This window comes from Pelobates fuscus, chromosome 5 (assembly GCF_036172605.1).
Source record: "Pelobates fuscus isolate aPelFus1 chromosome 5, aPelFus1.pri, whole genome shotgun sequence".
In the NCBI taxonomy this organism is placed as follows: Eukaryota; Metazoa; Chordata; class Amphibia; order Anura; family Pelobatidae; genus Pelobates; species Pelobates fuscus.
Genome location: NC_086321.1, coordinates 46,162,885 through 46,234,973, shown reverse-complemented (window position 1 = coordinate 46,234,973; position 72,089 = coordinate 46,162,885). Strand labels below are relative to the sequence as shown.

Genomic DNA, 72,089 nt, shown 5'->3' with positions numbered 1-72,089 from the left:
GGGCCTGTTAGTCATGGAATTCAATGTCATTCTCATAGTTGCGCCTCGTATTGATTGTTATAAAATAATGTGAACAAGACGCATAATCATGAGTAACATAGTCAAGATCTGGGTCCGGATCAAAATCCAGATCAAAAGGTGAAGGTGTCTCTCCAGCAGGTGGTGTGTGTGGGCCTGGGTGCATGTCAGAGGGCTGTTTCTATTTAAGGAAGTTCATCCATGGGCTCCAGATAGTCATGTATTAGGCATATTTGTGCAAAAAGAGTAGGTGAGTTCTTCCATGAGTCTAATATTATCAACTTTTTGGATCCAATCGTTCATCGAAGTGGCTGCCGGCTTCTTCCAATTGATGGGGAAGAGGAGGTTAGCTGATCTGGGAGGTGGGTGATCAGTGTCCTTGTGTGCTTAGGGGTTGGGTGTGGAGAACGAGAAAAAGAAAGGTTTTGTGTGTGTTGGAGATGTGTATGCTGGTGATGACATGGATGTTTGAGGCTATTTTGCTCCAGTATGTCTGGATCTTTGGTCAGGACCACCATATGTGGTTGTTCTGTGGTGGTTTCAGACAGATATTAATTACAACCAGATATTCCCTTTAAGAAATCTATTTTTGGTCACAATGGATCTATATGGTTTTTGTCCCCATAGATGTCTTGGATGGGACATTTATTCCCCAAGTGTTTCTTTTTATCTAAATCGGTTTCTTTGCTATTAAATATATACACTATATCCAAAATGTAGGGGTTTAGGCTCTGTGAACATATATATATATTTATGCTCTGTATGTATTTAGTTAGACATATATGTGGTATACTCCCTAGTGTTACAAGGCATTATACACCATAAGAGTAATACATTTCTGAATTCTGATTTCAATCTCATCAAAGATGAGATTGAAACTATTATTGTAATTGTTTATTTATTATAATTTTTTTAATTTTAATACAATCATTAATTTTAAGTTATATATTAGAATTGCTGTTTTTATCTACACAATTGGGAAATGCTACCACATGGATGTCTGAGTTTTTGCTCTTTTTATTTTGTCTCTAATCTCCTCTCATCCCCTTTTGGATGTATTATGCATTGGATGTATTTTCATATGTACTATGATGTGTACTGATTTTGAGCCCTGTAGGCTTCCTTATGACTCACTAAGGACTCATTCCCGTTTACACCAATACATGACTGGTATTTCACATTACCGAAGGTGGAACGCAAAATGGCCACCAGCTGGAACGCATACATCACCCGGAAGTGAATACTGAAAGTGACATACTGGAAGTGACGTCACATGGATATGATACCCGCGAAAATCAACTGAGGAATCCTCTGAAACAGTTGGACAGTGTGGACAACGCCCCCTGGACTGGGGAGGGAAGGGTTTTGCTGCTATTTTGTCCTTTTGTTTAGGATATTTTATATTTACAATTTGTTTCTACTATTGGGTTCCTGAGGAAGTCTTTTGTGAGACGATACATGTTGGACCATATTTGTTTTTTACCTCTTATACTTACAAAATAAAGCAGATAATTTTTACCATTTCCTGAGTCTGGACATCCATATTGTGGTGACACCACTAACCAGAGGGAGTTCTGGATATATCCCCCAAACATCTAAGGGGAGGTGATTTTACTATCCTAAGGTGATCTTACTATTTACATCTTTAGCTTTATTGTTCATTTACAGTATTATACTATTGTATAAAGTCTGGAAAATCCTGATAGGAAGCTGTTACACTAGTACGATAAGCCATTCATTTTGTACAGTTACATAGAGATGTGGGTTTAACACACTCTGTTTTTTTTTCTGCCACCATATGTGGCCTGGGGTATCTTTTGTTTGGTTGCACCTCCAACATGTGTCTGAGGTTAAGGGAAGAAGTTGTGTATCTGAGTTGGTGTGTAGTGCCATCTGGAGATTTGTTTGAAGTTTCCTTCATGCGTAACATTGCATATAGAGGAGTGGAATATGTTGGAGAATACATTATTTCAGTTTTCCGTGGTTAGTGCAATGGACAGGTCCTTTTCCCATTGCTTGGTATATTTGGGTAGATCTTGGGGAGCTTTTGTTGAATGAGTTTATAGAAGGTGGATAATTGTTTAGTCTTTAATGAGTTAATGCTACATATTGATTCGAAGAAAGAAGTCTGTACATGTCTGGTGGGTTTTATTTAGGGGTAAGGCCTCACTTTTTGAAAAATTTACTTTAAAGTTTGATATATGTTGGTATTGATTTATTTCATGTATTAGTGGGGGCATAGATGTAATGGGATCTCTGATTGTGAATAGTAGGTCATCCGCAAATGCGGAGACTTTATATTCATGGGAGTTTATTTGCATGCCTCGTAGGTTTGGATGATCTCTAATCCCTTGCTGGAAGGGCGCCATGACTAGAATGAAGAGGAGAGAGGGGAGGGGGCATCCCTGCCTTGTGCTATTTCTTATTTGGATCGGGTCTGACAATTGACCATTGATGCAAATTTTAGCCGTGGGTTTGTAGCAGATGGTGTGCAGCTATTTGAGCCAATGGGGACCAAAGCCCAACTTTTGTAGGATTTTAAACAGCAGGGACCAGTCCACCCTGTCGAATGCCTTTTCTGCATCAATTGCGAGTAGGAGGCTCTGTGCTGTACTCGATTTGGAGGAGTAAATGAGATTGATTCATTTTGTGGTATTATTTTTAGCCTTGCGTTCAGGGATGAATTCCGCCTTGTCAGGGTGGACTAGCCGCTGGAGAAGGGGGCAGAGGCAGTTTGCCAAGATTTTAGTGAAAATGTTTAAATTACATTTGTCAACGATATGGGTCTCTAACTCCCACATTCAGCTGGGTCTTTACCTGGTTTGGGAATTAATGTGATATGTGCTTCCAAGGCTGAGTCAGGTAGTTGTGCCGAACGAGTGATGGAGTTAAATGCTGTTAAGAAAGGTTTTGATAGCGAGGAGTCCAGTAGTATTTGGCTGTAAAGTTGTCAGAGCCAGGGCTTTTACTACGTGTATTTTACTACGTGTTCAAATTCTCGAGGCATCAAAGGAGGGAAGAATGTTTTGGGGAATTGTTTGTTTTATTTTTATGTAAGAAAGCGTTCTTGACAGGGTGGTTCTTGTCTAAGGTTGTAAAGTTGTGTGTAGAAGTCGTTGAAGGCCTTTAGTATGTCTGTGTCAGGATCAGGACAGGGATCCAACACGCAGAGTACAAACAGGTACAGGATACGTATACCGGACCTTAGAATGGCCGGACTAACGTACGGAGAATATAGAGAATAGTCAAAGACAAGCCGAGGTCGAGGGAACGAGAAGACAGGTAAACGAGGAACAAGCCGGGTCAAGGGTAACAGAGATAAACAGAGTAAGTCAAACAAGCCGGGTCAGAACCAAAGGGATAACAGAAATACAAGAGCACTGTGTGACTAGGCAGACTAGAACCACGACAGGGCAATGAGCAAATGGGAGAAGCAAGTTTAAATACCCTGGCTGGGAAGGGTAGACACGCCTCCGACGAGTCCTGATTAGTCTCTGAAGAATTGAGTGACAGGTCGTTCCGGGTTGGCGTCATGACGCCAGTTAAGCTAACTGGGATGGTCTCACGAGAGATAACAGGCTCAAGTAAAGGTCTACCATCTATGGCCTCAACGGCCAAGGGTGTATCCCTTAACTGGGATGGGATAGTGTGTTTAGTAGCAAAGGCTTGATCGATAAAATTCTCAGCAGCACCGGAATCTATCAAAGCCATGGTCCTTAGTACTCCCCTTTCCCAAGTTAAAGAAACTGGTAGCAGAAGCCTGTGATCTTTATAATTATGCGTAGAGGACAAAATAGAAACACCCAAGGCCTGTCCTCTAGAGAAACTTAGGTGCGAGCGTTTCCCGAACGATTAGTACAATTCAGGCGTAGGTGACCTCTAACTCCACAATACATGCATAATCCCTCCCTTCTCCTGTACTGCCTCTCCTCCTCTGAGAGGCGAGTATTGCCTATCTGCATAGGTTCAGGACATAGTGAGGTAGTGGAATCAGGACTTTGAAATGCGGGAGCTAATTTAAATGAAGGTCTAAGGTTCCTCTCTCGAGTGTTCTGTCTCTCTCTTAAACGCTCATCAATACGAGAAATGAATGAAATTAAATCCTCCAAATTTTCAGGAAGCTCTCTAGTAGCAACCTCGTCGAGGATTACATCTGATAGCCCATTCAAAAATACATCTATATATGCCTGCTCGTTCCACTTAACTTCTGCCGCCAAAGACCTGAACTCTAGTGCATAATCCACAAGAGTTCGGTTCTCTTGTCTCAGGCGCAACAGTAATCTAGCTGCATTGACCTTTCTACCAGGAGGGTCAAAAGTTCTTCTAAAGGCAGCTACAAAGGCATTATAATTATATACCAAAGGGTTATCATTCTCCCATAATGGGTTGGCCCATCTCAGAGCTTTCTCAATGAGTAAGGTGATAATAAATCCAACCTTTGCCCTATCTGTAGGATAGGAGCGAGGTTGTAATTCAAAGTGGATACTGATCTGGTTAAGGAAACCACGACACTTCTCAGGTGAGCCACCATAACGTACTGGTGGTGTAATACGGGAAGAGGCACCTACAGTGGCTACCTCTAGGCCTGAGCTCACAGGAGAAATAGAAGTAGTACGCGTCTCCTCTGGCGGGTTATTAGCACGAGACAATAACGCCTGTAGTGCTAGCGCCATCTGATCCATTCTGTGCTCCATGGCTTCGAACCTAGGATCAGAAGGACCAAGCTGACTGTTTGTACTTGCAGGATCCATTGGCCCTGTCGTAATGTCAGGATCAGGACAGGGATCCAACACGCAGAGTACAAACAGGTACAGGATACGTATACCGGACCTTAGAATGGCCGGACTAACGTACGGAGAATATAGAGAATAGTCAAAGACAAGCCGAGGTCGAGGGAACGAGAAGACAGGTAAACGAGGAACAAGCCGGGTCAAGGGTAACAGAGATAAACAGAGTAAGTCAAACAAGCCGGGTCAGAACCAAAGGGATAACAGAAATACAAGAGCACTGTGTGACTAGGCAGACTAGAACCACGACAGGGCAATGAGCAAATGGGAGAAGCAAGTTTAAATTCCCTGGCTGGGAAGGGTAGACACGCCTCCGACGAGTCCTGATTAGTCTCTGAAGAATTGAGTGACAGGTCGTTCCGGGTTGGCGTCATGACGTCGGTTTCCGGACGTCATGCTAGAAAAGGAAGTGAGTCCCTCGCGGCCGGCGTTTACGTGACCGGATGGACCGCGAGGCACAGAGGAAACAGCCCGTCCGGACGGATGGACGTCTAAGTCTCTACCTCTCTCGGAGGTAGAGACTTCAGGTACCCTGACAGTCTGAGAGAAGATGGGAGGAGGTCCAGGACAGGGTCTTGATTTTAGTGATATATGTGTTTGGTCTAATGGATTGCAGTGCTTTGGCCAGTAGACGGCCGCATTTGCCCCCCTGAGTGTAGTATTTGTTGCAGTTGCGACCTGCGGTCGGTGGGTTGTTTATAAATCATTAGTGAACTGTGTTGTTTGTAAGATGACTCTAGTGTTCGTATTTCTTGTAGTAGGGCCATGGTACGTTCTTCCCATAGTCTTTTATGTTTAGAGGCTATAGCGATGATGTGTCCCCTGAGTACTGGTTTGGGGGCTTCCCAGATCAATTTCGGAGAGGTGGAAGGTTGGGAATTTTCACTGAAGAAGTAGTGGGTAAGTGTTAGGGTCACATTGGAGATGATGGTGGGGTCATTGAAAAGATGGTTATTCAGTTTCCACTGAAAAATCTTGTGGGGATACTGATGACCATAGACAGAGGTGCATGGCCTGACCATGTGATCGGGCTGTATTGACATGACTGAATCAGGTGTAGGTATCTATGTGAGAGAAATATCATGTCTAGTCTAGAGTATGTGCCGGTGACTGGGGAGAAATAGGAGTAGTCCCTAGAGTGTGGATGCATGATTCTCCAGCAATCACAAACTGGCATGTGTCTAGGAGATGGTTCAGTCTCTCCCTGGCCGATGTTTGGTATGTTTGGGTGTTAGAGGTCGTATCTAGATTTGCATTTAGAGACTTGTTGAGATAGCCTCCTAGTATGAGAATGTCCTCTGCAAAACATTCTATGGCTCGGAGACAGGCCCTCAGGGATCTGGCTTGTTTTCTATTGGGGAGATATAGGCTGACAAAAGTCACTGTAGATTGGCCCACCAGGCCTTTCACCATAATGAGTAAATCCTTTTTACTACATCTCTGTATTTAGCTTTGTTCATGAACAGTGGAAGTACTAAAGAGAAGTGATTTTGGAAATGTAATATTTCTGCATGGACATTAATAACCTTGACATTTTTTTTTTTTTTGACAAGCCAGGCATTTTGAAAGTAATGTTTTTGCCTATCCAACATCATAGAACATGGATTAGAGGAAGTTGTGATGTAATCTTTTGTTTTTGGGCAATTTTGTGATCCCCAAGAAGGTTTTACCTGCATCATGTTGTCAAGATGGCTGAAGATATATAATCTGGTTTCCTTTGATTGAATACCAGTCTCATGTGTGTACTGTTCGGGTGTCTAAAGAAGAAGTAAAACAAAATTCTCCATTAGGTTCGATAATGAAAAACTCATCTAATGTAACATTATTTAGTAACTCAATGAGTTTCCAGGTCATGGAAGCATGAAACCAATCAACATTTCTTGACACTACCTTACCCATCAGCTTTCCATTAACAATTAACTTTTTTAAAGTAATCCTGTAAAGTTTTACTCTTAAAATGGGTGCAAAGCTGACCAAGAAACGGGTATAGTAGTTAAAATTGGAGGAACATGATCAGTCAATTGGAGGATCTAATTGTTATCATATCTAAACGTCCAAAATTACAGAATATTAGTGGGTGAAGCTTCATTTGGTTTAACAAAATGAATAATATAACACCCCTGGTATGTTTCTTTAACCACAAAGCAGACACCATGCTAGAGCTGTGGTTATACTATAGGATTTAAACCAAAGAAAAGAAAACGTTACCTGCGCTCTCTCCTTAATCCCTATGTATATTTAGACAAATGGAGGTCCGTTTAGTTGCTCCAATGGCCATTGGAGGGAATGCCCGCCTGCCAACGTCAAGGCAGACCCCCCCAAGCGGGTCCTAACACTGACCCTTCAGCCTGCTTCCTTGAGCTTCTGGAAAAGATATCTCTAACGAGACAGAAAGGGGTATTTTTTATATACACCCCTATACTTATTAACCCTTAATAGGGAACACATGGGATGGGCGGCAGCATTGTAACCAGGCTGTGTGATACAAAGTAAATACAAATACAAAAAGAGAAGTCCTGCGCTCACTCCCATTACTGCTGGGCCAGCAGCAAGGACTACAATACACATCAGCCCCAATACAATACACATCAGCCGTTGGCAGGCGGGCATTCCCTCCAATGGCCATTGGAGCAACTAAATATACTATAGGATTTGCTTAATCTTTTGTCCTGAATGGGTTCAATGTATATATATTTTTTTCTGTAAAAAAGGTTGATATTTAAGGTTGCACCTTTAATCTCCATGGTAAGTTCACTGAAGCACTATCACTGGTAAAGTAAGACTTGGTCTTCATTCCATGGTTGAGCATAATTTCTGGTGGCAAACCCTGGGTCTCGGTGATGTAGCGGATCTGCAGAGAGGAAGCAATAGATTACAAATTTTCATTAAAGTTCTGTCAGCTTCCATTAAAACTGTAACGCACGTATAATCAGCTTCTGCTCTGTCTGATTTACTGTATTCTCACAACTTGGCATTACTTGGCATGTTGTCTCCAACTCATTTAAAATCAAGCCAAATTGACTATTTTATCTTACATCACACTTAGACTTGTGTGTTTAAAAGCAAATAAGACACATATGCAATACTTTTCTATGTGAATTATGTTGCGGAGAGCTGGTCTTTCACAGGTTAACTCCACTAAAGATCCCAGTGAGGCTCAGGAACAAGTAATAAAATACCCTAGAATAATAATCACAGCAAGCAAGGTAATCCACGAATATCCCAATACAGATCCCAATGACTGAACGACACACAGCATCAGGAGCAGAACTTAACTTTTAATCACTCAACCTTCTTTTAAAGCATTCTCCCAAGGAAGGGAGGGATTCACAATAATTAGTACAGTAGCCAATAATGTAACAGTTACCTCCCACACATCTCCTCCCCTCAGTGTGACACATAATCCCATTAAACATACTGTAGTTTTTCCCGAATTCTGGATGTACCCCAAAACAAGCAGCTAGAATAATACTTTGGGTACCCCCTGGTAGCCCTGATCTGGGTGACTAACATATTCAAAATTACACCCAGATCGTACCAGGGGTTCGGGAGTTAGGTGGAAGGTGTAATTTGACCGACCGCACACGAGGTGGTATCCGAAAAAGGCTCCATGTGTTTTGGCACTGCGGTTGGTCTCCATTCGGTAGTTAAAACATACAGTAATCCTTGCCATCCACAGCTAATCTTATATTCATATGTATTACCTTGTTCGGTACATTTATTTTACCGAACGAGGGGCTGACTAGTCCCTCCGTTCAGGAGTTATGGAGCTCTGGAGGTCTCAGCGGTGTTCGGGTGTTTGAGTGTCCGATTTGAGTTCCAGACACTCGACGACCAAATACCGCTGAGATTTTCTTGCAGAAGATGGCCGCCGCACGTGGTTCGTATGCCGAACGGCGACCACACAGGCACATACAATATATCAATTAAGCTGCGGTTTACAGAGTGTGACCGCTTAACGAGGCGCACACTTCTCACTGGGGTGGTCTGATGGTTCGGTAGTTTCATTCGTATGAAAACTACCGAACAATCATACGAAAGCTTCATACACTTACAGATATACAGGGAAACAATTACACAAATACATTTTCAATACGATTTCTTGAGGACAGCTCCACTTCATTCTTGATTTCTGACCGAGATGTTAATATAATATTAGACATAGGTATTGAGTAGATTTGAACTCACCTGATCATATTCAGTTGCTCCAGGATATAATGGGAAGCCTATGAACAGCTCCGCCATGATGCACCCCAAAGACCACATATCAATTGCTTTCCGGAATGGTAATCCCAATATAACTTCTGGAGACCTGCAATTTATACAATGGGGAGTTAGTGAATTAACAAGAGGGTTAGTAAAAAAGTTCACATTTAAAACTGAAATATTAGCTTAAATCTATTAGATGCTCTGCTTTGGAGGCAGCAGTCTCTTTTACCGGTATTTATCGTTTTATTCATATCAGTTCTTCAATACCATTTCCCCCACCATAATGAGAGACATGGACAGTCTACAATAATTTGCAAGTACTTTAAAGGAGATTTGTTTTTCGAAAATAAGAATCATAATGGAAAAACTACCGATATGTTGCAGGCCTGCCAACAGTCCAAATTGTGTCAGGATAGTGCCTATTTTAGGGTTCTGTAGTGCCGTCTCATTTGTGTTCCCAGGGAACAATCCCCAGTCAGCACAACATAAACACATCATTAGACGAGTTTGCACTGTGTGGTGGGCAATACGACCATGCAAAGAGCACTTCAGCAGCAATCTTTACATAGTCTTCTCTGTTGGGGTCCAGCCTGTTGTCTGTCTGTCAAGGACACGAGGCTGCCACACCCCTTCAGTGGGCAGGTTTATCCACTACAGGCATCACCAATGGAGGAATTTGCATCACTGGTGACAACCTCTGTGGCCCGACCTCCCACCTCCATCTTGATGTCACTTTGGAACATCATATACTGGTATGATCCTGCTCTGGAATTTAGTTGAAATTCTGATATATCTCTTGGGTTTAAATGACTTTAAGAAGCCTATTACAACAGTCTGTGCATACATGATAATATCTGTCAAGATCCTTTTTTAATATTTTCTACAAAGAGTTCATGAGTGACATATCCATTGACCAAATTCAACAAACATTTTACTTTAGATTAATTTTGTCAAATGTGTAAAGAATTTAAAGTACTGACAAGCTCATCATAAAAGTAAACTATAGCTAATACATTTCTCTCACCTATAAAATCTAGTTTGTAAATAACTGGAACGTTGAACATCGTTCTTGTGGATTGCACTCCCAAAGTCGATGACTTTGACTTTGAATGGGTGTCTGGAAGTGTCCACCATCATAATGTTCGCAGGCTTTAAGTCTGTATGGATAATTCTCAGACTCTCCAGCTTTGCAAGCGCTGTTCCCACCTGCTGCACGATGGGGCGGATGTATTTCACAGGTAATGGATCATACTTCCGTTGCACCATGAAATCAAAGAGGCTCATTTCCATAATTTCAAACACAAGGCAGTAAAAATCCTTGCAACAGAAAAACTCAAATGCTTTTACGAAATTGAATTCTTCTGGGCTTTCTTTATTCAGTTGAGCCAGGATGTTTATCTCGGCTCTGACTTGTGCATTGCTATAAGGGTTGTTTTTAAGGATTTTGATGGCTACGTTTTCACCAGTTCCTTTCTTTACACATTTTACCACATGCCCAAAGGTTCCGCTGCCCAAGAATCCCAGAACTTCGTAAGCATTGGTGCTGGAGTGCAGGATTTTACGTTGCTCCAATTGTTGATCCCTTTTACTGAGAAGAGAAAGAGGAAAATGGTTAATTTTTATCTAATTCTAAGATTCAGTCACACACCATCTAAATCATTGTTATTTACTTGTGGTTTAGCTATTTGTATTTTCAGAATTAGTGAATTAATACACAGATTTCATTGATGTAACAACTAACCAAAGCCGAATGGTAATCTAAATAAGGCTGAAATAAATAAATTGGTCTTTTGTGAATAGATGTTATCACTTTGCAAACCTTCTTAAAAAATGAATTTGGGTACCCAAACGTCCTTCAGCTGCCATAATAGATAATAGAAGTCATTGACTACCAATTGTAAACACTAGGTAATTGTTAAAATGAATCCTAATCTAATCTCTATAGCATATTTTCAACGACTGCAAAACATTTTTAGGTTGTTAAATTAGCATTGATGGAACACTATACTATGCTAAAATGGTTATGGTGCCAGGACTCTCCTATATAAACGAATACCTGGATTAAGTGAAGATTATATCCCCCTTCACTTGACACAAATGAAGGTCAAGGGGGACATAATCTTCACTTGATAATTGACACCTGCCTTACATACACAGGAAATCATGTGGCAGTCCTGGGCCCCACTTTCCCTCTCTGCACACATAGATAGCGAATATCGCGATCTATGTGTGCAGCCGCGAGCCCCCGGCTCCCTGTTACCGCAGAGGGGGCCCAGGCAGCACACAGCCTCTTCTATTCTCCTCTCTGCTAATAACTCTCGCGAGACCCGGTTGCCATGGCAGCGCTCCGCGGGTCTTGCAAGAGTTATTGGAGGAGAGAAGAGAAGAGGCTGTGTGCTGCCTGGGCCCCCTCTGTGGTAACAGGGAACCCAGGGGGCCCCACCATGCCACCGGACCACCAGATTGCACATTTACACACACACACACACTACATACACTGACACAACACACACACTGCATACACTGACACAACACACACACTGCATACACTGACACAACACACAAACACACACACTACATACACTGACACAACACACACACACACACACTACATACACTGATACAACACACACACACTTATCTGAGGAGTGGCCAGTGAAGTTATCACTAGGCTGTAATGTAAACACTGCATTTTCTCTGAAAAGACAGTGTTTACAGCAAAAAGCCTGAAGGTAATAATTCTACTCACCAGAACAAATTCAATAAACTGTAGTTGTTCTGGTGACTATAGTGTCCCTTTAACCTTTCCTCATAGCTAAAATATTCCATTCCTTTAATTAATTTTGTTGTTCGCCTCCGCACTTTTTCTAGTGCCATAATATCCTTCTTTAGAACAGGTGACGAAAATTGCACAGCATATTCAAGATGTGGTCTTACCAGTGATTTATAAAGAGGCAAAATGATATTATCATCCAGAGAATGAATGCCCTTATTCATGAATGACAATACCTTACTGGCCTTGGCCACTGCTGATTGACATTGCACATTGTTGCATAGTTTGTTGTCTATACCAATTCCCAAATCCTTCTCTTGTGTTGCTATCCCTAATTCACTTCCATGAAAGGTATAAGTTGCTTCTGCATTCTTTACGCTGAAGTGCATAACTTTGCATTTTTCTACATTAAATTTAATCTGCAATTTTAGTGCCCAGTCCCCCAGTCTATCTAAATCCCTATACAGCAAAGTAATATCTTGCTCACATTGTATTACTTTACAGAGTTTTGTATCATCTGCAAACAGTGAAACAGGACTTTCAATGCTTTTTTAAAGATAATTTATAGACATGTTAAATAGAAGGCGGCCCAGAACAGAACCCTGAGGGACACCACTTGCCACCTCTGTCCAGCTTGAAAATGTACCATTAATGACAACTCTCTGTGCTCTATTGTTAACCCCTTCAGGACGGAGTCAATAGTGCACGTTCTGATCAAAACAAAACGTAAACAAAAACTGGAATTTGCGCTATATGTCTGTTCACCCGTAGTTCCCCTCTTTCATATTATATGCACCCACACTTATTATATATCATTTTGTTCAGGAGAAGCAGGGCTTTAATTTACCATTAACTATTCATATATGGAATATAATTTATTATGAATAAAATAAAAAAAACTGTGAGAAATTTATTTATTTTTTAAAAATGTGTAGTTCCACCTCACATTTTAGCTGTAAATGTCATAATACTGTTAGGTTTTACTGCAACAAAATGCACATATTTGTAATCAGCGATGTCTCACGAGTACAACAGTACCCCCCATTAACAGGTTTTATGTTGTTTTGGAAAGTTACAGGGTCAAATATAGAACGTTCCATTTTCAAATTGAAATTTGCCAGATTAGTAATGTTACCTTTGAGACGGTGTGGTAGCCCAGGAATGAGAATTACCCCCATAATGGCATACCATTTGAAAAAGTAGACAAGCCAAGGTATTGAAAGTGGGGTATGTTTAGTCTTTGTTAGTAGCCACTTAGTCACAAACACTGGCCAAAGTTAGCGTTCATATTTGTTTTTGTGTGAAAAAAGCAAAAAACTAATATTTGGCCAGTGTTTGTGACTAAGTGGCTACTAAGAAAGACTGGACATACCCCACTTGCAATACCTTGGGTTGTCTACTTTTGCAAATGGTATGCCATCATGGGGGTAATTCTCATTCCTGGGCTACCATACGCTCTCAAAGGCAACATAACCAATCTAGCAAATTTCAATGTGAAAAAAATGAAACGCAAGCCTTATATGTGACTCTCTAACTTTCCAAAACACCATAAAACCTGTACATGGGGGGGTACTGTTATTCTCGGGAGACTTCACTAAACACAAATATTAGTGTTTTAAAACGGTAAAACATATTACAACAATAATATAGTCCATAAAAGTGCCGTTTGTTTGTAAAAAATGCAAAAAACGTCACTTTTACTTAAAATATCATCGTTGTAATACAATTTACCAGTTTGAAACACTAATATTTGAGTTCAGCGAAGTCTCCCGAGTAAAACAGTACCCCCTATGTACAGGTTTTATGGTGTCGTGGAGTATTACAGGGTCAAATATAGTGCTTGCAAATTAAATTCTCTGCACTTTCTCCCTGTGTTGTCAGGCATGTCAATCAAATTTTAATTAATCAAATCACATAATTATGTTAAAAGATTATTTAAATATACATGTAGAATTTTAATATATATACATATATATGTATTTAAATTCTACGTGTATACTAATGTAATTTTTTATGTAATTATATGTATTTATCTATATATATATATTTGCGGTTATTTGTATTTTATATATAGATAGATATATATAGAATGCCATTCTAAGTGTATTTTGTTACCAATATATATATATTAATAACAAAATACAGTTAGAATGAAATTACATATGAATATATAATTTATATTAAATTTTGTTTCAATATTTTATTTATTTATTTTATTATTTTATTTATTTATTATTTTAATTATACGTATATATATATAATATATATATGTACATCTATTATATATATAATATATATACATATTATATATATGTAACATCATTCTAAGTGTATTTTAATGCTAATATATATACTTATATTAGTATTAAAATACACTTTGTATGACGTTACATATATATAATATGTATATATATTATATATATAATATATATACATATTATATATATATAAAAATATTTTAAATTTATTTTTAAACATGTTTAATTTCTTTTTTTATACTTTCTTACCAGCAGGGGGACTGTCTGATATTTTAGACAGTCCCCCTGCAGGCAGATCCACAGCCAGCTATAGGGGGCCATGTGATCACTCTTTGAGAGCGATCACATGGCCCCCGGGGGCCTCATTTGCCGTGGGAGGGCTGCCTGGGCTGTCAGGCAGCCCCCCAGAAGAGGATCGCGGCGGAGGTAAGTATAACTTACCTCCTGGGGCTCAAAGCCGTTACGGCGTTCCATGCCGCCGCAACGGCTTTAAAGCCCATTATAATGGGGACGGCATGGAACGCCGTAACGGCGTTAACGGGTTAAGCCAATGTTCTGCCGAAGAACAAGAATTTTCATCTAGACCGATTTCTTTGAGTTTGAACACTAATCTATTGTGTGGAACTGTATCAAGCGCCTTGGGAAAATCCAAATAAATCCCATTCACTGCAACACCCTGATCTATACTTCTACTTACTTCTTTGTGGCATGCAATCATGTTAGTTTGACATGACCTATGCTTCATAAAACCATGCTGAATTTTGCTGATAACCACGTTCTTCTCTATTAATTCTTGAATATTATCCCTTAACAACATTTCAAATACTTTCCCAGCCACAGAAGTTAAGCTCACTGACACACATACACATGCTCACTACAGACAAACTCACTGACATACACACAAGCTCACAAAAAACAAGCTCACTGACACACACACAAGCTCATTGACACACATACACATGCTTACTACAGACAAGCTCACTGACACACACATGCTCACTACAGACAAATTCACTGACATACACACAGGCTCATTGACACACATACACATGCTCACTACAGACAAGCTCACTGACACACACATGCTCACCACAGACAAGTTCAATGACCCAAACACACAAGCTCACTGACACACATATACATGCTCACTAAGACAAAGCTCACTGACACACATGCTCACTACAAACTCACTGACACACACACACACAAGTTCACTACAGACAAGCTAACTGACACACACATGGTCACTACAAGCTCACTGACACACACACATACAAAATCACTCGCTAGCAGGCATACACACACACAATCACAATCACTGTCAATGGCTGAAGCTTACCTGTCACAGAAGGCTGTCTTAGTCAGCAGCGTGAGTTTGGATGCAGAGCTTATGGGGGGCGGGTTTGCATGCAGGAGGTGGGGCCTAAATGAGCGGGCAGAGCATAGAGGTGTGAAAATGGTGCTCCCTCCGCCCCCGTGGCAGCCTAAATGCTGCCCCCAGCACCTCCCTCCTTCTTTTCTTCGGACTGGGCTGTCACAAAAATCCAGCATAAGAAAGCATAAGAAACATGGGAGTTCGCATTGGGGGACAGGAGGGGGCACTTGCCATGGTCAATATAAGCATAGGAAAAACAAGATGAACACACTCTCTGATAACCATAAGTGAAAACCATAACAGGGAACAGAAATACTGGTGAAAGAACTTTAAATACCTTCATAATGGCTGTGAATGGTAGAATTAGGTCACATGACGTTGGAGCATACTTGTTGCGGTCACCGGCCCGCCGAGCCTCACGGCCATGCCCGACCGGCACGACCGTACCGACTACACGAGCTTACCTGCTCGTCGGTGAGCCGGGAACCGCGCACTCACTTCTTCCGGGCATCACGCCCGAATCCAATATGGCGCCGATCACGTGGTCGCGTCTATGGATAGCCCCGCCCCCGAGAGTTATACCAACGTGTGCGTGACGTCACGACGTCAACGCACACGCACGTTTTGGGGTCAGAGGTCGCCCTCTGACCAATCATAGCCTAGAGAGGGGTATTTAAGCCCCTAGCTTTTCCCAGAACTTTGCCCTGTCGTGGTTTCAGTTTCCTGATTTCCTGAGAGTGCTATTTCCGTGATTCTGATTTCCTGGTATCCTGATCCTTGGCGTTTCCCTGGTTATTCTGATCTCTGGTTTCCCTGACTTGGCTTGTTTTATCGGTATTGAGTATTTTCTGGCTTCCTTGACCTCGGCTTTCCCTTTGACCATTCTCTGTCTCTAGCGTATTAGTCCGGCCATTCTAAGGTCCGGTTTACGCTCTATCCTGTTATTTTCCTTTTCTTACCTATGTATATGTTTACATAGTTTCTGCGTGCTGGACCACATAGTTAGCCGTGACATTACGACAGGGCCATGGATCCTGCAGAACTATGCAAACATATGATCGCCTGTGAAAATAGGGTGGAGGATATGGACCACAGGTTAGACCAATTTGCCCAGGCATTTCAGACCTTGCTCCAGAGGACTGCCTATTTAGAGGTTCCTCCTGTACCACCTGTGATTCCGCCACCTGTAGTGGTTCCCGTACCACATAAACCACCGTCCATAACCCTGTCACCTCCCCCTCGTTATGGAGGTGATTCTAAAGAATTCAGAGGTTTTTTAAACCAAATTGAATACCACTTTGAGGCCTCCCCAGGTTCATTCCCAACAGATAGATCAAAAATAGGCTATCTGATGAACCAATTAACCGGAAAAGCCTTAACCTGGGCTAACCCCTTATGGGAAAGTGGTGACGCAGTAGCCCGTGATTACAGTGCCTTTCTCACAGCTTTTAAGGCTACGTTTGAACCTAAAGGCAGGGAGAAGAACGCTGCCAAAGCCCTTATGAGAATAAAGCAAGGCAGTCGTTCTGTAGCCGATTATGCCATAGAGTTCAGGACATTGGCGTCTGAGGTTGATTGGACTAATAGTGGTCTGGTGGCTGCTTTCTCTGAAGGTCTAGCTGAGAGTATACAAGATGAGACCGCAGCTAGAGACCGGTTAATCTTAATGAGTTTATTGCCTACATGATAGACATTGATAACCGGCTCAGAGAGAGAGAGAAAAACAAACAACGTAACAGACGTTCTAATTTGTCCATAGCCCCTCGTTTCTCTAACCCAGTGGTGAGTAGCCAAGCACCTCTTCCAGAACCTGAACCCATGCAATTGGGTAGCGCTAAACTCACTGAGGCAGAGAGACAACACAGACGTAACGAGGGGTTATGTATGTATTGTGGCAAGAAGGGACATCTAAGATCGTCATGCCCGGTTCGGCCGGAAAACTTGCACACATAAGGCACGTACGGGGACCGACCTTAGGTGTGATGCATATGTCCCCTAAATTGACTAAGAACCGTTTCCTTGTCAAAGTTACCTTGTCTTTTAAGAAGACTACTATCCAGTGTGAGGCTATGATTGACTCTGGGGCAGCGGAGAATTTCCTAGACAAAGAGTTCTCTGCTAAACATCTCCTGCCCTTAAGACAAAAAGAGAAACCTATAGCAGTCGAGGCCATTGATGGAAGGCCTCTTTCCCAGCCTTTCATCACACACGAAACTCTGCCAATCACTGTCTCAGTGGGTATTCTCCACTCTGAAGAAATGACCTTTCAAATCATATCTTCCCCTACATGTCCGATAATACTCGGTTTCCCTTGGCTCCTGAAACACAATCCACGTTTGGATTGGATTGAAGGAGAGATTGTGAGTTGGGGTGAGAGATGCAAAGGTGTGTGCTTGAAGCAAATCCCACAACCTATTGGCACCATTAATGTTCCTATTACACCTCCCTTGACCACACAAATACCGCCGCAGTATATGGATTTAAAAGAGGTATTTAACAAGGTCCAGTCAGAAGGGTTACCTCCTCATAGACCTTATGACTGTACTATAAATTTATTACCAGGGACTATGCCTCCCAAGGGAGGAGTTTACGCCTTGTCCCCCCAAGAAAATCTTTGTTTGGAAGAATACATAAAGGATGCTCTCGGAAAGGGTCATATCCGTAGATCCTCCTCACCAGCCGGGGCTGGGTTCTTCTTTGTCTCTAAAAAAGACCTACGCCCCTGTATCGATTATAGGGGTTTGAATAGGATTACCATAAAAAATGCCTACCCTATTCCCCTTATATCAGAGCTGTTTGACAGATTGAAAGGAGCTCGAGTCTTTACCAAGCTCGATCTCCGAAGTGCATACAATCTAGTCAGAATTAAGGACGGTCACGAATGGATGACCGCATTTAACACCAGAATGGGACATTCCGAATACCTGGTTATGCCGTTTGGATTATGTAACGCTCCAGCGGTATTCCAGGATTTTATTAACGATGTCCTAAGAGAGTACCTTCACATGTTCGTTCTAGTGTATCTGGACGACATACTCATCTATTCCCCAGACCTAGAGACACATCACGAACATGTGAGAATTGTACTCAAAACCCTGTTACAGAACGGTCTTTACTGTAAACTGGAGAAATGCCAGTTTGACCAAACGGAGATACAATTCCTTGGATACGTTATATCTCCGTCTGGTTTCCAGATGGATCCCCGCAAACTGGAGGCAGTCTTACAGTGGCCATTGCCCAAGGGCCTTAAAGCTACTCAACGCTTTATAGGGTTTGCAAATTACTACCGCAAATTCATAAAGGGATTTTCCTCGGTGATTTCCCCTATAACCAATTTAACAAAAAAAGGAGCAAATTGTATATCTTGGCCCAAAGAAGCAAGAGAGGCATTTGAACGGTTAAAATCTTTATTTTCCTCAGCACCTGTCCTGACCCATCCTGATCCAACCAAACCATTTATCCTAGAGGTAGATGCGTCAGAGACAGGAGTTGAAGCCATTCTGTCTCAGAGAGAAAGTCCTGATACGCCTTTACATCCCTGTGGATTTTACTCTCGCAAACTCACACCTGCCGAGAAGAATTATGACATAGGGAATAGGGAACTTTTGGCCATTGTACTTGCCCTTAAAGAATGGAGGCATCTCTTGGAAGGTTCCAAAGAGCCACTTCTGATCTTTACTGATCATAAGAATTTGGCTTATATTGGGGACGCTAAGAGACTATCCTCTCGTCAGGCTAGATGGTCATTGTTCCTCTCCCGATTCAATTTCGTAATTACGTATAGGCCTGGTACTAAAAACACCAAGGCAGATGCACTTTCTAGGCAGTTTGAGACAGAGGAAGTTCCGGAACAAGAGGTATATCCTATTATACCTCCTGAATGCCTCATTGCCACTACAGTTTCCGAAGTGTCTTCTCCACTCCTCGGTGCCATAATAGCAGATCAAACTCAGGCACCTGTGGGAAAGCCTCCGGACAAACTGTATGTGTCACCTCAGTTCCGAAAGAAGGTACTAGATATGTTCCATGACAACCTCACAGTGGGCCATCCTGGAGTCCATAAAACTCTCTCTGCCATCTCCAGGAGGTTTTGGTGGCCTGCTCTTAGGAACGATATCAAAGATTACGTTGGGGCATGTCAAATATGTGCTGTTTCTAAAGTACCTCCTAGATCGCCTCCTGGACTGCTGCAACCACTGCCCATACCTAGTGCTCCATGGACCCACTTAGCCATGGATTTTATTGTGGATCTACCCAGTTCTAACGGGTTTAATACAGTCCTTATGGTTATCGATAGATTCACAAAGATGGCACATTTTGTCCCACTTAAAAAATTACCATCTGCTCAGGATCTAGTTCAAATATTCTTGAGAGAAATCTTTCGGTTGCACGGTGTACCCAAAAGCATAGTTTCTGACAGAGGCACCCAGTTTGTTTCTAGGTTCTGGCGTTCCTTCTGTAAACAATTGGGCATCGAACTCTCCTTTTCAGCGTATCACCCTCAAACAAATGGAGCAGCAGAGAGGGCGAATCAGTCTTTAGAAGCCTATTTACGTTGCTTTATAAATGCCAATCAGTCTAACTGGTATGAACTCTTACCCATGGCTGAGTTCGCCAGGAACAACGCCACTCATGAATCTTCTAATCAGAGTCCATTCTTTGTAAATCAGGGTTCTCACCCCGCGGTTTTTCCTTCTGAATTCTCAGACACGGAAATTCCTGCTTTGAACACCCGTTTAGCATCGATTCATGATACCTGGGATTCCGTCCATTCAGCTCTGCAAAAAGCCTCATTACGAGCAAAGGTCCAAGCTGACAAAAAACGGGGCGCTAATCCTGTCTATCTTCCAGGTGACAGGGTGTGGCTCTCCACAAAACATATCAAGCTCAAGGTCCCGTCCATGAAATTTGCCCCTCGATACATAGGTCCCTTTCGAGTTACCCAACGTATTAATCCAGTGACCTATTCTTTGGCACTACCGGCTCATATGAGAATTGCGAATACTTTCCATGTGTCTCTGCTCAAGCCCCTTACTTACTCCTCCTCCGCCCTTGGTAGTGGGTGATCAAGAAGAATATGAAGTCCGTTCTATCATGGACTCCAAGTTATCCAGAGGTGTCTTGTCCTATCTCGTTGACTGGAAGGGTTATGGCCCCGAGGAACGTTGTTGGGTTCCTGCTGACCGGGTCCATGCGCCCCGTCTTATCCGGTCATTTCACAACCGCTTTCCTCTTAAGCCGGGTCCTTCCCGCCCGGTGCGCGGTCTTCGAGTGGGGGGTACTGTTGCGGTCACCGGCCTGCCGAGCCTCACGGCCGTGCCCGACCGGCACGACCGTACCGACTACACGAGCTTACCTGCTCGTCGGCGAGCCGGGAATCGCGCACTCACTTCTTCCGGGCATCACGCCCGAATCCAATATGGCGCCGATCACGTGGTCGCGTCTATGGATAGCCCCGCCCCCGAGAGTTATACCAACGTGTGCGTGACGTCACGACGTCAACGCACACGCACCTTTTGGGGTCAGAGGTCGCCCTCTGACCAATCATAGCCTAGAGAGGGGTATTTAAGCCCCTAGCTTTTCCCAGAACTTTGCCCTGTCGTGGTTTCAGTTTCCTGATTTCCTGAGAGTGCTATTTCCGTGATTCTGATTTCCTGGTATCCTGATCCTTGGCGTTTCCCTGGTTATTCTGATCTCTGGTTTCCCTGACTTGGCTTGTTTTATCGGTATTGAGTATTTTCTGGCTTCCTTGACCTCGGCTTTCCCTTTGACCATTCTCTGTCTCTAGCGTATTAGTCCGGCCATTCTAAGGTCCGGTTTACGCTCTATCCTGTTATTTTCCTTTTCTTATCTATGTATATGTTTACATAGTTTCTGCGTGCTGGACCACATAGTTAGCCGTGACAATACTTCAGTGATGTAAATGTGATAATGCACGCATGTCCGCGTCCTTATCCCGAGTGGGACCCACTCTCCCTTTAAATACCCCAGGCGCATAGCAGCCGGCGTCATACATCATGCCAGCCGCGAGCGCTACAGGAGGATGGTGTGAAGCTGCTGGAATCCCAGACCATCACGTGGGCACATGCCGAAGATAAACGTGACTCACAGGTGGCTGTCAGGATCGGGACAGGGATCCAACACGCAGAGTACAAACAGTAGCCAGATACGTATACCGGACCTTAGAATGGCCGGACTAACGTAAGTAGTACAGTATAGAATGGTCAAAGACAAGCCGAGGTCGAGGGTAACAGAAGACAGGTAAGCGAGAGACAAGCCGAATCAAGGGTAACAGAGATAAGCAGAGTAAGGTAAACAAGCCGGGTCAAAACCAAAAGGGATAATAGAATACACAAGCACTGAGTGACTAGAACAAGCTAGAACCACGACATGGCAATGAGCTAATGAAAGAAGCTCTGTTAAATACCCTGTTCAGAGCAGTAACCACGCCTCCGAGGCGTCCTGATTGGTCCTGCAGCAATTGAGTGACAGGTCGTTCCGGAGGAGTGTCCTGATGACAACTTCCTGCCTAGATGCTGTAAAAGGCAGTCACTCCCTCGCGGCCGGCCTTGCATGACCGGATAGACCGTGGGGAAGGGAGCCATCAGGCCGTCTGGATGGAGGAACAGCTAAGTCTCTACCTCTTTCGGAGGTAGAGACCACAGGTACCCTGACAGTACCCCCCCTCTCAGATACGCCCACCGGGCGGAATACACCAGGGCGAGAAGGGAATCGAGAGTGAAACGCCCTGCGGAGACGGGGAGCATGCACCTCCTCCTGAGGTACCCAACTTCTCTCCTCAGGACCATAACCCTTCCAATCGACCAGATATTGCAGTTTCCCCCGGGAGATTCGAGAATCAACGATGGAATTGACCTCATACTCCTCCTGACCCTCCACCTGAACTGAGCGGGGAGGGGCGATCGTGGAGGAGAACCTGTTACATATTAATGGTTTTAGCAAGGAAACATGAAATGAATTAGGAATGCGTAAGGCATTAGGCAACGCTAAACGATACGCAACTGGGTTAATTTGAGACAGTACCCTGTAAGGTCCAATATATCGAGGAGCAAACTTCATGGACGGCACTTTTAACCGAATGTTTCTAGTACTTAACCATACTCTATCGCCTGGAACAAACACCGGTGCTGCCCTTCTACGTTTGTCAGCGTGTCTTTTAACCAGCGTAGAATTGTGCAGAAGGATTTGTCGAGTTTGATCCCACAACTTTCTTAAATTGGCAACATGAACATCCACCGACGGTATCCCTTGAGAAGAAGACTCCGAAGGAAGGATGGAAGGATGAAAGCCATAATTCAAGAAAAAAGGGCTAGAATGCGTAGAATCACAAATGAGATTGTTACGTGCAAACTCCGCCCAAGGAATCAAACCGACCCAATCGTCCTGGTGTTCTGAAACGAAACAACGTAAATATTGTTCAACTTTTTGGTTAGTGCGTTCAGCAGCTCCATTGGACTGAGGATGATAGGCAGAGGAGAAATTCAATTTGATGCCTAGTTGAGAGCAGAATGATCTCCAAAAACGGGAAACAAATTGTGAGCCTCTGTCAGAGACAATTTGGGAAGGTATCCCATGCAAACGGAAAATCTCCCTGGCGAATATCTCCGCTAATTCGGGCGAAGATGGGAGTTTAGGTAAGGGAATGAAGTGAGCCATTTTAGTAAATCTGTCTACCACAGTGAGGATGACAGTCTGCTTTTTAGAAATAGGCAAATCAACAATGAAGTCCATTGCCAGGCAGGACCAAGGCTTTTCAGGAACCTCTAAAGGGTGCAGAAATCCGCATGGAAGCGAATGGGGTAGCTTGGTCTTGGTACAAACTTCACATGCCCCGATGAATTCTTTAATATCCTTGCGTAAGTCAGGCCACCAAAAATCTTTAGAGACCAGCGCATAAGTCTTGCGGATGCCAGGATGCCCAGCCACCTTGCTGTTATGGAGACAGCGTAGCACCTCCAGTTGGAGAGCGGCAGGAACGAAGTGTCGATCCCCAGGAGTCTGTTTGGGTGCCAAATGCTGAAACTTCATGATCTCAGAAAGCAATGGAGAGTGAATCCTGAGATTCGTGTTCGCGATGATATTCCCCTTAGGAACTATGGAGGACAGAAGTGGTTCAGTTATAGTGGATGGTTCATATTGACGAGACAAAGCATCGGCTTTAGAGTTCTTAGAACCAGGTCTATACGTAAGTACATAATTAAAGTGAGTGAGGAACAAGGCCCAGCGAGCCTGCCTGGCGGACAAGCGCTTAGCCTCCCCGATATAAGACAAGTTCTTATGATCCGTTAGAATAGTAACAGGGTGTAGTGTCCCTTCCAGTAAATGTCTCCACTCCTTTAAAGCCTTAATGACCGCTAACAGTTCCCTCTCCCCGATGTCATATCTGCTCTCAGGCCCAGAAAATTTTTTTAGAGAAGAAACCACAAGGGTGTAACGGTTTATCCACCCCTAACCTTTGAGACAGAACAGCCCCAACTCCTGTCTCAGAAGCATCGACCTCGAGCAAGAAAGGCAGAGTCGTATCAGGATGAACTAGAATGGGAGCTGAGGCAAAAAGTTCCTTGAGAGTCTTAAAAGCAACAAGAGCTTCCTCAGACCAGAACTTAGTATCAGCCCCTTGTTTGGTCATATTGGTAATAGGCGCAATGATAGAGGAGTAACCCTTAATGAAGCGCCTATAGTAGTTGGAAAAACCAATAAACCTTTGGATAGCCTTGAGTCCTTTGGGCAAAGGCCAGTCTAAAATAGATTGGAGTTTACCAGGATCCATTTTAAAACCTTCCCCAGAAATCACGTACCCAAGAAAGTCTACCTGAGACTGATCAAAACTGCACTTCTCCAATTTGCAGTATAGACCATGTTGCAGAAGTTTGTGTAACACCTTTCTGACCTGTCTATGGTGAGTCTCAATCTCCTTAGAGTGTATTAGTATGTCGTCCAGGTAAACAATAACACAATCATGCTGAAACTCCCTAAGTACCTCATTAATCAAATCTTGAAATACTGCAGGAGCATTGCATAGTCCAAATGGCATAACAGTGTATTCGTAATGGCCATACCGGGTATTGAATGCCGTCATCCACTCGTGACCTTGCTGGATTCTCACCAAATTGTAAGCCCCTCTGAGATCTAACTTGGTGAAGATTTTGGAGCCCTTAAGACGATCAAATAACTCGGTAATCAGTGGGATAGGATAGGCATTTCTGACAGTTTTTTTATTCAAGCCTCGGTAATCGATACACGGTCTCAGCGTGCCATCCTTCTTCTTAATGAAAAAGAACACCGCCCCGGCCGGAGAAGAAGACCTCCTGATGAATCCCTTTTCTAAATTCTCCTGAATATACTCCTCTAGAACCGAGTTTTCCTGAACAGACAAAGGATATACATGGCCCCTCGGAGGCATAGTCCCGGGTAGAAGCTTAATTTTACAGTCAAATGACCTGTGTGGCGGCAAAGAATCGGCATTCTTCTTGTCAAACACTGCCCTTAAGTCTAGGTAAAGGTCTGGTATTTGTCTTTCTGTGGCCTGAGTAGGATTCTCCTGTATGTTAATATTAGCTAATGGAGAAACCTTGCACAAACACCGATCCTGGCAGCCCTGGCCCCACGAGAGTATCTCCCCTAACTCCCAATCGATAATAGGGTTATGTTGTTTCAACCATGGGTACCCCAGAACTATGGGAACGTAAGGAGACGAAATGAGCAGAAGAGATAAATTCTCCACGTGTAGGATACCAACATTTAAATCAATGGGTATGGTCTCACGAAAGATAACAGGGTCTAGTAGTGGTCTACCATCTATGGCCTCAACGGCCAAGGGTGTCTCCCTTAGCTGGGATGGGAAATTGTTCTTACTAGCAAAGGCTTGGTCGATAAAATTCTCAGCAGCACCGGAATCTATCAAAGCCATAGCCCTTACTACTTCCCTCCCGCAAGTTAAGGAAACTGGTAGCAGAAGCCTGTGATCTTTATAATTAGGAGTAGAGGACAAAATAGAAACACCCAAGGCCTGTCCTCTAGAGAGACTTAGGTGCGAGCGTTTCCCGGGCGGTTAGAACAGTTCGAGAGTAAATGACCCTTAGCTCCACAATACATGCACAAACCCTCTCTTCTCCTGTACTGTTTTTCCTCCTCAGAGAGGCGGGTATACCCTATCTGCATAGGTTCAGGAAGCAAAGATACCGTCCAGGACTTGGAAAAGCGGGGGCTAACCTAACAGAAGGTCTCCGGTTCCTCTCTCGAGTGTTCTGTCTCTCTCTTAAACGTTCATCTATACGAGAGATGAACGAAATAAAATCCTCTAAATTCTCAGGGAGTTCTCTGGTAGCAACCTCATCAAGGATTACTTCAGATAAGCCATTCAAAAATACATCCATATACGCCTGCTCATTCCACTTGACTTCTGACGCCAGAGACCTGAACTCTAGTGCATAATCCACCAGTGTTCGGTTCTCCTGTCTCAGACGCAACAGTAATCTGGCTGCATTAACCTTTCTACCTGGAGGGTCAAATGTTCTTCTAAAAGCAGCTACAAAGGCGTTATAGTTATAAACTAATGGGTTATCGTTCTCCCATAATGGGTTGGCCCATCTCAGAGCTTTCTCAATAAGTAGGGTGATAATAAATCCTACCTTTGCCCTATCTGTAGGATAAGAGCGAGGTTGCAATTCAAAGTGGATACTAATTTGGTTTAAGAAACCACGACACTTCTCAGGAGCCCCACCATAGCGTACTGGGGGGGTAATGCGAGAAGAAGCACCCACTGTGGCTACCTCTAGACCTGAACCGACAGGAGAAACAGGGGTATTACGTATCTCCTCTGGTGGGTTATTGGCACGAGATAATAGAGCCTGTAGCGCAAGCGCCATCTGATCCATTCTGTGATCCATGGCTTCAAACCTAGGATCAGGAGAAGCCAGCTGACTGTTTGTACTTGCAGGATCCATTGGCCCTGTCGTAATGTCAGGATCGGGACAGGGATCCAACACGCAGAGTACAAACAGTAGCCAGATACGTATACCGGACCTTAGAATGGCCGGACTAACGTAAGTAGTACAGTATAGAATGGTCAAAGACAAGCCGAGGTCGAGGGTAACAGAAGACAGGTAAGCGAGAGACAAGCCGAATCAAGGGTAACAGAGATAAGCAGAGTAAGGTAAACAAGCCGGGTCAAAACCAAAAGGGATAATAGAATACACAAGCACTGAGTGACTAGAACAAGCTAGAACCACGACAGGGCAATGTGCTAATGAAAGAAGCGTCCTGATTGGTCCTGCAGCAATTGAGTGACAGGTCGTTCCGGAGGAGTGTCCTGATGACAACTTCCTGCCTAGATGCTGTAAAAGGCAGTCACTCCCTCGCGGCCGGCCTTGCATGACCGGATAGACCGTGGGGAAGGGAGCCATCAGGCCGTCTGGATGGAGGAACAGCTAAGTCTCTACCTCTTTCGGAGGTAGAGACCACAGGTACCCTGACAGTGGCGTGACAGTATCTTTCCTCCTTTCCCCACCTCTCTGTGTTTCTTCCCCTCTCCCAGACCCTTTGTGTGGAGGATCTTCTGATTTCTATCCATGATCTGACAGGAAGCAGTGCGGCGCTCATTGACAGCACTTCCTGTCAGACTGGGTAGAGGGAAACAGAAGCTCCTCTACCGCGGTCCACTATTTAGCCACACTCCATGTTGTGACTGGCAGGAGGTGAGAGCTGTGCTGTGCGCTTCCCTCCTGCTGGTCAAATGGACCGTGTACACGAACGGTTACCGCTGCAAATCTCACGTGGGCCACACTTTGATTTTCATATTTATTTGTTTATTTTTTCCAGTAGCCTTCTCTTTAACCCTTTAAGGACGAATGACGGACCAGGTCCGTCATGCCGGGAAAGCACTTAATGACGGATGACGGACCGGGTCCTAGATCGCCGCGATTAACACTCCTCCGGTCTGCCTCGGTATTCGAGGCAGACCGGGAGCAACCGATCACGCTGTCCCTGCAGCAGTGATCGCTCTGACAGGCTGTCAGAGCAAGCACATGTGCTGCAGGGACTTCTGATCCGCCTCCCTGTGCTTCTGCGTTCTGTGTGAAGTGCAGGGAGGCGGATCAGTGATGATCTTCTCCCTGTGTAAAAAAATAATAGTTAGTTTAAAATCTCCCCCACCCCCTTACCCATTTTAAATAAAAATTACTACAGTGATCAATTGGCAGGGACTACATTTTACTGTGATATGATTTTTTAACCCCGGAGGGTCAACTTTTATTTCTTGTAACCCTCAGGGGTTAAATTATTTTATTAATTAATTGAAATATTTTAAAATTATATATTTAGCTAGCTGGGGTGGGTGGAAGTTAGTGGGGAATTGGGGAATTTGGTGTTGGGCTACCTAGGGGTTAATGTTTAAAAGGTTTTTAAAACGTTTTTAAAAGTTTTTTTAAAATTATTTTTTTTATCTTTATCATATTTATTCAATAAAAAATGTCATCAAGTACATAAAAAACACATTTGCTTATCCCATATAACATCGTTAATCCAAGTGATCAGAAGTGTAGCAATGAATAAAGACATCATATATTTATATACACATACAATATAAGTGATAGTATATGTCGAGTAGATATATAGGAAAATTCAAATATTTAAATTACATATAAACATTAAAAAACAACAATGAAGAGAAAAAAAAACATAATTACAGAACATTAACCCCTTAAGACCGCAGCCAAATGTACAAGTTGTGAACCCAAAAAAATGTAAACAAACCACAGATTTTGACTATATGTCTGTTCAACAATAATTTACCTCTTTCATATTAAAAGTGCTCCAAACTGGGACACGAACGCATCAAAACCCTCCATGAAAATTCACACTTAAAAACCTGAACTTGTCACGTCTCTTTTACAGCACTGTAACTTCACATAATAGTGTATAGTTCATAGATTGGTCATATTGTTTTACTCAGAAGATGTAACTTAGCATATTTTTTTTATGACAGTGGTACATATCAAGTGTAAGAAATACTCACCAAAAATGCAACATATATGTAAAAATGCATTTTTTTCCCCTCACCACAAACATTAACATAAATGAGTGAAAAAATGGTGACACGTTAAGGCACAATATACACCATATAAGATACCCTGGGGTGTCTGCTTCATCAAATAAAAGCCCTTTGTGGGGTTATTTGAACAGTCACACTGCTGTAATACCCTAAAATGAGACATAGGCCCGTCAAATCCATGTACGAAAATTCTAACTATAGAAACTGAAAGAGCCTTGCCTCTTATATGGCATTGTAGCTTCACAAAATAGTGCCAAAGGCATACAATGGGGGTATCGTTATACTCAGCAGATGTAGCTGAACACAATATGGGGTTCTGTGCAGGAATGGCACACACCAGCTTTACGAAATACACATTACAAAAACCTTGTTATATGTGTATATGCCAAAATAAAGAAAAAACACAATTTTACTCCAATATTTAGCAGAGACTGGCGATGAAATAGCTATGTAAAAAGTGTCCAACTAACCTTAGGTAAATAGCCTGTGATGTCTACTTTATATAAATATATACTTTTGTGTGGCAATTTTGTTTTCTGTGATGGCTACTAAACCTACAAGACACACATACCAACTTCTAAAGTTTTTGCAAATTGAATTTTATTTTAGTCCTTGTATTTTGTGACCTGTAACTTTCAAAATAAGCTAAAATCCTATACATACACATAAATCAATTTATTTTGCATTACTTGTTCTAAGCTGGACATATTATGCACATGCTATTATTGCCAAAACTGTGAAAAAAAAAGTATTTTGTTTATTTTTCTTCAATGTTTTGGCTTTTTTTTTTAATTAATGAAAATGTATCTATGTATAAGTGACATCAAATTAAAGCCCTGTTTGCCCTCTAAAAACGGCATATAATATGTGTTGGTGCAATGAATGACAGAGATGCAAATTGCGTTTGAACACAAACAGCAATAAATGCAAAAATGGCTTGTGTCCTTAAGGAGTTAAAGGGAAATAGTCTGTGTCCATATTGAATTCATTCTCTTTTTACAAGACAGTTGGGTGTGTTATCTCTTTTATTGACTATCTTTGCGAGACATTGAGAATGTTATTCCTTTAATTCCTTTAATCCTTTTTAGCAGTTTTATATATTTAGTTTTCCAATATAGCTTGTTGTAAATTAACAGTTTAAGCTCTCCTAATTACTAAATTGCATCTTTCTTGTTTTGTACTTTGTATCGTTTTTTTTTTAATTCTTTATTTTTGTTATGCAGGTACGTACACTAGTTGAGAATAGATCGCCATATCAGCGTAAATACACAATCATTAGAACAGATATGAGATATCATAAATACAGCAATCTGCATATTTTAAATTAAATACAAATAAATAAGAACCATGTCTAGCACAAGTAACTAGTTATATATTAAAAGATGAGGAGATATGGAGAGAAACAAACACCTAGGCCATTGTGAGAATAATAATAATGTTATGAGAAATTTTGGCTTAAGAAGCCTAGCGCAGGTTTAGCAAGACTAGACTGGAGCAAGGAGTATATCCTATATGCTTAGTTAAAGATAAACTGTAGGTGAAGCACAAGAGGTAAGCCAGATAGTCAATAGCCAGGTGAGTGAAAAACTGGAGCCAACTCCACACTATGGGAGACCCACTGTAGAGCAAGAGGTCAGCCGATGCCCACATTGCAAAGACCATGAGACAGTCTGCGAGAGTCCACAAGTGCTGGGACAAGACCAGCGACTCCCCGTGCAAGCAGTATGTGTGCTCTCCGCGGCCTTCCCAATGGCACCAACCCGTCATTGGTAACGAGAGAGATGGAAGGTGAGTAGTTAGCTGAGGTGTAGGCCTTGGCTTGAATTTCATCCACTGCGCTCTGCGGCTTGGAATTAGGGGCGGCAAGCTTGTCAGTTAGTGCTTCATCATCCGATGCAGTCGTCAGCTTCCCAGGTGAGGTCCCCTCAAGCTCGTCAGGTGGGGTATAACGTGAAGGCAGTGGTGAGTGCCTCTGTCTCTCCTCTATATGACTCAGGAAGGATGCAAAGATATCTTCCAGCCTTTGCAGGAGGGTCCGTGGCTTGGTCTCTGCAGAGGTACCGACTGCGTTCACCTTTGATTTAGGGGTAAATGATCTCTGTGAATGTTGCTGCCATGGAGCATTGGGAGGTGCTCCAGGGACTGGGATAACCCCGCCGGTCCATAGGGGGAGGCTTGTACTCGAGTACAGGATTCCTGCTGACAGCTTTGACAGGAGAGCGGCCGCCTCTCCCACGCCCGCCATGCTTGTAGGCCTCATATAACAATCGGGTGAGACTCGCAGGAATGGTTGCTTGGGAGGTATCATCCTGTACCTCTTGACGTCAACTCTTGCAGTGTGGCTTAAATATACCAAAGATTAGCTGTTTATAGGTGATAAACTGCAAAGTTTGCTGTTAAGAGCAGGAGCTGCGGCAATCAGCGTTCTCTCCATCCAGGGGCCAAGCTCCGCCCCCCTGTAGCGTTTTTTTAAGACAGTATAATTCCCTAATTCACATTACGTGTTAAAGCTTCTTTATTATAGTCTATCTGCTATTTAGTTTTATTACATTTTTGCAATATATTCTAAGTTTGAGGTGAATTGTATTGCATGGTGTCTGAAGGCAATGTAATGTAATGACTAATGTTGCATGGTGTCAGAAGAGAACCATTTATATTTTAGCCTTCTACCTTTTCCAAGCCAGTTTTATGAATGTTGAATCACTGATTGGCTGAGAGCGTGACATTAAGCTGTAGTTGTTCAGGAGACTATAGTGTCCCTTTAAATGTCTATACATTCACACTTGGCATTATTATCATTGTTATTCACTAGACAATGAATTTTACCAAATTGAGCCCTAAATATAATGTTATTTGTATAAGCTTTTCAAATAATTTATAATTTTTGGATAAACTTTTTTAAATCTGAACATTTTGGAGAAGAAATAATAAAAAAAAAAATCTTGGCTATAGCCACAGCTAGGCTTCTATAGCCTCAGTTTTGCAACTGGTATTTTATTTGCTAAAATTCATATTTTAGTGAATAATCTTGAACGTTGAGCCATTACTTCCCTATTAAGTTCTCTTTAAAACATATAAAAAAAGAATAGGCTGTAAAAGGGATTGGATGAATCAGTTTATGCCAGGTGCCAGTTATACCATTGTACAGCGCTACGGAATCTGATGGCGCTATATAAATAATAAAATAATAATAATAATGCCTACAGGCTTGGTAAGCTATTGTACAGCGCTACAGAATATGTTGGCGCTTTATAAATAATAATAATAATATTCAGACACTGGAATAGCTGTACACCTGGTGAAGTCAGCATCACGTGATGTGTCACCTGACTGCTTTCCTGCTCCATAATCAGAGCGCTAAACACTAAAGGTAATGTGCCTTGCCGACACACTGTTGTAGTCTCACGCTGGGGCGCATTTCGAGTGAGAGGAAGTCGAGCATTCAGCATGGAGCCACTGAATGTCTCCAGTGTTCAATGCAGACTCTATCGCTTAGAACTCTACAGGTGGGGAAAAAACAACATCCCGTGACAGGCTTGCGCGTTGACGTCATGCACGGTGCGTCAGCGGGAGGAGGAAAGTGGAAGTGTCCCAAGATGGCGTCGCTCACTGAGGTCGGTGGTGTAGATCTGTTTCCATAGAATTTAGTGCGGAGGGAGGAGGAGCCGCTGTGCATCAGGTGAGTGCGGGGCTGGGTGTGCAGGGGCCACAGACATGCTCTCACGGGCCACAGACATGCTCTCACGGGAGGGGGTGTCACCCTAACTACTGGGCACACTGGGTGTCTGCGCAGGTAGGGCTGCTTGGTGATGGCTGGCACTCTAATCATGTGCTAGAAGCTGGCATTATACCCTGATAGCTGGCATTGTACCCTGATAGCTGGCATTGTACCCTGATAGCTGGCATTATACCCTGATAGCTGGCATTGTACTCTGATAGCTGGCACTATACCCTGATAGCTGGCACTATACCCTGATAGCTGGCACTATACCCTGATAGCTGGCACTATACCCTGATAGCTGGCACTATACTCTGATAGCTGGCACTATACCCTGATAGCTGGCACTATACCCTGATAGCTGGCACTATACCCTGATAGCTGGCACTATACCCTGATAGCTGGCACTATACCCTGATAGCTGGCACTATACCCTGATAGCTGGCACTATACTCTGATAGCTGGCATTATACCCTGATAGCTGGCATTATACTCTGATAGCTGGCATTATACTCTGATAGCTGGCTTTATACCTTGATAGCTGGCTTTATACCTTGATAGCTGGCATTATACCCTGATAGCTGGCATTATACCCTGATAGCTGGCACTATACCCTGATAGCTGGCACTATACCCTGATAGCTGGCACTATACCCTGATAGCTGGCACTATACCCTGATAGCTGGCACTATACCCTGATAGCTGGCACTATACCCTGATAGCTGGCACTATACCCTGGTAGCTGGCACTATACCCTGGTAGCTGGCACTATACCCTGGTAGCTGGCACTATACCCTGGTAGCTGGCACTATACCCTGGTAGCTGGCACTATACCCTGGTAGCTGGCACTATACCCTGGTAGTACTATACTGATAGCTGGCATTATACCCTGCTGGTACCATACTGATAGCTGACATTATACTCTGCTGGTACCATTCTGATAGCTGGCATTATACTCTGTTGGTACCATACTTATAGCTGGCATTATACTCTGTTGGTACCATACTGATAGCTGGCATTATACTCTGATGGTACCATACTGATAGCTGGCATTATACTCTGCTGGTACCATACTGATAGCTGGTACTATACTCTGCAGGTACCATACTTATAGCTGGCATTATACTCTGCAGGTACTATACTGATAGTTGGCATTATACTCTGCTGGTACTATACTCTGATGACTGGCATTATACTCTGCAGGTACTATACTGATAGTTGGCATTATACTCTGCTGGTTCTATACTCTGATGACTGGCATTATACTCTGCAGGTACTATACTGATAGTTGGCATTATACTCTGCTGGTTCTATACTCTGATGACTGGCATTATACTCTGCAGGTACTATACTGATAGTTGGCATTATACTCTGCTGGTTCTATACTCTGATGACTGGCATTATACTCTGCAGGTACTATACTGATAGTTGGCATTATACTCTGCTGGTTCTATACTCTGGTGACTGGCATACTCTGCAGGTACTATACTGATAGTTGGCATTATACTCTGCTGGTTCTATACTCTGGTGACTGGCATTATACTCTGCAGGTACTATACTGATAGTTGGCATTATACTCTGCAGGTACTATACTCTGATGGCTGGCACTAAGGTCCAAGTCAGGGAGCTGGCACTAAGGTCCAAGTCAGGGAGCTGGCACTAAGGTCCAAGTCAGGGAGCTGGCATTATACTCTGATGGCTGGCACTAAGGCTCACACTCAGATCCCAGTCAGGGAACTGGCATTATTACCGTTTGACTAGCGCAGAGCTGACATGGATGTTGTTGGTGCAGGAATGTAACTTAACAGGTATGGAAGGACATGACTTATTGCTAAACAGGACTCAGCTGGTGTTTTACTGTTAATATTACTCAACAGGTGTGTACATGCTTCTGCAGGAAGTATCAGTCAGCAGATGCACTATATTATCCCTGAGATACGGTTGTGTAAGAGTAAGGATTATCGCTGAAGTAGCGGTAGTTTAGTGCAGTAAACTGATGTAGTGGAGCAAGAAAGATCCATGCTTTCCTACTGTCACTCATCAGATACTGGTACAAGGAGTTATCTCGGCAAGATAGGAGTAGAGGGGAAACAAGTGTATTTTGCAGGTGGTGGTATAAGAAGTATCAGAAAGTGGGGGGGGATAGGTTGGAGTATAATTGGGAAAATTATTAAACAGATGTTGGCAGTATCTCCATCTTAAGTATAAGAAGGGTGGTTCCTGTATACAGTACATACACTGTGTTATGGTGGTTCCTAGATAAGCCGTACCTCTCAGAACCACATTGTTTTTGGTTACCAATAAGCCGCACTTGTCCGGTGTAATTACTTTGTTTATTCTGAGTGTCATGGCGCTGTGTGAGACGGTGCAGCAAAGCTCCTATTACTAGACCATGACCAGCCTCGCTGGAAGGGATGGAAAAAAAAGGGGAGCGTTATATTTGAGAAAGTTAGGTGGTTAACCAGTTATCACTTAACTACGGTAGTTATGATTTTGTATGGGATATGTAGCATACCTTGGGTTCCTAGCACTGGAAAGCCTTGTAGTTCTGCCTTGGTGAGTGAATTGTGACTTTATCACGCATGGGAAATTTTGTAACATTAGCCTTTTACGTTCTCTCGTTCTATGCAATTTACAGAATACAAATTGGAAAATCCTAAAAAGAAGTATATATTTTTTCTAAGTTGGGTATGGACTTTTTTTTTTCACTTTCTGATAAACACAAGTAATCACATTTTCACTATGCATATATACATGCTCATATAGCATTCTTAGAGACGTTTGTTGGCTCAATTGTTTGTTTAATAATCTCAAATTTAACTAGCAGTGGTATATTTAGCGTTTGATAGTTTTGGTTATGTCCTTGTGGATATGCTCCCACCAGTGAGCCACCACCAGTCTGGCAGAGACTCGGGTAAGGGGAAAACAGTTGCTAAATTGTGTGCCCATTTACCAAGGAACCAGGCCGGGGAACCTCTGGCATCCTAATCACTACAGCAGGCTGTAGTGGTTATGATGATTGGAGTAACCTTTTAATGTGCACAGTCACTGTAGATGAAGCTGTGTTTAGATCTAGCCAAATCACAGCTTCCTTGTATCACAGGACACCAGGGAGGGAAGGCAGCTCTGAAGGAGAATGGGAATACCAAAGGGAAGAGGGCAGGGTCATCAAGATGGTGGTAGAAATGATGGTGACATATGAAATGAGGAAGGTGATACCAAAATGACAAACAAGAGAAATTAGCTTACTATATAATACACTAGAAAGACACCCCCCCAAAAAGTGTACCTCACACACACTATATAAAATATGCACAGAAGCGTGTATAAAACCCCAAGGGTGGTATACACAGGTAGAGGGTGGTACAAAACAATACAACCTGTATATGGCTGATCGTGAACGTGGAATCTATTACATGGCAAAAATACAAAATATGGTGAAGTAAATAGGGCAAAGATAAATTTTGCACGTGGTAGAGAACTTACAAGAGAGAGATGGTAATCACGCCTGTCACCCTGTCAGGGGTATTATCCAAATCAAGGATCAGATGAATACAATAGAGACTGGATAGCAGTGGAAGCAGGTGTCTGTCTCGCAGTAAACGAGAGAAGTTCCAGATTCAATCGTTTATATGGCAATATCACTTTTGCTCAGGAATAAAAGAAAAAAGAAATGGTACAGATTGTATAAAATTTACAAAATTTATTACAAAGATTGCACTTACAAAAAATCAGTGGTAAAACCGCATGTCTCCATAATGAAGTTTTGGCCCGGTCTCCAGATGGTAATAGAAAGAGATCCCAGAATGGAGATGTCCAAAAACAATAAAATAAAATGGACTATAATAACAGTGCTGGTTATGAGCATAAAACGTCCAGAGTATAGTATCCAATGCGTTTAGTCACTATAGTGACTTCCTATTCCCTGAGGAAGTTACTATAGTGACGAAACGCGTTGGATACTATACTCTGGACGTTTTATGCTCATAACCAGCACTGTTATTATAGTCCATTTTATTTTATTGTTTTTGGACATCTCCATTCTGGGATCTCTTTCTATTACCATCTGGAGACCGGGCCAAAACTTCATTATGGAGACATGCTGTTTTACCACTGATTTTTTTTGTAAGTGTCATGGAAAGGAGAACAGGGGTCATATATCCACCAAAATCTTAAATATACATACTTGCTTTCACACTCCATACAAATACACCCCTGTATTCACACACAGCTACACTTTTTTAAATTCATATACACTGAATTCATTAATAATCACTTGTACTCCCAATATACATATACTGCAAACAGATACACTGACACTCCAATGATGTTCATGCCAGATTTTTTTGTGGTGACAAGCAAATTCTAGGTCTGTCTAGTAGCTCAAAATATGACATTTTGAGCCCTTGCAATAGCAAAGCTTCCCCCATTTACCTGTCTAACATCTTGTCCATTTTCACTTTCATAAGCAAGTGAGCCTCCTGTATTTGTAGGAGCTGTGGTGTGATATACAATACATTTTCCCATCTAATTCAGCTTTCTGAATTACTCTGAGCCACTAGTATGTCAGATATAAGCTAGTTCCCCTGAGTGCACACAAGCACACCATTCTGAGCTGCGTAAGGAGCATTGCTGTGCCCAGTTTTGCAGGATAGATCCTGGTGTCTGACTTCTGGTGTGAATGCCAGAGGTATACTGAAAAATAGCTAAACGTTAAAGGGCTAATCAAACCCATTTTTATTTATTTTCAAAAAAAATGTTGTGCCTTAATGGGCACTTGTTACTTTGTCTCCACCTTATTCTCACCTGGAAACCAGCGCCAGGCAAGGTTCCCAATGCCTGTGCCACATATCATCTGTGCCCTTTTCTCCAAAGTCCAATCACATGCTATTTATAGGGAAGCATTTGATTGGAGTGTTCTCATCATGAGTGCATAAGATGGACGAGGGAGGGAGGGAATTATAAAAAAAATGGAGAAATACTAAAGGAACACTATAGCATTAGGAATACAAATATGTATTTCTAACGCTATAGAGCCCTAGTCACCGTTTAGGTGACTTGGGCCCCGTTCCGTGGCGAATAAAAGGTTAACCATTTATTTGCTTACCTTAATCCAGCGCCCCTCTCCTCCATCGATGGCGGCTTCTGAGTGGAGCCGAATGCGCGGCCAGAGGCGCGTGAGCGCATTCAAACACACCCATAGGAAAGCATTACTCAATGCTTTTCTATAGGGATCTTTTTTGACACTGGACTCCGTGAGGACTTCATTGAGCAGAAGTGGTCTGGGTGCCTATTGTGGTCATTTAACAAATGCGGATAGGAAGAGAGGGTGGGGACTTTCATAAATCTTTATTGTGTAAAGATGACAGCGTAACATGGATCATGCTTTTGCAATAATAGTATCAGGCATAAGTTTCATATGAGTTAATCAACTTTACATCTGAACAATAAATTTGTGGATAAACACAGTTACAGCTTATCTTCCCACCCGTGTGGGTGTTTTTTTTTTTTTGTTTTTTGAATGTCCATACATGAGAGAAAAGTTTATAGGTGATAATATCACAGTGGACGACGTAGTCGGGGATTTAAAGGTAAGGGTGTGGCACATGGTCGGCAACAAATAATTTTTGATCAAACCTGCAGGGGCAAGAAAGATTAATTCCATCATGCAAATGTGAGACATAGCATAGGGGGATCTACTAGGAGTTCCACGTTTGACGAGTGGGATGGGCCGGGTGTCCGTAACATTGAGCCTGACCATGCCCACCAAAGACAAGCTATAGCGTTAGAGTTCGTGGGAGTGGCCTTAACCTAGGTATCTCAAATCACAACCAGACCGCCCTATCTGGGGCAGTGGATATCATTACCCCTAGCCAGTCAGCAGAGCGTAGGGGTACCCCTCTCGTCTAATGTCAATGGTTAGATACGGTTCATATGGCCATGACCTCTCCGGAGGCTTTTCTGTCTTGGGTCTGTCAGTGCTCTAATGTAATGGTTCGGGGATGCGAACAGGAGCTATGTGAGAGTTAGGTTCGGCAATGTGTCATTCCACTGTATCTTAGTCCCCCCAGCCTTAAGCTCTGTGCGAGTCAATGATGCATGTGTTATGTAGGTTATCCTCTCCTTCTTCTCTAATGCGTAATTGTGTCATAAGAAGTAAGAAAGCCACGGCAGAGAAGGCTGTGTCATCTTTACTATGTTGCAGGTAGATTAGACTATAGACTATATTTCATATGCTTGGGGTAGTTGGTGTGGGGGGGGGAAGAGGTGGAAAAAAGAGGGGGGGGGGTGTGGTAAGGGGGGGGAAGGGGGGAGGGGGAACGGGGGGAGGGGAAAAGAGAGGTGAAGGGACCGTGGTCGGCCATGGCGGTTGTGTAGGTTACTGTATATGGTGTAAAGGTCAGTTTGTAACTTGAGATTTATGGATTATACGTTGGAGGTGTGTAGTAGTGGCTCAATGCCTCGTGTGCCATAGGTAAGGTATCGGTAGTGTGCGGTGGCTTATGGTGTTCTACAACCGTCCCTACTGCTCCCGGATTCCCCCAGACCGGCACCCCACCGGCCTGACATATAAAGTTGCTGCGGGAAAATGGTCAAGGTGAGAAGGTAGGATGGGAGGAGAGGGAGGGTAAAGTTGATCACGATCCATCACGTGGTGCCCATCCCCGCAGACGCTCCCTCCGCTGTTCCGGTATTACCATCGTTTCGCCGGTATCGTGAGATATATTGGAACCATGGGAACCACATCTCTGCATGTTTAGTTCCTCGGTCCATCAGGGAGGCATGCGCCGCCTCAGCTGCCTGTATGTCTTCGACTCGTTGTATCCACTCCTCCTTAGTGGGTATCTCGGTTGTTTTCCAGTGTACCGGTATAGAAGCTTTAGCTGCATTCAGAAGGTGCCGGAGTATCGATTTCTTATATACCGGGATAGGTTGCGTCGAAATGTGGAGTAACGCTAGTCCTGCATTCCAGTCTGTGATGTCCCCCAGGATGGACGTTATCTCGTCTCTTATCATTATCCAATATATGGTGATGTCTCGGCATGACCACCAGATGTGGGCCATAGTGCCCCTGTCCGTATTGCAACGCCAGCAGGTGGGGGAGGTGGATGGGAAGATCTGGTGTAGCCTTGTCGGTGTTCTGTACCATGATGAGATCAACTTATAATTTACCTCTTGATAGTGCGAGCTCATAGAGCTCTTTTGTTGCCAGATAAGTGCTTTATTCCATTGAGGGGTTGAGAAGGTCATTCCCAGTTGTTCCTCCCATTGTCGCTGGAACGTGCCGGTGGCGGGTATGTCGGCCGTTATAAGGTTTTGGTAGAGTACCGATATCGCATGTTCCAGGAGGTCGCCTCCATCGCAAAGACTCTCGAACCAGGATAAATTCCGGAATAGGTGGTCCTTGTGGGGTATGGTGTTGAAATAGTGTGTCAATTGTATGTATCTCAAGACGGCGATGGGGGTCCTAGGTTCACCCTCCAGCAGCGAGTCCAGAGTGCGAAGTGTCCCAGGCCCTAGCACTCTGTATATTGGTATATATGTCCCAGTGGTTGCGATAGGCCACGCGCCGGGTGGGAGCCCTCCCCCTACTGATATGTTGTATGTCAGGGGGGTCATCGGGCTAGGCGTGGGAGAGATGTGGGACTGGCCTCTCATGGTCCTCCATCCCTGGATCGTCTGCAGGACCGTCCCGTCCTCTCGGTGTTGCGAGACAGAACTCCCGTCGCCTCCCCAGATCTTAGCCTCGATTGTAGGGCCTATAAGGCCTCTGTCCAGCTCTACCCATTGTTTCCAAGTTGTGCTCGCGTGCCAGTCCAGAATACGCTGCAGTATTGTGGCTTGGTAGTACTTCTTGAAGTCCGGTAGCGCCATTCCCCCTCTGTGTCTGGGTCGAGTAAGTATGTCATATCGCAGCCTGGATCTTCCGCCTCGCCACACGTATCGGATAACTGCCGACTTCAGGGGAGAGAAGAAGGTTGTCGGTAGTGCTACTGGGATGGTCTGCATTAGGTAGAGAAGTCTTGGGAGTATGTTCATTTTCAGAACAGCAATACGACCATGCCAGGAGACGTGCGGATACGACCATTTGGTCAGGTCAGCAACTATCTTTTGGGACATGGGTTGAAAGTTGAACCGGTATACATCCGACGGGTCAGTGGGTATCCAGATGCCGAGGTACTTCATTCTATCGTGACACCATCGGAACGTGAAGAGTGGTTTCAGTGAGTCATATTCTGAAGAGGGTAGCGTGAGATTCAAGGCTTCGCATTTCGCAAGATTAAGCTTGAACCCTGATAGTTTCCCATATTTATCAATTTCAGAGAGGAGGCAAGGCAGGGAGGTTCTGGGGTTGCGGATAAAGAATAGCAGATCATCCGCGTATGCAGCCACCTTATGACACTTCTCCTTCCATTCGTACCCCTGAATATCGGGGTTCAAGCGGATCGACTGGAGTAGCGGTTCCAGCGTTATTGCGAACAGCAGGGGCGATAACGGGCACCCCTGACGGGTGCCGTTATTGATTGCGAAGTCGGTTGTCGTGGCTCCGTTGACCCTGATCGTGGCCCTAGGTCTGCTATACAGCGCTGCTATCCACGTGAGTAGCCTTTGTCCGCATCCCATCTGTCGAAGAGTCGCTATCATATAGGTCCAGTTAACGCGGTCGAACGCTTTTTCCGCGTCCGTCGACAACAGCATTAGGGGAGTTTTTGTTCGCCTTACGTGGTGTTGAATGGAGAAGAGTCGGAGAGTGCTATCTCTAGCTTCCCTGCCCGGGATAAAGCCAGTTTGGTCCACGTGTATCAAATTTGGGAGGAGTTGTTTCAATCTAGTGGCCAGAACTTTGGTGAATAGTTTAGCGTCCACATTGAGCAGTGAGATCGGGCGGTAGCTAGCGCAGGACAGCGGGTCTTTCCCTGGTTTTAATAGTACCGTGATGGTGGCCGCCAGTGATTCCATTCCAAAGTTACCCCCTTCCCCAGCTTCATTAATCGCCTTGGTCAGCCATGGAAGTAGGGTATTGGAAAACTTTTTATAATATCCGACCGAAAAGCCATCCGGTCCTGGGGCCTTGCCTGTTTTAGAAGATTTAAGAGCTGCTGCGAGTTCTTCAGTGCTAATCGGGGAGTCCAGTATCGAGGCCTCGTCTCGGTCAATCGTGTTCGCGATGGTGCCACGTAAGTATTCCTGGGTCCGCTCAGATTGTCGAGTCGGAGACTCCCTGTCCAGCGGTGATGGCAGGTTGTACAGGTTTTGGTAGTACATCCTGAATTCCTCCACGATTTTTTGTGGGAGGGGTGACACTTCTCCCGTCGCGAGCCGTATCTTGTGTATCTGTCCGGGAGACGAAGGGCCCCTGAGGATTCTCGCCAAGTATTTGCCCCCTTTATTTGCGTGAGCGTAGTAGAAGCTTTTTGAACGCCGTAGCGTTCTGTGGTGCCTTTTCAGGATGAGATCTCTAAGGTTTCTTCTTTTTTCCATCAACTCGCCATATACTGCATTAAGATGGGTTCTTTTGTGTTGGCGTTCTAGGTGCGCTATAGATTGGTAAAGGTCGGTCATTTCCCGCATAGCTTCTCGTCTCTTGATCGTGGCAACGCGTATGAGTATTCCTCGGGTGACACTTTTATGGGCTTCCCAGATAGTGATGGGGGACATCCCGGGGGTATTATTGTCTCTGAAGAATTGTTCCAGCTCTTCGGCGATTTGTGTTCTGGTTCCTGGGTCCGACAGGAGAGTTTCGTTGAGTCGCCATGTCCACCTGGACGGTCGGAATAGTGGGGACTCTAACTCCATTATGACTGAGCCATGGTCTGACCACGCAGCCGGCTCGATGACGGCTTTACGTAGCCTAGATAAGCCTTCTTGCGTGACAAATAAAAAGTCGATGCGGGAATATCTGTCATGTAGGGCTGAATAATACGTATAGTCCTTGGATGTGGGATTCAGGGTTCTCCAGCAGTCGACCAGCCTCATGGAGCTCAGAGAGTCTCGGATGTTTTTAATTTGGCGTTGTGGCAGGCAGCTATGTCCTGATGAGGAGTCTAGTGTCGGGTCCAAAGGAGCGTTAAAATCGCCTCCTACCAAGAGGATCCCTTCCGTAAAATCTTCCAGTTTGTGCAAGACATCGCGTAAAAAGGGTGCCTGTTTCCTGTTGGGGGCGTATATCGTCGCTAATGTGTACACTTTGTCGGTTATAACGCCCTTTAAGAAGAGGTATCGCCCTTGCGGGTCAGTTTCTCGTTCCAGTTCTCTAAATGACATCTCGGCCGCCACGACAATCGCAACTCCCGCCCTGTGGGCCGATGGGTGGTTGCAGAGGTAGGCTTCAGGGTAATGCCTATTGTGTAATCTGGGCGCCGAGCCTTCCCTGAAGTGGGTTTCCTGGAGCATGGCAATCGAGATGTGTTGTTTCTTCAGTGCTCTTAGTAAATGCGACCTGCGTTCCGGGGCGTTTAAGCCTCTGCAATTTTGCGTGAGGACCCTCAGGGGTGTGCAGCGATACGCCATGGCCCAATCACGATCTGTGCGGTTCGAGCGCCAGTCAGGTCCGGGGCCCACGGTATAGGTCCGTGTCGAGGAGCTGGAGAAGGGAGGGGGAGGTAGGGAAGAGATGGGTTGGCCCGTGAGGCACCAGGGGCGTGGGGGAATCCGCAGGAGCTCGATGCGGCCGCTAACAGAGTCTATCAGTGGGTGAGGCAATTAGGGTTGAGACAATTAGGGTTGGATGGGTTCCAACCTCCAACAGTAATCGTGTGTAGTGTTCAAGTGCGCAGGGGAAATTAATGGCAACCAGGTCCCTTGGGGGGGGGGGGGGGGGGGGAGGTTGGTGAAGGGGGAGGAACTAGCGCTGCAACCAGCGCCGATAGGCACCAGACCTGGGACCCGCCCAGAGGTTGGAAAAGCCTACAGCCTGGCTGTGAAGCCTGGGCACTAGTGAGAGTGTGGGTAGCGTGATACAAGGTCCGCACCAGATGAAGTGGTAAAGGAGATAACAAGGAGTGTTAGAGATGTAGGGAATTTAAGGTCACCCGTCTCATCCCTCCTATCGAAACTGAGTGGTGAGCTTACTTATGCGTCAAGTGTAAATGGTCACATGTGTCATACAGAGGTTGTATGCAGTATCTTATAAACTTTAAACATTACAATTGTGTGTCAAAACCAGACATATCAACTCTTTACGTATTATTAAATGCAAGATAGAAAACATAGAATGCTGAATAACAATCAAAGAAAATTCCAGGCTGAGGACTATCCCTGAGTCCTGAATCGGGTCCCCTTAGGCTATGCGTTATCTGGTAGGTGTCAGTGTCATTGTACCCCGCGTCCCCGAGCCCCTTGTAGCTGCATCAAATTCGTGTTGTGTTTACGGCCCTTACTCCCCAGGCATATGGCCTTCTCCCCCTACATCATAATGCGGTGTCGTGTGGGCCTCAAGTTCAGGGCACCGTGTCCCCCCAACATCCGGAGGCGAGAATGCCTGAGAGCTGTCATATACGTTAAGGACATGACGTGAATAATGTGCGTGGGGAATTTCCCATATTTATATGTAATTAGCAATCATCGGGGTGGCGCATATAGGACTGGTGGGTATATGTTTTGCCGTATGCGGGTGGGGCTCATTTTCATACATCTAACCTTCAGTGCAACGTAAGGCCATCACGACATGGGTGTTATCTTGGAGATCTCTATTCTATTACCTAATAACAATGTAGCGTTGGGGGGTTCAGATAGCATATAAATGAAAAACACTATGGAGATATGCGTCAGACAGTACAAAGTATACAACGTTAACATTGGGATTGCATATTCACGTGTTCTGCCGTGGTGTAGACTAGTCTGAAGCGAAGTCCAATGACTTATATCGGCAGGCAGTTCGGAGACAGGCCCCAAAACCCCAAAGACCCCATCCCCATATCCCCCACCCCAACTGTGTTTCCAGGGCCCTGATAGTAACTGAGTCAGGGGGGCAGGGAGGGCAGTGAAGGGGTAGCGGTTCCGTACCGGGCATAGTGCCACGAGTCCATAAACCCGGGGGGGGACCCCGTTTAGAGAAAATATCCCCAAAGTACCTGAGATTGTCTGCAGTAGACAGTCCATCCCCATCGCCAGGTGTGTGGAGCGCAGGCATCGGTCGTCCCAAAACAGGGCATTGAGGTACCATTACGGCTGGTGGGAACTGTAATGTCGTTTAGATGACAACGTGCGAAAGGCAGGCCAGGGTAAGCGAAGACATCTAGAGTGGTTGTGGTAGCCTTCATCGGGTAGAGTTCTTATCCTTATTCTTCAGGAGAGGTTGGGTTCCTGCGTCGCCTGGCGAGCTCACGTGGCGGAGATCTTGCGTCTCTCCGTCTGCTCCCTCTTTGTGGTCTTGGAGGCAGATTTGAGGGGCCCAGTATCCAATTCGGTATTGGCAGCGGGGGGAGGCCGAGTTCCTCCAGGAAGCCCGGTACGTCTTCAGGTCCCCTAAGAGACACCCATCGGTTACCTTGCCGTGCCATGAGGGCGAATGGGAACCCCCATTTATACGTAATGTGGCGGTCCCTGAGGGTATTAGTGACCGGGCGTAGTGCGCGGCGCGCTTCCAGGGTTAGCGGAGATAAGTCATTAAACAACGATACCTGTGCCCCCCTGTAAGGCCATGTCGGTCTGTCTCGTGCCTTTTGCATGATGGCATCTTTCGTTGGGAAGGAATGCAGGCAACAGATAATGTCCCTCGGGCCTTCTTCCACAGTACGTGGTCTTAATGTTCTGTGGGCTCTTTCAAATTCAATCACTTGAGGTGTGGGTGGCTGGAGTATAGATTGGAATAACTCCGTCAGCACCTCCTCCACATTTTCGGTGCCCTCTGGTTCCGGCACGCCTCGGACTCTGATATTACATCTTCTGCCCCTGTTATCCACATCCTCAAGGTGCCTTCTCATGGCCAGGAGCATCCCCCCCTGGCGCGCTACAGCCGTGTCAGTGGTTTGTAGGCGCGCCGTGCAGGCCGCAGCAGACTCCTCCACGGCGGCAATGCGGCCTGTGTGTGAGGTCACCTCTGCGCGGAGCCCCGCTAATTCTGTCCTTACCGCCTCTTGTATGGATGTAGCAAGGGTCTGCAGGTCGGTTTTAGTCACCATCGCGGTTGTTAGGTGCTGCAGCCTCTCCTCAATCCTCTCGAAGGGAGCAGTGCCAGAGTCAGAGGTCGCCGCGGGCGGCGCCGCCATCTTGGGGCTGCTTGGCTCTCCGCTCGTGGTAGGATGCGGTTGCAGGAAATTATCCAGGGGTCTCTGTGTCTGTTTCCCCGGGGTCTGAGAGTTGTCTGGCCGCTTCGTGCGACCCATTTAGCTTTTGTAAGCGCTTGTTAAGAGCTATTAGGAGGGATGTTTGGACGGAGCTCCTCACTCACGCGTCCATCTTGGTCGGCACCTAAACCACGCCCCAGGGTGGGGACTTTCAAGCTTTCCCTTGCAGCCACATTTTATCTGTGTGTGGACAACAGATGTAATTTTTGCGCAAAATCAACAGTCATATGTGCTGGAGTCCAACTAGCCCCAGGCACAAAAGTGCAAATATCTCTTTATGCGCAGAGTTTTAAGCAGTAACCATTTAAGTGATGGACCATAATCATTAGAATAAGATATAGTGCATTTACCTTTAATTCTAAGCAGTTTCTCATGGAATCTAGTGCACTGAGTTTTTAATGTGTTACTTAGTGCATGAGTTTGCACTTTTGTGTCTTTTTAAGTAACATGATGCCAACTAATTGATAAGAATGCCAACTAATTGATAAGAATGCTTCTTTACCAATTTGTTTCTTTTTTGTTCTTTTACTTCAACTTTCTGAATTGCTTTATGGGTAAATTACTGGCCCCCTGTGCTTTATTTTATGAAAGTGTTTAGGTGTCTCCTGGCTGTCAGTCAGACGGAGGAAGGTTTCCTTTCTCACTCGCTTTGAACACAAACAAGCAATTAGATTATCACATGCTTTCTCTTTGTTCCATGCTGCAAGGCTTTTCTCTAACTCCTCTGTAACCACAGTTTAACAGTTTTCTTTTAGGCCAGAGTTTAAGCTCTGAATTGTAGCACATCTGACATGTAAAATATAAAATTAAGCTCTGCTAGTTTAGAGGCTGTCACCTTTTAGGGTATTTGCAAATTTTGAATATGTTGCTTGATGTGCAGTGGACTGGAGTACAGCGGAGATGAGTTATAATTACTTGATAATGTCCCCTGTGGATGCCGCCATCTTTTTTTTTTTTTTCTTTCGCTCTTGGCACTTCATCTGCCAGGAGCCTACGTCAGTGCAGTACTCTTTACACCACTGGCAGCAAAACGGTTTGTGTGGCGTTTCAAAGTGAATTGCTACATATGCCGATTCTAGGCAGGCACTGGTACCATTTTGAATATTTGAAGTGGTTATGGTTTTTGGAGTAACTTTTTCACATTTTGACTCAGTTGTGCGGGATGGTGCCTACGGAATGCTGTGTGTCCAATTTGAGATTTTGTTTCTCTTTCATGGGTGTCTAGTAGCTTTATGGTCTTTGAGAGTTCTGTAGCTGGCTTAGTTTAGAGTGCTCTGAATTCTCTGTACCATAGCTGATGCTTGTTCAGTGAGTGCTTTTATACAAAAATGTATGTAGAATTTTAATCTTGAAAGGTTTTAAAACCATATTCAGATACATAACTTCGGTGAGAATAAACAAAATTGCGTAATTAGAAAGTAAATAAGACAGGGCTCGACAAATTCCAGGTTGCCATGGCGACTAGAAATGTTGTCCTGGGATTTTGTCCTGGCAGCCCATTAGTGAAGGCGCCACCATCACGGGGTAGCGTTGAACGCGGCGTGCAAGGGAGCAGTAATCTTCCTGCAGTTCCTCTCTGCTTTCTCGCACTGTTTGGTGATGCTGAGAGCCAGAATATGACATCACTCCGTTCTCGGCATCACTACGGAGAGTGCGCAGGGGAGCAGAGAGGAATTGCAGGAAGATGATCCTAGAAGTCCCACTGGACCCTAGGGAAAGATCCACTCAGCTCTCTCAAAGGTAGGGAAGCTGGGTGGACATAAATGAAAATTTAAATTTGTGAGTTTATGAGAAAATGTGTCTGTGTCTGTTTGTGTTCCTGCCCCCTACAATTGCATGGGAAAGGTGTTTCTACTCCCTTTTTTTCCCACGCCATGCTGGTTTCACCGCGGATGGTCCCATCAATCATTATGGCTTTTTTTTTTTTTTCTTTTTTTAACTTACAAAGCTTTATTTTCAAACAACAAAAATAAAATTCTTAGAATTCTTAGACACTATAGTCCTCAAATCCACTACAGCCTAATGTAGTGGTTCTGTCCCTGCAGACTGAGTACTGTAAATGCTGCCTTTTCATAGAAAAGGCAATGTTTACAGTTCTACCCAGTAACACCTCTAGTGGCAGTCACTCAGACCGCCACTAAAGATGCTTCCTGTTTCAGTGCTGCAAAGTGTGCAGCACCTACGTTCACCGTCTCCACTCTCTGCATGAAGACGCTGAATGTTCACCATAAGTATGCATTGATTAAGTGAATCTCTATGAGAAGATACTGATTGGCGCAATGTTTTGTCACGCATGCGCAATAGCCTCCCAATGCTTTCCTATGGTTCGACTAAGATTATCAAGATTGATTGATTGAGCCATGGCAAGACAGGCGTGTCGTGGGAAAAAAGGTGAGTTAAAAACTCCTTTTCCATCCGATCGGAGGGGGGCCTGTAACCTAGACAGACTCACTCTAACCTACACATTTCCTCGCACATTATTATTCTAATTTATGTCAACCCAGCCTTGCTACCTTTGGGAGAGCTGGATTGGATCCTTTCCCTTGGGTCCAGTGGGGCTTGTGTAATCTTCTTGCTCTGCTCACTCGCACTCTGTTTAGTGATGCAGTTTTATGACTCTGGTAATGTGACTAGGATTCATAAACAAAGGGATTTAACTCCTAAATGGCAGAGGATTGAGCAGTGAGGCTGCAGGGGAATGTTCTATACACCAAAACTGCTTCATTAAAGGACCACTCTAGTGCCAGGAAAGCATACTCGTTTTCCTGGCACTAGAGTGCCCTGAGGGTGCCCCCACCCTCAGGGACCCCCTCCCGCCCGGCTCTGGAAAGGGGTAAAAACTTACCTTTTTCCAGCGCTGGGCGGAGAGCTCTCCTCCTCCTCTCCGCCTCCGTTCCTCCCCGTCGGCTGAATGCGCACGCGCGGCAAGAGCTGCGCGCGCATTCAGCCGGTCACATAGGAAAGCATTCATAATGCTTTCCTATGGACGCTTGCGTGCTCTCACTGTGATTTTCACAGTGAGAATCACGCAAGCGCCTCTAGCGGCTGTCAGTGAGACAGCCACTAGAGAATTAGGGGGAAGGCTTAACTAATTGATAAACATAGCAGTTTCTCTGAAACTGCTATGTTTATAAAACAATTAGTTAACACTAGCTGGACCTGGCACCCAGACCACTTCATTAAGCTGACGTGGTCTGGGTGCCTAGAGTGGTCCTTTAAGCTAAAGTTGCTCAGGTGACTATAGTGTCCCTTTAAGTTTCCCTGACGTGAGATGTGTCCTTATTTCCTGGTTGGGAATCTGTGTTTCAGGCACATGACTGACTCACATTAAGTCATCTGGTAAGGACATTCGTTCTATTGTTTCCAATAAGAACTCTGACTACTTGACTAAACTGTTAGTGTAACCTCCTCACCACATGATTACGGTAAATGTTCTAATTCTCACACAGCCCACAGTGTAACTTGTCTGTGAATCTCCATGATGAAAGGTTTCTATTCATTAAATCTGCAGATATATACTATTAGAGGGTGCATAGGCACACGTTGGTCAAGAAAAGGGTCTGTTTGTATATATTTCTCTAAATGTGCCCCTTATTACCGTTAATATTTTCATTACCTGGAAGATTTGGAAGTTCCGCAATGCACCATTTTTAACAATATTTGGGACCAAATACATCTGGCAGGATGCACTTTTGCAAATGTATCATTTTTATTTATTTTTTGCAAGTGAATGATGGTGTATCCTGGTCTGGATTTGAAGCCTCCGGGTCCTGTGTTTTTTTTTTCGATTAGTCTGGCTGAAATCAGCACCTAATTCTGCCTCATTCAGAGCCTTGTATGGAAAATGCAGACATTTGTTAAATAGAGTGCAAATTGGGTCACACCGGCCCTGTAGCAGCTGGATGCTTTTGCCCTGTTTGGTACGGGGTCATTTGGACTAGTGAATAACCCAGTAAGTATACAATGTAATCAGGATTAACTTGTTCCTTGAGATTGAATAAACATGCTGCCCTACTTGGCTGATTGACCTGCAGAATTGGCTTGAAAACATGCAGTAGTGCCACTCACTACATTCCAGACCTGAGCTGGCTGGTATGCTTTGTCTAACTCTGCTGGTGCTGGAGAGCTCAGGAAAACAGTCACTGTGACATTTCTGTGCAAAAAAAGGCCATCCTGTGGTAATAACCATGGAGACCAATGAGCTATTCTTGTTGTTAATTCCATATGTAAAAATTAGCCCAGAACTTTTAGTTTGAACGTAGGGACATTACAAGCACCATCACCACGACCGCGTATTGGAATCACTATTACTGTAGTCCTTTAAGTTTTGCCAGTGTTTTTAGGAGGTTTAAAAATAAATAAATAAACCCCCAAGGCCTGCAGCATGATAATGGGGAAGTTTCGTCTGCTTGTCACCTGGCCAAAATGAGTGTAGATAGCTGTGTTTACATCTCTGATCGTCTGAGACGGTTATGTTACTATTGTTAGGTGTAATAAATAGGTTAATGCATAGGCGTACACCAGGGAAAGAGATGTTCATTGTTTGCTAATTATTTAATGAAACCTATGATGCATTTGTCAGCTTTATGGTTGTTAGAACATCATGGGAGGTATTGTCCACACCATCTGGAGTGCCTAAGGTTGCCTAGCCATGCTGTATAGAATTATAATTTGACACTCTTGCTTTTATAAATGTGACCGGTAACATGCATTAACCCCTTAAGGACACATGACATGTGTGACATGTCATGATTCCATTTTATTCCAGAAGTTTGGTCCTTAAGGGGTTAAAGGTACACTCCTACCACCATAACAAATTAACCTAATTTAATTGTTATAGGTTCAGGTGTGTCTGGTCATCCTTCAAGGGCTAATAAGTTTTCAGAAGGTCTAATCCCAAAGTTGGGCCCCTGGCACCCAACAGCTTATTCCTATCTTCCTCTGGCTACCAGTTAAATCTTCCTGATTACTGTAGAGGAAACCGTTCAAATCTGAAAGTAGCTGTGACAATCCTGCTCCGTTGACAACTTTATTGAACTAAAGTTATGGGGACAGGAGTGTTTCTTATAACAAAAGTAACAAAACACAGCAGCCAGTGAAACGGGAGAAAAAGGTTAGAACATAATACATTTATTGCTTCATATTAAAATGCTCGGCTTTGACTGTACTGCAGGGGGAAGGCACAATCATGATGTCACTTTGTCAAAGACTCTCTGATGAAGCGTCCTTGAGGCACAAAACCGTTAAGCATCATCAGTTCTCACCAAGTTGTCTGCCAGGGTGTCTTTGACAGGGTAGGTAGAACACAGTCTGTGGCCTGGGAGGGATCTGCTTGTCTGAGAGAGCAGCTTGGCATGTGACACTATGACTAAAACTAAATTGGAATTTGCCGCCAAAATTAACACTGCACAGGAAGGCTGAGGCAAAATAGACAGACCAAGGCTTTGGAGAGAGACACCTAGAGGGGCGGGAAGGGGTTATAGAGACAATAAGAGGCTTTAACTAAACCCATTGGCTCTCAGTTGTGTCGACTAAAATCTACTGGAGATTTAGTCGACTAATATGCAACTAAAACAATTCAGACGACTAAATTACAACTAAAATGGCTTTTTAGTCAAAAGACTGGCTAAAACGAAATTTAGCACTGGCTGACGGTTGTCTGCGTTCCACACTTTTATTGCTTACACTTTATTGCTGTGAGTTCCTTTAGGTGGAACACGTGTACTGGTTTCGATGTGTTCTACCTAGAGATCGCTACATGCATGCGCAGTGCAAACTTTTTTTATTTTTTGCGCCAAATCCAAGTGCCTTAGAAACTATTTAAACCCAGCCACAGCTACCTGCCTCTTGTTCCTTTATATCTAATTCTGAAACTTCAAAGAATCCTTTGGAAAAAGGGAAATATATTCCCAGGTCCAAACATCTTGTCTGTGTATCCTGCAATCAACCAATGCCAGATGGTTCTAAAAAGAAAATTTGTAATATCTTTTCCAAAGAGGCAGTGGAAGACACTAAAAAAGCAGAGGTCTCCTCTTTCCTGTTTTGGTTCGGGTCCAGTCTCCAACAAATTTTGTGATATTAGAGAAGCAACTATTCATCCAGATCAGTTTACTTTCACCCCTGAATGGCATGTAAGACCCTCACTGAAAAATAAGAAGTGCAAGCAGGAAGAGTACTCGAGTAGCTCATCTTTTCAGGATTCAGATACTTAATCTGATGAGAATTTTGCCTTTCCCGATGAATACTTAATAAACTTATTGAAGAAGTTCCTTTGTGTATGGAAGATAATATAGAGCTAAGTAAACACAAGAAAATGAAATCCTTTTTGTTTCACCCTATGTTTAAAGATCTCCAAAAGGGCAATTATTACCAAACCCTTTAAAACCATTTTTGATTGTTTCTATTGCACAGCTGGGCAAGAAAAACACTCTGCCTATTAGAGATCAAATAGGTTGCAAGATACCATGAATAAGGAAGCGGGAACTATATTAAGGAAAATCTTTCTGACTAATGCATCACAGAGTAAAGCCCTGATTACAGGATCTTCTGTAGCTAAGGTACAATGTTCTTAATTTGGATTCTCTGGAAAAGTTTTATATCTGGGTGAATCGAAAGAAGATCCTGTCATGTTTCTTCAAAATGGCTTTTGACCAAATCCATGGGACTTTCTACTGTAGCGAGGAGGGCTGCCTGGCTGAGAGCATGTTCAGCAGACTCTGCTTCCAAACACTCCTTGTGTCACATGCCATTAAAACATGATCTCCTTAAAGGAACACTATAGTCACCTAAATTACTTTAGCTAAATAAAGCAGTTTTAGTGTATAGATCATTCCCCTGCAATTTCATTGCTCAATTCACTGTCATTTAGGAGTTAAATCACTTTGTTTCTGTTTATGCAGCCCTAGCCACACCTCCCCTGGCTATGATTGACAGAGCCTGCATGAAAAAAAAAATTGGTTTCACTTTCAAACAGATGTAATTTACCTTAAATAATTGTATCTCAATCTCTAAATTGAACTTTAAATCACATACAGAAGGCTCTTGCAGGGTCTAGCAAGCTATTAACATAGCAGGGGATAAGAAAATCTTAAACAGAACTTGCTATAAAGAAAGCCTAAATAGGGCTCTCTTTACAGGAAGTGTTTATGGAAGGCTGTGCAAGTCACATGCAGGGAGGTGTGACAGTTCAGCTTTCTGCTAGGGAGCCCACATAGGAAAACTTTCTGCAACAGGCCAGTTAACTGGTCAAGACTTCAGAAGTTCTTCAAACTTCAGAGAACTAAAAGTGATATAGATAGCCCTCTTAAGCTTTAAACACCTTCTACATACTCATGTTCAGATCCACTCAGACAATGCCACTACAGTGGCCTACATCAACAAGATATTGGGAACACGTTGCTCTTCTCTGGAGAACCTTTCCTCAAAAATATTCTGAGCAGTCCATATCAAAAGGAACTTCAACATATTGGCAGATACTTTAAGTAGGAATTATCTAAAACTGGGAGATTGGTTGCTCACACCTCAGACCTTTCTGGAAGTAGTAAATCTTTTTGGAGAACCAGAAATAGACCTTATGGTCTCAAGACTCAACAAGACATTTATTCTCTCTCCTCAGAAACCTATCAAAAGGAACATTCTGGCACCTTTCCTTGTCAAGAAACTTCTTGGAATGCAGCCTAGTGGATCTACAGACACTGAAAATTTTCAAGCTCACAGCACAGTGTCTGAACTAGAAATTCTGAGTTCTAAAGTCCTGAGGTAATGGATATTCTGGTTTATGCCAAGAAAGAGTCAAAGCGTAAAGCGTACTCTAGAATTTAGAAAAAAATTATTCTTCTTGGTGTTCGGCTGTTAAAGTGAATCCAGTTTCAGCTCCTATCCCCTGCATCCTAAGGTTTTAGCAACTGGAATTTGCAAACATGCTCTAATCTTGGTGGAAAAGACAACATTTTTTACAGGCAGTGCACTTCCAATTCCCTGCCTATTTAAAGGACCACTCTAGGCACCCAGACCACTTCAGCTTAATGAAGTGGTCTGGGTGCCAGGTCCAGCTAGGGTTAACCCATTCTTTTATAAACATAGCAGTTTCAGAGAAACTGCTATGTTTATTAATGGGTTAAGCCTTCCCCCAAATCCTCTAGTGGCTGTCTCATTGACAGCCGCTAGAGGCGCTTGCGTGATTCTCACTGTGAAAATCACAGTGAGAGCACGCAAGCGTCCATAGGAAAGCATTCTAAATGCTTTCCTATGCGACCGGCTGAATGCATGCACAGCTCTTGCCGCGCGTGCGCATTTAGCCGACGGGGCGGATCGGAGGCAGAGATCTCCCCGCCCAGCGCTGGAAAAAGGTATGTTTTACCCCTTTTCCCCTTTCCAGAGCTGGGGGCACCCTCAGGGCACTTTAGTGCCAGGAAAACAAGTGTTTTCCTGGCACTAGAGTGGTCCTTTAATAAATTTGCATGAGTTTGGCTTGTGTACTTTCTGGGGCATTGGTGTGTTTGGTGGTGGCTTTTATAGTATTGATTCTACAGTCCATTACTAAAGCTTTCATATATATTTAAAAGTTAATGGAATATCACTGAAGCAAAGTTTTACACAACTTTTAGGTGTTTTTTTGATGTTCAATTGTGTATTACCAGACATACGATTGTCTGTCTACTTTATTGAATTCATGTATTGTCGGCAGTTTTGACTGCAGATATACAGACTAATTGTTATATCTTTGCTGTTACAGTAATTTGCTTCTGTTCCCCTTTATAATCCATGTCAGACAGCAATGCTATATAGTCACTGTGGACATCCATATATGTGCACACTCACTGCTACTGTCATCCTTATTGGTTCTGCGTATATCTCGGTTCACAAACATCAGGAGTGTCAAAGCTATCCACCAACAATTTCATCTGACTGTTAATTTCTCAACCAGTGAATGAATGTGTTAAAGGTTTACATTTAAAACTGCTTTTTATATATATATTTTTAGTAAATCCACTTCCCCGGTTAGTTATTTGGATCTGAATGCAGCACTTTGTGTTTTGACTAGTCCTTTGTTCTTCTGACCCTTAATGTTCTATTAACGTTACACCGGGTGAAGTCATATCGTGTCCCCATGGTCAAACAAGGATCCTTTTTTCCTGTATTATAACATTACATGCTAAAACAGATGTACCTCGCACATAGTTCCTTATTTATTTTATACAGCATATTCACACATTCACATGCAGTGTGAGCAAAATCTAAAACCGTAATTTCTATTTTATTTATATATATATATATATATATATTTTTTATTTCAGACTCTAAATGGCTTCTAAGAAGTCTACATCAGATATACATGGTGAGTATTCTCATTGTTATTTGTATTTTACTATTGTTTTCCCAGTAATGTTTACTTACCTGTTGTGTTCAGTGTAAAAGTTTATTCTATATCTCTTCTGGATAAAAGGGAATGCCATGGGGGCGGAGCCTGACCAGCGAACGGGCAAGACGTGTGTTGCAGGAGCTCCTGCCACACGGGCGCTGATTATGCCTACCTTCCGAGCTACAGGGCTCAAAACCTCCTACCATGGTGCCCACGATGTAGGGGAGACCTGCCGGAGCACATCGACACCGAACCCGACGCCCGGGTTAATCGCACACCGCAACGGCAGAATGAGGCCTGGGTCGAGAGGAGGCGAGGAAAGACGGCCGCTTTCCCGCCAAAGGCAAACAGCCGCAAGCGAGTATTCTATCCTCTCCCCCCCCCCCCCCCATGGACCGGTGGGGGAGATCCCGGTCCCCGCCGGACGGGGTGCCCCACACCCTGCACCAAACGAGTGTGCCTCCAACTCCTCCAAGCAAGATGGGAGTTGGGGCGCCCAAGATGGCGGACACAAGCGCAACCAACAAAAGAGACAAACAACAACTCGCTGGATTAGGCGCACAGGCAAGAGACTCTATCAGTGTAATCTTTGACTGTTTCTGGGCCAAGCTGCAGGCACACATGCAGTCAGCAGGACCAAACAACGCGGAACCTACGAAACACATAGCTCGAGGGGTGAGGAGGCCTGGGAAACCTCCACAGGGCGCCATGGAGCACCAAGCGGCAAATCCCCTTCACGGGGGCCCTCTCGTGCGGGGAGCAATAGGGGCAACGCCCCACAGGTGCCAACCTCACCGGCGGAATGGGACTAGAGATAACCGACTGAAAACGGTGAACCATACCCACCGCAATATCCCGACAGGGAGGACCCAGGACCACTTCGGAACCCTGGCTCGTGGCACAAGAGCACCAGCTCCCGTACAGCGCCGGGGCAGAAGGGCACAAACGACAGAAGACAGATCCAAACGCCCCCCTGGAGGGTTAAACTTGAGCCCACTGTGGAGACTTCAGGGCCGAAATGCACAGACTACAGTACCCAGCGGTAAACAGACACCAAAAGCAGGCAAGAGTATCCGACATCCAACAGGGCCACAAGACCACCGCCAGATACACCCAGCGGCACCCAAGACCCACACTGCCATGTCTGATGGTCACCCCAGACACGCAACAAAAATACCCAGACAGGGCATCGGCTGACCCATGCAACCAGAGACTCACAGAGACTTTCAGGCTGTTCCGAGCTGAGACACTGGCGAACAGTGCCAAGTTGTCCCGAGCAAGGTAGCAGTATCTCATCTCACCCAGGACTAGCAGCTACGCAAAAGCATAGCCGTCCCCAGTTAATTTTTGAGCCAGTCTAATTTGCTTGAACTATTATTTTCGGGTATCACCACAGTCTTCTATGATGTTATGTTTTGTTTTTATTAAGATTTGCTTTAACTAGAAAGGGCAACGCGAGCCTCTCACCTGACAGAACTAAGCAAGCGACTAATATGCTTAAGCAACGCTTAGTTAATTCTGACGCTACAACGCTAACACACTGTAGCTCCAGACTACAGTAGCTTCCCAAAGTAAATGTAGCCTGCTTATACCAAACCTGCAGCAAGACGAGTCCTGTATAATCAATAGAAATGTCTATGTATCTTTAAGCGATATAACCTGCAAGATACCCCTAAAACCTTTAAAGAGCGCATGTTCCTACATATGTATAACTAGCCTAAGAATATATTACTATTTTGTTTTAACATGACTTACCTCCTACCTAGCATGTATCATGCTTCAAGCGATACATTACTTTTCTTTAAACTCGTAAGCACTCAGATCATATTTTAAGATCCACAGTTAAGATTGTTTTATCGTACCTATACAAGGTGCAAGCTACCGTTAAACCTGTTTTATCATGCCTATACAAGGTGCAAGATACCGCCATGCCACATTTACAACACACAAGCTTTGATTCTCCTGACTTATAATTGTCATAATCCAAAGGATGTTTCGCTTCTGGTTCTCAACATTATCATAAGTCTTATTGTATGCTTTAAAAAATATAAAAAGAGGCAGTCCCTCATGGGAGATGTTGTACTGTATAGACATGACCCTAAGCTGTATGAAAATCGTACCTCCTCTCTTTGTTCTGTACCCCATTTAACAATGCCTCAATAAAAGAAAGATTGACAAAAAAAAAAGGGAATGCCACATGAGCTATATTCCAAACACTCAGGGCAATTTGGAGATTTCAGTGTAAGTGGCAGTTTTAGATTTGATTGCTCTGGTGGTAACTTAGAAAGGGGGCAAGAGGTTGGAACTTGCTTATCACTTTTCTGTTGGAACATGTTGCTGTGCTCAGAACACACATTCCTTTAAAGGGACACTATAGTCACCAAAACAACTTTAGCTCAATGAAGCCGTTTTGTGTACAACTCATTCCCCTGCAGTTCCATTGCTTTATTCTCTGCCATTTAGGAGTTAAAGCACAGTTGTTTCTCTTTATACAGCCCTGACAACACCTCCCCTGGCTGTGACTGACCCATCCTGCATTAAAACAAAATGATTTCATTATCAATCAGCTGTTAACTTACTTTACAGGTTTTTGTCATCTGCTCTCTAAATGGAACTTTAATTACATACAGAAGGCTTCTGCAGGGTTCAGCAAGCTATTAACAGAGCAGGAGATACATTCTAAATTAAAGAGATTTTGCAATAAAGGAAGTATAAACATTAGATGACTTTACAAAAAGTGTTTAGGAAGGCTGTGTAAGTCACATGCAGGGAGGTGTGACTAGGGCTCCATAAACAAGCTGATTAAACTCCTAAATGGCAGAGAATTGAGCAGTGAGACTGCAAGAAGATCTATACACCCAAACTGCTTCATTAAGCTAAAGTTTTGGTGACTATAGTGTTTCTTTGATTAAAGCCAGAAAAGTACATCTGTAGATTTAAATATGAATTTGTCTCTGCAGTATTATGGGCTATGAGTTTTGAAAAACCCTGAAATATCTATCTAGCTATGTGTACTCCTAAGGTTCAGTGGGTCAGATCCACTAAAACTGGAAAAACGGGGGGCGGGGCCTGACCACTAAGATGGCTGGACGTGTTCTGTGAAGACTCCGGCACAATACAGCTATATACAAGCCTGTTTCGCTCAATTCTGCTCGGGAGGCAACTTCCCACAACTATAATACAGCCTGGCTCTGAGCAGGAACACGCAGGTACCTGAGTTGGCCCGTAAAATCGAGTCTTCGTGGCGTCCAGCTATGAGGCCCAGCTTGGTATGCAGCCTGGTGCCTGTGGGAGTCGGCCGATCTCCCGACATGGGGCATGCTTCCAACACCACTCGTAGAGCAGCCCCGCAACCCCCCCCACCCCCCCCCCCCCCCCCCCCCGGTCCAGTGGGGGATATCCCGGTCCCCGCTGGGGAAACTCACCTATTCACTGCAGCAGAATCCCCTGCAGTGCCACCGACCACATGGCGGTCTCAAGATGGCTGCCACATCACAGCACTCCCGTCCCCAAGAGAGGATACCTACTATGACATGGAGGGAGCGCCTCGACACTCAATTTGACAATATATGCGAGGAGTTTTGGGAACGCATCTCCAACAGATCTCCCACCACTGCACAGCGTGAAATGCCCAAAAAACATGATGCCGAGCCGGTCCATCGACCTCGCTCTCAGCTGAGGGCCCGAATGGGGGCATGCTTAATCAGGCACCCACGACCCCAACGGGTCCCCAGATATCGGAGGATCCACCTGGCCCATTACCCTGACAGGAGAAGATGGAGTGCCTGCAGAAACGCAGCAATGAAGACCCACCGAGCCAGGGCTCTGAAGGCATCACAAGCTTACCTGAGGAGGAAAACCCCAGACCACATGGCTGCTGAGCAACATGCCCTTAGGGAGAAGCGGAGACAGGACCTCATACACAGAAGACCGCGCACAGCACCCCGGCACATACCCTGGCTGGGACGGCAGGACAACAATGAGTCCGCAACGAACCCAAGCAGCTCCCGTTATCTCCACATCGCGCTGGACTGTTTCCTACCCCGTGAAGGCATTGGTTAGGGTGGGAACTGTGAAGGGAATCACTGTCATTTATCTTGTCTTTCTGTCATCCATTAGAAACGGACAGCAAAGTCATCTTTATAACTCCAAACAGAGAGTTTATTTTAATATATGGGTTTTCCCTGATTTTCCCTTTGTCTTGGCTACTCGAAGCACAGTTACCATGGGGTGGCCTGCTGAGCAGTTACAACTGTTAGTCACTCGACTGTTTTATTTAGCAAGGTCTAGCATGTTTATGTTCAGCGGGTAATTTCATACTTACTGCTTTAAATCGGCTTGTAATAATTTCCATGTTAGCCAGGATTCAGCAGTTTTGTTTCTCATCATAGCGACCTATCACAAATGACTAGTTTGTGTTTCTTGATTATTATTTTATCTTTTAAAGTGTATCTTACCGTATATACTCTAGTATAAGCCGACCCGAATATAAGCCGAGGCCCCTAATTTTACCCCAAAAAACTGGGAAAACTTATTGACTCGAGTATAAGACGAGGGTGGGAAATGCAGCAGCTACTGGTAAATTTCTAAATAAAATTAGATCCTAAAAAAATATATTAATTGAATATTTATTTACAGTGTGTGTATAATGAGTGCCGCGTGAGTGTATGAGTGCCGCGTGAGTGTATGAGTGCCGCGTGAGTGTATGAGTGCCGCGTGAGTGTATGAGTGCCGCGTGAGTGTATGAGTGCCGCGTGAGTGTATGAGTGCCGCGTGAGTGTATGAGTGCCGCGTGAGTGTATGAGTGCCGCGTGAGTGTATGAGTGCCGCGTGAGTGTATGAGTGCCGCGTGAGTGTATGAGTGCCGCGTGAGTGTATGAGTGCCGCGTGAGTGTATGAGTGCCGCGTGAGTGTATGAGTGCCGCGTGAGTGTATGAGTGCCGCGTGAGTGTATGAGTGCCGCGTGAGTGTATGAGTGCCGCGTGAGTGTATGAGTGCCGCGTGAGTGTATGAGTGCCGCGTGAGTGTATGAGTGCCGCGTGAGTGTATGAGTGCCGCGTGAGTGTATGAGTGCCGCGTGAGTGTATGAGTGCCGCGTGAGTGTATGAGTGCCGCGTGAGTGTATGAGTGCCGCGTGAGTGTATGAGCGCCGCGTGAGAGTGTATGAGCGCCGCGTGAGAGTGTATGAGCGCCGCGTGAGAGTGTATGAGCGCCGCGTGAGAGTGTATGAGCGCCGCGTGAGAGTGTATGAGCGCCGCGTGAGAGTGTATGAGCGCCGCGTATGAGTGCCGCGTGCGTGTATGAGCGCCGCGTGAGTGTGCAGAGCCTTGGTGGGGGGTGGGCATTTTTTTTTTTTTTTTATTATTAGTTATTCTTTTATTTAATTTCATTATTATTTTTGTATTTAATGTAATTATTATTATTATTAATATATATTTTTTTTCGTCCCCCCTCCCTGCTTGATATATGGCAGGGAGGGGGGCTCTCCTTCCCTGGTGGTCCAGCATTGGCAGTTCAGTGGGGGGGGGGGGGGCTGTGAGAGAGCGTTACTTACCTCTCCTGCAGCTCCTGTCAGCTCTCTCCTCCTCCGCGCCGTCCGGTCAGCTCTTCTGTCAGCTCACACTGTAAGTCTCGCGAGAGCCACGGCTCTCGGGAGACTTACACTGGGAGCTGACAGAGGTGCTGAACGGACGGCGCGGAGGAGAAGGGAGCTGACAAGAGCTGCAGGAGAGGTAAGTAACGCTCTCTCACAGCCCCCACAGCCCCTGTCTGTATTATGGCAATGTAAATTGCCATAATACAGACTATTGACTCGAGTATAAGCCGAGTTGGGGTTTTTCAGCACAAAAATTGTGCTGAAAAACTCTGCTTATACTCAAGTATATACGGTAATTAGACATTCAGAGATCTAACCATTGGTTTCTAATAGCTTATTTTGTTTTACACCAAATGTCACTGTCTAATTGAATATGCTTCTCTGTACACCTAAAATACAGAATATAAAAGATAGACTATCATATAGTATAGTGTCGTGCTAACTGTTCTACTCCATGAACAATATAGACCTACGAAGTTAGCCTGAGAATGTTTGACTAATATTTAGTCTGTTAATTGTACATGCACCTCCTGTAACTCCCAAGGGGCAAGTCTCCTAACTACCCAACCTACCTATAGATGCTCTTGTTTAGCAATTTACACGGGACGAATGCCTTTCATGTGTGTTTAATACCGACACAGTCTTGTATTATATTGTGATTTTAGTGTAAGTTACCTAACCTGGCAGGTCTCCTAGCCAAACTCACGAATATACGCCTGCACCTAGCATGTACCATGATTTTTGGCTGGATAGACCTGCCTGGGAATTGTACTACCCTGTTTATCTCCTTTTTATAACTAAAAAAAAAAAATGGGCATGCCCTATCCAATGTTTCACGAAGCCTGAGGATTGCCGTTGGGGTACCTCAGGCCTGTTTGTACTAATATGCACTGCAAAAAAAAAAAAAAATGGAAAAACATGGTACTGTTGAATAGGCATTGCACTACACGACTGCCGGGCATTATAGTGCAAAGTAATGGGGACAGCCCTAATTTAACCCTTTCAGTTCTAAGTTACAAACACACTGTTTCTTACTGAATGGTTTGAGTACTATGAGAAGAATTGGAATGAAGGACAAGGCAGTGAAACAAAGTCTGCTGGGTGACATCATGGGGGGAGGTGGAGTGAGTACTAGCACAGAGTGAGTTTCTGTGCTGGTGGGAAAAAAAGATAAGTAATTTGTGTTTATTTTTATTTAGAAGGCCCTCTAATCTAAAAGTGAGGAGACACTATAGTGTTAAGAATACATGTTTGTGTACGTAAATAAACCAGAAATTAATGGCTGTCAAGGTTCACCTTTCAATGGTAAAGAAATCTGTTTTATTTACTTTAGCTGAGTCACTAGTAATAATGCGTACACTGAGCTAGTTTTCATTTATACCATATCAATGCACTCCCTGTAATCAAGGTATGCAATAATGAGGTCACTTTATATTGCATAACACAGTGTGCAGTCTATACAGTGCCGTGGAACGTGTGATCAGCAGCGGAAGGGTAGGGCAGACACTTACCAAGCCATGACATTATGTCCCAATATTTCTAAATGCATTTAATTACTTTTAAACTGAAGTGATCCATTATGAAAACAAACATTAGCGTGTACATTTTTAAAACTCTACTTTATTATTTGATCTCTGCTTTATTTTTTATTTACCACTAAATTTTTAATCTCAGGAATCAGGATAAAGATGCTGTAATAATTGTGTGCCAAGTCCTTAAATGAGTATTACTTTTAAAAAGAAATGTTTTCATTGTTATTCACTTCTGTATACGTTTCACCATATTCATTTGCCTTTGACTAGCAATCTGTCTAGAAAGTTGCTCCTTTATCTGATGGTTGAGTAATAACTATGCCTCACGTGTTTCAAATAAGCATGATGCTAACTTTTCTTTTTTTTTTTTTGTGAAAGGCTGTGATGTTAATGGGTTTGCAATTTGTTTCCTAAGGACCTTTCAGTTACCTAGAGGACGTCCCTTTCAAGATCGGAGACAAGTTTCGAGTGCCAGATAAAGTTGGCTTGCCAGTAGGATTCTGCGTGCCAGACATTTCACAGATTGTACAAGATGTTCACGTAAGTGGCCAATATTACATATAATTTCAAAGCCATTTTTTTTAATATGCGTTTTTTTTTGTCCTTTCTTGCTGCAAACACCCTAATTAGTGTAGCTCATTATTTCCCCATGTTACCGTGAGTCTTTGGGTACCGTCCCAGTCACCCAAGTTCCAGGCTCTCTGCCGCTTCTGGTTATCCATCCAAAGCAGATACTATATGTTTTAGTGTTTTTTATGAAAATAACAATTAATACATATTCTACACCACAAAGTTTGTCCGTGTGTGGAAAGAAAATGTTTTCCGGTCTAAAGGAGTTATTTTAAAGGCACATTATCTAGAAGTAAGCAAATAGTATGGAACATGTCAGGCGAGCCTGAGGTTTATAACTGTTTATAACAATGAATATATCAGTTGTGTGTTTTTAAGGATACAAAATTAAATATATATGCCTCCACATTCTTGATAATTGGAGTCAATGTCCTGCAGTGTTTTCTTTGTATACCAATAATACAATTTAGGGCATACAATTCTGGAGCACTCTTTCTAACTTTGTGAGATGACTTTGGGTACGCATATAAATACAGCATTATTTCAAGGACCACATTAATCCGTTTTGAATTTTCTTTTATAGTATGATTTCTCATTGGAGAGAAAGACCATCCAGTGGGCCGAGGAAATTAAACAAATAAAAGCTGCCCAGAATAAGGCAGAGTTAGAAGCAGAGGCAGCATGTTCTGAGGCAGATGCTGACACACAGGTGGGGAACGGCAACGAAGGCACCAGTTTTCCTCCACGATTCAACCCTGTTCTTGCCAGCTTACAGCACAATAATATTTTAACTCCCACTCCTGCCAACAGCAATGCCATGAACCTTAAAGTCATGAGCCCACCTCATGTCAACGCAGACTTCAACCCTGCTGACTTTGAGTGTGAAGAGGACCCGTTTGATAATTTAGAGTTAAAGACGCTTAATGACAGAGAAGAATTAAAGAACATCCTTGGTATTCATGTTCGGCCTACAGAACCAGAATCTAATTGTAGCATGATTCAGGACTCTGGATCATCTACTAACAATGAGGATATCCCTACTTCCACAAAACAAGATGCCTTTGACTTCAAACATCTGCGCAAGCCGAATGGATTTATCACTTTGCCACAGTTACAAAACTGTGAAATAATGCCCCCATCTTCCAAAGTGTCCCTTGCTCCCATCACCTCAGTCAGCAATATCAAATCCCTCTCCTTTCCCAAGCTGGACTCTGATGAAGGAGAGCAGAAAATTACAGTATTTACAGGCACTTTTCACAGTTCACCTCTATCCAATGGCACTTTCTCCTGCTCTCAGCCCACCTCCAGTGAACTCAATGGCCACTTTGTTCTGGGACAGTCCGTTCCCTTAGACAGCATCACCGGTCATAATGCAGTCCAAGCAGGCGGTATGGAAGTAGTAACCAGAACCTGCGTGCACAGTGATACCAAGGTAAGTGCTCTTATTTGTCATGCAACTAACCTTGTTATTTGAGAATAGTCTATAGCACAACCAAAAGTAACTTATATCAATCCTCATGGATGCAATCCGTTTGTGCTCGTATGATAAGCACTACATGGGGTTGCTGCCAGTACATCCATTATTAGCATTACACTAGCCCACTGTCAGTATTCCCAAATTGAACACCAACAAGGGACTCAAAATGCAGTGCATAACTTTCTCCATAGTGGAGCACAGGCACTGTTTGCATCCCCATATTTAGCTGAGCTCGGTGCCAGTTTCAATCCCCTGAGTTGAATCTGGACTCGTTACGTGGGTAGGCAAGGTTGGATAATGCATGTGTTTGATGCCAGGTTTAATCTGTGGTTATCACTCGAGACGTTATAAATGAAGATTAGTCTAATATGGCATAAAACAACTAGAACCATGTGTTCCTGCATCCTTAAACTGGTCAAGCTAAAGATGGGTCTGTTGCTCTGTGCCACACATTAGGTTTGTTTTTAACATGCACACTTTTTTTTTTTGTTTTTTTTTTCCTTAATCATTTGTATTTCAAATAGAAATTAATTTTGTAAGTTTTGCTCAGTAAACCTGGTTTTTACCCCTTACGCAATTCACTAGTTTATTGTGCGTATATTTTCTCATAGCCTTTAAAGCGGAACTGTCATCGTCCCTGAATTTCACTGAAATTTCAACCCAGTCAAAAGGTATACTGAGACAAAGTTGAGCGACTACTTTGTCTCTGTGATTTCCTACACCTGGCACTTTTAGAAACTTGGCACAGCTAACGCAGTCTAGAAACGTCAATCCACCCAGCCGCAGGGAATTGGCTCTGTCTATGGAGGATCCATCGATATCATGGGATCCTCCAAAGACCTCGCTGCTGTACTCTCAAGCATTCACAAGACTATTGCAGTGATATCAGCTCCTGGTGCTGAAGCAGCAAGAGTTAAAGAGCTCCAGCCTGAAGATGATGGCCAAGAGAGTGGCACTTTAAAGAAGTTAAAATGTGTTCCTTGTTTTTACTTCCTGCACCACAAGGAGCTGGAAGGCTTGCTGTCCTAGCTTTAACTGATAAAATTGCTGAGATGAATGAGACCGTGAATACCAATAAGCTATCAGAAAGCTGATTCCTCTCTAGTATTTCCTATTGGAGCAAAGGTCTTCAGATTTGTATATAATACAGGAACAGGTTTTACAAGTTAAACCACAACATAATTGACAACCAGAAAATGTGCTTTCTCAGTTAGATTTTCACCTTTGTTACATTAGTGAAATGTTAACAGGGTTAGAATTACAAGCAAAGTGGAAATAATCACTTAGACATTTGTCCTATACCTGGTAGGCTTCGGACATTGCATAGAATGCCATATTGTATTCCTTTGGCGTTTACCTGGTATAGAAAGACACAATCCTGGCTCCTCGCTTCCAAAAATTCCTGTTGTGTCCTAGCGTGAGTTTAACCCCTTAAGGACATGTGACATGTCATGATTCCCTTTTATTCCAGAAGTTTGGTCCTTAAAGGGACACTATAGTCACCTGAACAACTACAGCTTAATGTAGTTGTTCAGGTATGATCTATAGCTCCCTGCAGGCAATCTAATGTAAACACTGTATTTTCAGATAAAATACAGTGTTTACATTGATAGGAATACCTCCAGTGGCCGTCACTCAGACGGCCACCAGAGGGACTTCCTATCATGCAGGGCCCTAAAAAGGCCCTGTACACGTCAGACGTATTAAAATACATCTGACGTGTGCAGGGGAGAGAAGGCACTGTGTGCACGCCTTCTCTCTCCTGCCTGTCAGCAGAGGAGGGGGATGGGCAAAGACCGCGAGCTGTCAGTCAGCTCAGCTTGCGGCCGCGCGCATGCACGGTAGTGCGCTCAGGTCTTCAGAGGGTGGCATGAATGTCGCCCTCTGAAGTATGTGCGCATGTGTGGCGAAGCCGCGCATGCGCACAAGGGAGCAATGAGGCCTCCAAATGGAAGCGTCTGATTGCTCCCTGCTCGCGCCCGCCTATTTCGTCATTTTGACGAAATAGGGGGCGCGGCTTCACGAGGCTTCCGGCGCTGGAACCAGGTGAGTAAAAACTGCTGCCTGGAGAGTCCCTTTAAGGGGTTAATGGAGTTTGGATTAGTAAAGGTGGCTGATAATATGGTCCTAAATCTTGGAGATTATTCATACAATACATGCATAGTATATGTACCTTTTCAAATCAGAGCAAACCAAAAGACATTTTTGCTTACAGCAGAGGAAAGGGTTCTTTACAGTAAGAACAATAAAGATATGGAAACTTCTATCTAAGGAGGTTCTTATCCGATTCTATAGATATTTTTTTAAAAGACCTGGAAGCTTTTTTTTCTACTTGCAAAATTGTACGTAAAGAGGTTGCTGCGCCAAGGAGAAATCTGATTGAATTTATGGAATCAAGAAGGGTGTTTAGCTCCTTTTTGTGGCACAATTGGAAATGGCAACAATTTGGGGGGCGTCACCTTCTTTGAATGTGTTTGAAAGGTTGAATGTGATGGACTTTAGTCTCTTCTATTTATTTTTAAGCTAGGGTACTTTGTAACTATGTAAACCATATTTGAACTCATTTTTAAAGGGACATTTTATACATGCTAGCCACTGCAGCTCTCTGTAGTAATTATTGTGTAATGCACAAAGGATGCGTTGGTTTCCTAGAGTGACTCTTTATATGAATATCTTTTAATGTTACTAAATTCCAATTCTCTTTTCTAGACAGCAGGTCAGCAGGTTGCAGTGTCCAAAGTGCCCCACAATGTTACCTTTGTAAAGCAGCTCAGCGTGCCTTGCTATGAGGACCTTCTGCAGGCTCTGTCGAGCAGTGAGAGGCAGTGTGCAGAAACCATAGTCAGTATGGGATACTCATACCAGCACGTCATGAGAGCCATGCAGAAACAAGGACAGAACGTGGAACAGGTACAGATATTAATCATGCCCTCGTGGTTCCTTCTTACTTTCTTGGGTTCACATAAAGAAAAAGCTTGACGTTCGTAACAGGATACATGTTCTGACTAATCATGATTACAGTAAAGGGAACATTCACACACCTTCGTGTGTAAAATATATATAATTGGGATATTGCTTCTCCAGAGGGCATCAGATCCTTAGAAAGTATCACAATCCTCTTAGGGTATTGATTAACCAGAACCGTATAGAGTCACAAAGCCACTCCGATCTGCAGTTATCACATTCCATATTCAATGTGTGGTAGCAGGCACAAAGAAAAAAAATCTGCTCATCTTAGCACTTGCCTAAGGTTAAACTAACACAAACTTCACCAACTTTAGTTAATCTGCACGTTTGGACTTTTCTTATTTATTTTTAATAATCTTTATTTAGGTGTTAAACATAATTATAACAAGTACATGTACAAAGAAAATACACAGTATAGCAGTGGTTTACCAGCATACGATTACACTTCTAAAAGACAAGACCAATCACGAACCACGAGGAGGACATTTCCTGAAAAAAAGAATAAGTGAATAGACAAAGAGAATGTTATAGTTTTTGAAGATATTCCCACCACTTTTGGGCGTCATTGCTTTTGTTAATGGCAGAAGGATTTCTCCATCTGGACTTGATATAAGACTTAATATTTTAGGTGTGACCAGTTTATTGGGTTAGTTTCTATCCATTTTCTGGATATTAGAATCTTTGTTGCGTTTAATATGTAATTTTAGCTAACTAATAACCATAAGGGTTTAATTAAATCACACTCCCACCAAAGGTACAAAACAATTGGACTTTTCTTCAGTCTTTGCTGCAACTTTTTAGCATTCCGCTTCAAGCAACAGTCTCTGCCCCCACTAAATAACAAGTGACTTGTTAGGCCTGTGTTAGGCCTTCATTTTGCATGACATCTCGGTACAAACTGAACACTCAGAATGCTCTAAATGTACTTAGTAGTTTCAGTACAGATCCTGAGAAGCACATATCCTTTCCACACTAAAATAACTGACCTCTCCAGTGAGGGCAGGCTGGAGGTGACAAACCCCCCTTTTATGTTGAATGGATGCCCCTCCACACTGGCATACATAACGGGTTAGGCTCTCTCCAGGTATCAGAGTATCTATTTATGTCATGGCTGTATTAGGAATAACCGATAAAATACTGTAACCGTTAAATATGAAATGTTAAACTCTGGCACGACACACAGGGCACGTAGCTCCTCCATATCCATTTATCCTCTCACCGCATACTTAATTGGGAGGGATGGTTAATAGGGCGATACTGTTGACCGTGATTACACATTTCCAGAGTCAGTTTTATAAATACATTTGGCTTATACACCAGTGAATTGAAACCCAAACCGTTTGCTAAAATAGCAAAGCTGGGACTATAAGTGTTTGAGAACCTTTTCAAATAGTTTCATCTTCTTGTTTTGGCCCAAATTTAGCGATTCACTCTTTAGTACATGCTGCTGTGTATCTCTCTTTTCTCTTTTTTTTTTTTCTTTCTTAATTCTTTAATGCTCCCATTTCTGCAACCTGCCTCAAATCTTCGCAGCGCAAACTTCCATGTGGTCTGAGTGCACGGCCTCTGTTCTGTAATGTAATTGCAATTGCAGTGATAAGATTGCCTCACAGATTTTGACTCTGCAAAACGATGCTGGACGTCGGCACAGTCTGCATGTGGACATGCAGTGTCAAGGAAAACCCCATATGGGGAAGGCTTAATGCGCTTGTGGCATTAAGTCCCTCACATAAGCTGACATTGGAGGGGGTGGAGCATGACCCAGCACTGAGGGACACTGGCACTGGAATCGGTTAAGTGATTAACCAGTTATTTAAAACTTTACAATGCTTGGGGGCGAAGGGATCATGGGGCAGAAGGACACAGTGTTAGGAATACACTTTTGTATTCCTAAAACTAAAATGTTCCTTTAAAATTCTAGTTGAATGGCTTTCTATGTATCCATTTTTTTCCTGTTCGGTCAACACAATGTATACTAGATTTTCTGGTTGGAGAGTAACAGGAGTTATGCGTATTTATGGTACCTTGGGATTGGACATTACCTTGCATTGCAATAACATATGTTATGCCTGTTTGTCTTTATTGTACAGGTGCTGGAGTACTTGTTTATACATGCCCAGTTATGCGAGAAGGGATTTGATCCTCTCCTTGTGGAGGAAGCCCTCGAAATGTACCAGTGCTCAGAAGAGAAGGTGAGTTTACTAACATATTTCATTTACGCTATCTCAGTTTATTATGAGTTCCTTCATGACCTGCTCGTTGGATCAGTGCTTTACTACTGGTTCAATCACTGAGCGATCTGGCATCATTGTGAATAAGGGCATATGAACGTGCTGGCTCATTGGTGTGTAGGTATGGAATATATGGGGGGGATATAGTGTCAGGCTATGTTCCGAGGAGTCTATATTATCACATTGTCTGCAACTATGCATTGCAGATACCACACAGATGTCATCACTCAAACTACACAGATGGATGTTAATTACATTTTTTTTGTTCTTTTTCACAGACCGTTGAATTTCTTAAGCTGATGAGTAAATTCAAAGAAATGGGTTTTGAACAAAAAGACATTAAAGAAGTTCTATTATTACACAATAATGACCAGGACAAGGCTCTGGAAGATCTCATGGCTCGTGCAGGAGCCAGCTGAATTCTCCTTGCATATCATTCCGGATTCAGATATAAAGGCTGCTGTGTTCTATGGGATGTTCAAATTGGAGAGTCCCATGGCCAGCGATATGAGAAACCTGCTGGAGCATTATTCCATGTTCTGTTAATTATTTATTCCCTTTACACAAAAAAATGCCAGCTTTAACAAATTTACAAGAAGTGCCCTTTTGCTCCCAACTATTTAAGCTTGGCAAAAAAAATAATTATTCTATTTTATGCACAAGACTAGGGGAGCTGATTTTTTTTTTTTTTTTCCCTTTCTTATTCTTTGTAGTGGAACAGGGAAAATTGTAACACTTAAACATCAAACATGAGATATTTGCGTGAGGCTGCTTTTGTGCTTGTTCTTGAGTACACTGTTGTACCCTGAAAAGACAATTATAGTGCAATGTTTTTTTTGTTTTTCTTCTTTTAGATATTTAGTGCTACACTGGTTTATACAATTCCTATCCAGGCATAGAGTGTAATCCGACTACTCATCTAGAATCCCTCCTCACCTGTCATTAAGCTACTAGAAGCATCTGATTTGGAGAAGGGGGTAGTCGGCTCTGGCAAGCTATGACTAATAGTTGGATCATTTAAATGTATGCTAAGTTATTTGTCGAAAAAGCTTTATCTGTACTTCAGACGTCCGCACCATCTCCCTTCAAAAAATGTTGACTTCTTTTTTAGGCACACCAAATTTGAATTCCATCGATGAAATCAGGCAATCGCTTTGGATAAAATATCAGTGTGAATTGTATTTCTTTAAGCACTTTGTTTTTACTTTCCATTGGTTTACGTCGCACTGTTATAGATTCCCTTTAAATTGATATCTAATAATTCAAATCCTATAACTCTTTTGATAGTTCAAACAGTGTATTATGTTGTACATTGTTCAAGAAACAAAATGTAAATCAAAGCCTTGATGAATCGGTCATTTCCTAAATATTTGATTTTGCCTAAAAGAGGTACTAATAAAAAAAAAAATACTCCAAAAGAAACATTCTTAAGTTCAATTTTCATCTGGCAGTGATGAAACTTTCTAATTAAATATTCTGCTATTCACTACTGTTCTATTATAGGTTTACCCATAGTCCTCCTCCTTTTCAGACTTGTGGGATGACAAATGTCAGATTTTTGCTTTGTGAGTAGAACCATAACAATGTAAACACACCTTAGTAGAAGTTTGTAGAGGACTGATACAGCTGGGGGTCAACAAAGGCCCATATATGGTTTGCAGACAGCATTTAGAATCTCTGTATTGCTTCTTTTTGAAGTTAAGATTGATCTCAAAATCGAAGCAAGTTTGTGTTTTAAGGTGCAGCATTAATTGGCAATTTAGTGCACTAGATTCTTATTGTATGTTAATTACCTTCTAGATCTATAACTCAGACATTACTTGCCCTGTGGTAAAGACTGAGAAGGATTATCACTTATTGGAAATATGAACACCAGAGCTGTACTTTCAAGTGTCATTATCTTGCTATATAAATTACCAAACATCTAATCTGATCTGGTAAGAGTAGTTCGCTGTATGCTAGGGACATCGAGTAATGCACCGAAGTCCCAATTTTTGGACTAGTTGGAAAAGTTAATTTGAAAGGTTAGTGCAAATGCCTTCTTTCCTGCATACCTCTTGGTCTGTCCAAAGGTCAAGTTAAACAACTTTACAGTTGCCACCAAATTTGTTTTTTAAAACACATTCTAAATATTAAAAATTGAGATTCCATTTTACACACCATAGGAATAAAGCCCCAGGGTTACTTGTGTAGAACCACATGTAAAATGTTAATGATGATAGATATCAGAAGTTCATTGACATTAATTGAAATTATAGAGGATGACGGATAATTTGTCGTTTTATTGATTTGAGTAATGTGTTTTTTATGCCAGTTTGCAAACTCCATATATTGACATTGAGTGGCGATGTTATAATCAACAAGGCACATTTAAAAGTCGAAATGGTTCAGAGAATATCATCTCATGTCTAGAGAGATTATCTCCACTGACTCCAGGAAGTGGTTTTCAGATATGACCATGCTGACTTTAGTGTTAAAGGATGGGAGCGGACACCAAAATCTGACTAGTCTACTAGCCGAAACAGAGTTCTAAGCCCAAGAAATTTGTAAAGAAACTATTTAAGCAGTTTTATGAACCTAATATCTTTATTGATAAACTATTTTATAAAAATGTAGGCTATTTAAAATTAAATAGGATAATAAAACATTCATAGCAGTTCTCGGTTGGTTGTCATTATTTTCTTATATAAAGCACTTACTACTAAACACTGCTGTTGGCTTTATCATACGCACACATGGTCAGCGATAAAGTTGATTCTAGTTCATATGTTACAGAATTGGTATTAAGGTTATCATCAGCAGGATATTCTAGGCTGTGTTAAATTTGCATTTTATGTTGGACACATATAAAATGCAT

At 43.4% G+C, this 72,089-nt stretch overlaps 1 protein-coding gene across 1 annotated transcript; it reads left to right on the top strand.

The window, feature by feature from the left end:
• Window positions 1-32,051: 32,051 nt before the first annotated feature.
• On the top strand, window positions 32,052-71,888 carry UBAP1 (ubiquitin associated protein 1). The gene is made up of 7 exons (XM_063453807.1): window positions 32,052-32,171; window positions 54,795-54,835; window positions 62,403-62,527; window positions 63,141-63,989; window positions 66,744-66,944; window positions 69,092-69,193; window positions 69,511-71,888. The coding sequence occupies exons 2-7, from the start codon at window positions 54,802-54,804 to the stop codon at window positions 69,649-69,651; spliced, it is 1,452 nt and encodes a 483-aa protein (XP_063309877.1). The 5' UTR covers window positions 32,052-32,171; window positions 54,795-54,801; the 3' UTR covers window positions 69,652-71,888.
• Window positions 71,889-72,089: the final 201 nt, after the last annotated feature.

What these genes read in the sequence shown, in the direction of transcription:
- UBAP1 (XM_063453807.1), top strand. Translation starts at nt 54,802, where the DNA reads ATGGCTTCTAAGAAGTCTACATCAGATATACATG. An exon ending in GTCTACATCAGATATACATG is followed by an intron (nt 54,836 to 62,402) that starts GTGAGTATTCTC and finishes TTGTTTCCTAAG; the next exon opens with GACCTTTCAGTTACCTAGAG. An exon ending in GCGTGCACAGTGATACCAAG is followed by an intron (nt 63,990 to 66,743) that starts GTAAGTGCTCTT and finishes TCTCTTTTCTAG; the next exon opens with ACAGCAGGTCAGCAGGTTGC.